Source organism: Podarcis cretensis (genome assembly GCF_951804945.1).
Source record: "Podarcis cretensis genome assembly, chromosome: 2".
Taxonomy (NCBI): Eukaryota; Metazoa; Chordata; class Lepidosauria; order Squamata; family Lacertidae; genus Podarcis; species Podarcis cretensis.
This window is the reverse complement of record NC_137171.1, coordinates 105,949,131-106,000,088: the sequence shown is the minus strand read 5'-3', so window position 1 is coordinate 106,000,088 and position 50,958 is coordinate 105,949,131. Positions and strand designations below refer to the sequence as shown.

Sequence of the window (50,958 nt, the reverse complement as noted above, 5' to 3'; positions counted from 1 at the left end):
TTATGGAGAGGATTTGTGAATTTGTGATTTGCTTATGCACAACCATGGATGCATTATTGTACCAAATTATGCCGTACCATTGCCGTTGTAATACTGCAGACTGGGCTCTAGTTCTGTTTTCCTGTTATACCCCTTTTTATTGAAAAAAAAAACAATATTGAGGGAAAACACATTTTTTTTAAAAAGTTTCTTTTTAAATCTGCCTGCTGTTGGATTCATCCGTGTGTTTTTTTTTAAAAAAATTGTTTTTATTGGGTTTGTGTGTGTGTTTGGATTCATCCGTTGTCTCCTCACTTCAAAAGACGAGAGGGTGATGCTCCTTGGGGTTTTAAGTTGCACCAGGAAAACAATAAGGCATCAACAGTGCTTCAAAACATATACCTCTGCAGCTGCAGTGTGTGAAATTGTGCCTTAGGCTATTGTCCTTGGGGAAAAGACTATATAGCTCAGTGATTTACCACTGTTTTTCACAGAACTGCCCTGCTGCCGCCCCACCTGGCTAGGTTTCTACAGCCGCTCTGGGTGGCTCCCAACAGAACACTAAGAACAGAATAAAACTTCAAACATTAAAAACTTCCCTAAACAGGGCTGCCTTCAGATGTCTTCTAAAAGTCAGGTAGTTGTTTATTTCCTTGACATTTGATGGGAGGGCGTTCCACAGGATGGGCACCACCACCGAGAAGGCCCTCTGCCTGGTTCCCTGTAACCTCACTTCTTGCAGGGAGGGAACCACCAGAAGCCCCTCAGAGCTGGACCTCAGTGTCTGGGCTGAACGATCAGCATATGCCTGGGATCAGATGGGAATTGCTTATGCAATCCCCACCATTGCACCCCCATGTTAGGAAAAAGATGCACTGAATTTTTTGCCTGTCGTGCAGTTGTTCTAGAGACCCAGCTCAGGGAGAGAAGGGGTTAAAGAAAAGTAATAACAGCTTTGGACTTTGAGCATGTGGCTGCTTTATCAGCCCCGAAACTGGAACAGTAGCATTGTGCTGAAGTTCCTTAACAGCGTGGAGGTATATTGCTGGGTAGCTCAGTCAGAAGAGCATGAGGAACTTAATCTCAGGGTCTTGGGTTCAAGCATTGCAGGGGGCTGAACTAGATGACCCTCGGGTCCCTCCTAACCCTACAATTCTCTGATTCAGTTTCACATTGATATACCTGCCACATTTTCTTCTCAAGGGGCTCAAAGTGGCATACATGATTCTCCTGCTCCCCATTTCATCCTTGCAACAACCGGGTGAGGCAGGTTAGGCCGAGAGAGGTATGTATGGCCCAACATTCCCCGGTGATCTTCATAGCTGAGTGGGGATTCGAACCCAGGTTTCCCAACACTCTAATCATTACACCGCACTGGCTGACAAAGGAAGGCCGACAAACACTGCAAATTCCTGCTAGTTTCCCTAAGACCGGTTTATACAAATTTGATGGCCCTTCAGCGACATCCACTTTCACAAGGCCTTCATTTCCCCTTAGGCACAGTTTCAACACAAAAGGAAGGGGAACATTCCTCCTTTCTTGAGACAATTTTTTTTCCTACACGGGTAATCTAACCCACTTCATAAGAAGGCAAAGGATTGATCCTGTTTTATAACTGGATTTGGATGAGAGGTGGATTTGCCCTGCCAGACCTTAAACTTTATTATGAATCAGCCACTTTTTGCTGGCTGAGAGAATGGCTGCTTCTTGAAAACACTGACGTGCTGGATCTAGAAGGTTTTAACAACGTATTTGGGTGGCATGCATATTTGTGGTATGATAAGGTCAAAGCACATAAAGCGTTTAAATATATTGTCAGAAAAGCACTGTTTAACGTCTGGATAAGATATAAGGACTTGCTCGAAAATAAAACCCCAAGGTGGGTGTCACCAATGGAAGCGAGGGCTCAGAAAAAGCTCAATATGGAGGCCAAATGGCCGAAATATTGGGAAATTCTGGAACAAGAGGGAGATAGATTAAAACTACAGAGTTTTGAAAAACTAAAAAATAGAGTGCGGGATTGGCTCCATTATTATCAAATAATGGAGGCATATAATCTGGACAAAAAAATTGGCTTCCAGGTGGAAAAATCAAAATTGGAAATAGAGCTGTTAGATCCCAAAAGTAAGAACTTGTCAAGAATGTATAACTTGCTGTTGAAATGGAACACTCAGGATGAAACGGTGAAATCAGCTATGATTAAATGGGCACAAGATGTTGGACATAATATTATGATGGCTGACTGGGAACAGTTATGGACCACAGGTATGAAATTTACGGCATGTAATGCCTTAAGAGAGAATATAATGAAAATGATTTACAGGTGGTACATGACACCAGTCAAGCTTGCAAAAATCTATTATTTGCCCGATAATAAATGTTGGAAATGTAAAGAGACTGAAGGCACATTCTTTCACCTTTGGTGGACATGCCCAAGGATTAAGACTTTCTGGGAAATGATCTACAATGAAATGAAAAAGGTATTTAAATATACTTTTCTGAAGAAACCAGAGGCCTTTCTCCTGGGCATGGTCGGCCAATTGGTGCCAAAGAAGGATAGAACTTTCTTTATGTATGCTACAACAGCAGCAAGAATACTTATTGTAAAGTACTGGAAGACACAAGATCTACCCACCCGGGAAGAATGGCAGATGAAGGTGATGGACTTCATGGAACTGGCGGAAATGACTGGCAGAATCCGAGACCAGGGAGAAGAGTCGGTGGAAGAAGATTGGAAGAAATTTAAAGTTTATTTACAGAAACATTGTAAAATTAAGGAATGTTAGAAGGAGGCTGGAATGAAGTTATATGGCTTTAGCAGAAATATTATAAAGGATTAAGTAAAAATAGATTGTTAATGGATGAATGGAGGAAAGGTAAAGTTACATTATATTAAGATAAATTTTAGGTTAAAAATTGGGAAAGATGGAAAGGATTTGCTGAAATAGCTAACCAAACTAGAATACAAAAAAGGGAGGTGCGAGGAGGTCAAGGAAACAAGTAAATGAAATATAAGTTATGGGAAGGTTCATTGTGTTTTTTAATTGTTTCTATTTTTCTGTTTCTTATAATAATTTTTTTTCCTATTCTCTTCTTTCTTTATTGTGATGTGTTATTAAGTTTTTGTTTAACTTGGAATTATCTCTTTATCTTTTTGTAACATTTGAAACTTTAATAAATATTATTTTTAAAAAAATATATAACTGGATTTGGATGAAGGCAAGTGGAAACAAATGCTCTTTAATTATCAGGGAAAGATGGAGGGCACAAGGAGAAGGGGGCGACAGAGGACGAGATGGTTGGATAGTGTTTTCGAGGTTACCAGCATGAGTCTGACCAAGCTGCGGGGGGCAGTGGAGGACAGGAGTGCCTGGCGTTCTCTGGTCCATGGGGTCACGAAGAGTCGGACACGACTAAACGACTAAACAACAACAAATTATCAGGCTCAGCAAGGACAGAAAGTGTGGTTAATAGTTTCTGAACTCTTCTCTGCTCATAGCACCATAACTTTCACCTGTTAAAAACCTGCTATAAAATCTTTATGAACCAGCTGAAATGGAAGTTGCTTCTAGGCAAGTGGTTCCCAAACTACCCCCACCAGGACGAATTGAAGATCGCTAAGGGTCTTGCTAGACCACTTAGCGATTCTTCTGCCTGCTGTAGCCACTATAATGCACGGTGCTAGTTGCCACATGATTTTTAATGGCATTTTTATTGCTTCTTTTATTATATCTTGCATTTCATTGTAGAATTCAAATTGCAATACAATGTAAGAAATAAAAGAAGCAATAAAAACACAGTTAAAAACCAATACACATATTTAATGCGATGGATGTGCCATCAACCTGCCTTCAACCGCAAATCCAGAAACATGCTGCACTGGCCAATAATCAATAATCAGCATCTGCGGATTTTCTTGGGTGTGTGTTGTACTGGGGATAGATACTGGGTTAGATGCAGAAATCGTTTGACGTGGACTGTATTTTTAAAACACCGTGATGCCGTACTACTTTAATATCCTTCTCCTCCTCCACCATCAACACCTTAATGCTGAGATTAAGGTAAATCCTTTATTGTGTTTTCTGCAAGGATTGTCCAGGTGTTTCTCAGATTAGGCTGAAGACATTCCATCTCTCCACCCTCTTAAGCTGGTCACAGGAATTGCAGTTTCCCAAGCAAAATGACAGTTCACTTCTGAGTTATGCAGGCCAAATATATTGGGGCATGCATAGCAACACTCAACTTCCCTGGCCATTGGCCATGCTTGCTGGAGCAGGTGCGAGGTGTGGTTCACCGACATCTGGAGGGCCAAAGGTTCCCCATACCTGGACCGGGGATGAATTTACATGCATATTTTGGAGCAAGGGTGGGAAACATGCCACCCTTGGGATACTGATGGACTACAATGCCCATCATCCATGCTCACTGGCCACACTGGCAATAGGACAGTAGTCCGACAACATATGTAGGCCCGCAGGTTTCTCAACCCTGAGCTAGAGTAAACTTTGAACTACTTCTTCTCAGAATATTGTATAAAAGCACCCCCCAGTGGTGAAATTATGTTTCTGAGCCTGCAGTAGGTGGATATTGGATGTAAGTTAACATATTTATTAGTACCGTATTTTTTGCTCTATAAGACTCACTTTTTCCCTCCTAAAAAGTGAGGGGAAATGTGTGTGCGTCTTATGGAGCGAATGCAGGCTGCTCAGCTATCCCAGAAGCCAGAACAGCAAGAGGGATTGCTGCTTTCACTGCACAGCGATCTCTCTTGCTGTTCTGGCTTCTGAGAGTCAGAATGTTTTTTTTCTTGTTTTCCTCCTGCAAAAACTAGGTGCGTTTTGTGGTCTGGTGCGTCTTATACTTATAGAGCGAAAAATACGGTATATTCTGTGCAGAGGGTAAATGACTGGGTTGAGAGTTAATTAAAAAATATTTGATTGGGGGGGCAGGTTGCACCCTAACCCTTTGGGAATCTTTCTTTCTCTTTTTTGGTATTACTCTCTATGGCATGGGTCATAAACCACTTTGAGGTGTTTGTTTGTTTTACAATCAAGCAGTGTATAAATTTTAGGTAAAGGTAAAGGGACCCCTGACTGTTAGGTCCAGTCACAGACGACTCTGGGGCTCATCTTGCTTTACTGGTTGAGGGAGCTGGCGTACAGCTTCCAGGTCGTGTGGCCAGCATGACTAAGCCGCTTCTGGTGAACCAGAGCAGCGCACGGAAATGCCATTTACCTTCCCGCCGGAGCGGTATCTATTTATTTACTTGCACTTTGACGTGCTTTCGAACTGCTAGGTTGGCAGGAGCAGGGACCGAGCAACGGGAGCTCACCCCGTCATGGGGATTCGAACCGCCGACCTTCTGATCGGCAAGCCCTAGGCTCAGTGGTTTAACCCACAGCGCCACCCGGAAACAATAAAACAACAAATAGGGGAGCAGCTGTCTTGTATTGTTGTCTATGACAGATTTCCAAATGTGATTGTAGGTCCAAAGAATAAGGGTATTTTTGGGTCAAGTCAAGAAGTTAGGACAGGGAAGTTAAGAGAGCTGGGAATTGTGTGCATGTGTGAACTGGTGGTCGGGTGGGAAGTTATAGTTCTTTGAGATTAGTGCAGTGAATATATATATAAAGTTACTCAGTCCCTTCAAGCTAATGGGATCTGCTTGTCAAATAATTGAAACATCCCAGTGCCATTATAAAGCTGAGGGGGTGGTAGGAGCAAACGGACAACTGAAGTAAGGATGAGGTAATTTTGAGGGCTGAGGCGGTTAGGCTCAGAGAGATCACTGATGAAGGAGGGGAAGTATATTGCAATATTGTGCAGGCTTAACTTAGAAGTAAGCCTTTCAGAAGGAAGGGAGTCAGGTAAGTTATGTGTCTGTGTCTGTTTCCCAGACTCATTCAACAGGGTGGAAATATTGTAGGGCTATTTTATCACTACTGCACCAGAGCTAGCCTGAACACCAGCTAGTGGCACAAAGTGTAAACAGAAGGTGGGAGAATCTTGTGGGGGTTTTTTTAGCCAATCCAGACAGAGAGAGAGAACAGAAAATCCTGACAAGGGGAATACTTTTGTCCATTACTGATCCTGGCTCCTACCTTTGGAAGATGGCTCCCAGTTCCGGACCAGATTTGTCTATGCCTGTAAATTATATATAATGGGATTTAAATTCCTCCTCCCTTAGAAAATGATAGGTTATTTCTGGCAGCATCATAGCTGTCAACTTACAGATTTGAAAATAAGGGACCAGCAGCCTCGAAAATAAGGGATCAGCAGCCAAAATAAGGGATTTTAGACAACCAGCTGAAATATGAAGTTAAAAGGGACCAGATAATTTTGGAGAGCAGCGCCGGTTTTTAGCCCTTCGTTTCCAGAGATTGCTGCTCAAGACACCAGCTGATGAAACACTGCAATTAAATAACTACAAGCAGCAACCACTTTTCGCACAAAACGAAGTCCAAGCTATGAAGATGCTGCTGTATCTTTTCTCTCATGCTCCATCTGCAACTCTCAGTTCCATCAGGTGGGGCGGGAGGAAGAGAGGGGGGAAAAAAATAGCGCCCGAAGTAAACCTGCAGATCAGACCATCTATGCTAGTCTACCACTACAGATCTATGGGAGAAGCGCTTGCGGTCCTTCCTCCGCTTTCCCCCTCTATGGTTAGCCCTTGGAACACCTGCCCATGCCTCCGCCTCCTCCTTGTCCTCTCTCTGAACTGCTTTCTCTATGGTTGCCCTCGCTCTCCTCTCAAGGCTCCTTAGCAATTCATAGGCCACGCCAGGCTGCCCATCTCATCCTGGTCCTTCGGCGGCGCAGCCGCAATACAGCCTAGCGGGAGCAGTGGTGGGCAGAGGGGAGGCCCCAGGCAGAGATGCTCAGTTCGGCGGCTGCGAGGAGTTATGACGACCGCAGTGCCTGGAGACAGACAGCCAGGACGTTTATCTGCAGCGGTGACCAAGGGAGGAATGACTTCTGAGAGGAGTGCAGAGAGAAGAAACACCATGGTGCATCTGCAGCAGCACAACCGGACGCCTTCATCTGCCCCAGCTGCAACAAAATATGTCTCTCCCTTATCAATCTTTATAGCCACAGCAGACGTTGCAACCTTCCAACGGTTCAACTCACCCCTCCATTGTCTCCCGAGACAGATGGATGCAAACCAATGTGTTTAGTGGTTTAAACATTTTTGTCAGGCTCAGTCTAGATCAAAGCCTTGTGCAACTTCACGCTGAAGCGCTGCGAATGTAACTATACACGTATTAACTGTTATGTACTGAAGTTCTCACCCTGGGCCAGCAGGGGGATACTGTAGATAGCTTTCACTCAGGTCCACATATGCAAATAAGGGATTGAAAGTGACATTCAGTGACTGGATAGTTACGGAAAATGGTTACTGTTGCGTTGTAGTGGAGCTCTATATAAGCAGGCTGGCTGAACCCTTCAGTTCAGTTCTATTCTGGCCTGTGAATAAACTAGAGCTGTTTGAAGAATCGCTGTGTCCTCTGATATGTTCACCCACAACTTAACATTAACTACAGCTGCACTTGCTATAGCCACTAGAAGGCAGTAGACCCGAAGCAGTTCTGGCAGCAGCGACACTAGAACTTGGCCTTGGTGCAAGAGTGCAAAACAAACCATGATCCTGGGTTTGGATGCTGTGCTAAGCTAGTTCCTTTGTGGTTCATTTACCTGCTCATGTGAAGGTGGGTTGAAGTGGGAGGGCTTGGGCTGTGGGCATCGATATGCAACTCGTACACAGGGCAGGCTTGCCTGGGGATGTCGAAACCTCTTTGATCCAGGCCAGGATTTGCTTTTGTCTTCTTTGCCGACACAAGGTGTTCTAAGGATAATTGGCATCCTTGCCAAAAGGCTGTTATAAAATGAGGCCGGATGGAGCAAGGATCGCCAACGCTCCCAGGTGTTCATGGGACCCCATTAATTACCGTATTTTTCGCTCTATAAGACGCACCTAGTTTTTGGAGGAGGAAAACAAGAAAAAGAATATTCTGAATCTCAGAAGCCAGAACAGCAAGAGGGATCGCTGTGCAGTGAAAGCAGCAATCCCTCTTGCTGTTCTGGCTTCTGGGATAGCAGCGCAGCCTGCATTTGCTCCATAAGACGCACACACATTTCTCCTTACTTTTTAGGAGGGAAAAAGTGAGTCTTATGGAGCAAAAAATACGGTAAGTATCTCAGCCACAGGGGGAATATTGTGAACAACAAACGGGTGAGACACATCAAAGGATTTGCCCTCCCAAAATTAATAATGGGGAACTGAATCTCACGACCTTATTCTCCTTTTGAGATTCTGCATCGTTCAAAGATTCTAAATATCACCACCATCATTATTAGTACATTTGTATCCTATCTTGCTTCTGAAAAGCAAGGTGGAAGCACCCAGGCACTCTTTTATCCAGACGTTGGCCAAACCCAGACCTGCTGCTGCGTTCCAGACAGCTGGCTGCATTATACATCCTTGGATTGTGAAGCGCTCTAATAGATTTCACGATTTCCACCGAAATAGCGAAGATGGCATTGCTTTGTGAATTCTTTGCAGGGCTGGGGCCTTGGAAGTAGCTTCACAATGTTGCTGACCTGAACCTCATACATAAGTCACTAGAGGCTAATATACCTGACCAGAGTAATGAGGGCAGCTGTTTGCCTGGGTTTAGCATCTTTCCAGTGACAGTATATGGGTTCCCTTGAGGAATGATCTTTGGGCTCAAGCTCAAGCTACATTAGTAAAAGAAAAATAAGTTATAAATGTGTTTTAACACTTTGACACCAGATGGTGCTGTAGAGCTGAAATAAGAACTCTATGAAATTTTCCATTGCGAGCTTTAAAATGGTTTTCTCCAGAGCATTTTCAGAGCTTTTTTTAAAAAAGCTGTGTAGATGCAGCCTCTCTTTCTGCCTCACACACAGAAACAGAAAGGGAATTAGACAAAGGCTGCTTTTACACCACACATTGAAAGCCACTTTCCAAGCAAAATTCAAAGTGTTGGTGCTGACCTTTAAAGCCCTAAACGGTCTCAGTCCAGTACACCTGAAGGAGCGTCTCCACCCCCATCGTTCAGCCTGGACACTGAAGTCCAGTGCCGAGGGCCTTCTGGTGGTTCCCTCACTGCGAGAAGCCAAGTTACAGGGAGCCAGGCAGAGGGTCTTCTTGGTAGCGGCACCCACCAGATGTCAAAGAGAAAAACAACTACCAGACTTTTAGAAGGCATCTGAAGGCAGCCCTGTTTAGGGAAGCTTTTAATGTTTAATAGGTTATTGTATTTTAATATTCTGTTGGAAGCCACCCAGAGTGGCTGGGGAAACCCAGCCAGATAGGCAGGGTATAAATTATTATTATTAATATTAATATTATTACTTTTTTAAAAATGTGGCTTTTCCGCACAGAATTCTGAGAGCTGTAGTTTGTTAAGCTGTCGTTGGTTAGAGTTGGTTAGGAGCCCCTCTTTCCCTCACAGAGGCTACAGTTCTCAGATTTCCTCTTGAAGATGCATTGGTTGTTAAACCACTCCAGTAAATGCAGCTCTGTGAGGGGCACAGGGGCCCTGCTGCATAGAAACTAGCCAACTATATGAAGATAAAAGCTACATTTTTGCTCTGTCCACTTTCTTCTCTGATTGTGTCCACCGCCAGCAGAACATTGCCCTGAGAGGAATGTGGCTCCTGGTCTCCCTCTCTATGCTTTCTTTCTCCCTAGATGGGTCCTGGGTGGAGATCCCAGTGTGCAACTCTTAATTAAAAGGTGGTCACCTGGGGGGAAGACCACGAAGTTGAAGCACCCGCCTTGATTAAGCCTGAAGTTGTAGATTTAAAAGATCATCCGTTCCTTAGAAAAACGAAATCAGTTTATTTTGGCTGCCGGATGTTTTCATTCATAGAATATCTAGCAAAATATACAATTACTCATCAATTCAGGTTTTGTTCTGTTTTTTCTTTCTTGATAAAATGTTCTCTCCCCAAGAAAGCAATGGTGGCAGTTAAGTTGTTAATATGAACATGTGCAATAATATACATGCAGCAGGTGCACAGATATCACTATGTTTATATAGCACAGTATACTTAAGTAGGGTACAGAATGAGTTTCTTTGGGGTAAAAATAAGAATAATATGCGCTTTCGAGGAAAAGTAACAGACATTTTGGGAAGCACAATTTCCAGTACCTCTGTATAGGCTGAATTCTGACTCGTATAGTACAAGATCCCTAGGTGCTGTTAAAACACCGCCCAAGAAAGATCTCTGCATAGCCTTCAGACATGGTGCCCCGGCTTGTTCCAGAACATTTGGAATGGCGAGCCCCAGTGTTCACACACACAAATTCCTAATATCTACCAGTAGGTTGTATTATGAATTAATTGGTCCCAAGCCAAGCCAAGCCTTCCTGTGTGAAGGCACTTTGAGGCTCTCTCTGAACCAACTTCTCATTACTATTCTAAATTCTTCCGTGGGGGAAATATTTCTCAACTTTTGTTTCTTGCTTTAAGAAGAATTCCCCACCCAATTCACATTGTACCACTGAGGGGGAAAGGAACTACGATCTGACAGCTGGAAGGGACCTACTTTTTTTAAACAAAGAAATAAAGATAAGGGAATTACTTTTATGTGCAACAGAACTGCTCCTTCTTCATGCAGTGCAGTTAAACCATGAAGCTCCCTCACACGGGAGTCAGCAACAGCCACTAACTCAGAAGCTTTTAAAAGAGGGTCCAGCAGATTCATGGTGAAGGCTACAAGACACAGTAGCTATCTGTCTCCACGGTCTGAGGCAGTACGGCTCCTGAAAATCTGTGGCGGGGAAACCACAGGAGAGGAGAGCACTCTTGAACTCAGGTCCTGCCTAAGGGTCTCCCTCTGTGAAAACAGGGTGCTGGACTACTTAGGGCAGACATGGCCAAACTTGGCCTTCCAGCTGTTTGGGGACTACAACTCCCATCATCTCTAGCTAACAGGACCATTGGTCAGGGATGATGGGAATTGTAGTCCCCAAACAACTGGAGGGCCAAGTTTGGCTATGCCTGAGTTAGGCCATTGACCTGAGTCCACAAACAGGCCTCTGTGTGGCCCCATGAGGCCCCCTCTATGCAGCTGCCGTGATTCTTATTAGGCCACCACCGTCTCTCTGAGACCACCGTTTTCTTCCTCCATATTCTGAAAGCAACACATTTGTAGGCATGGTTTCTTATTCCTTCCACACAGCTCCTAAAGGCCCCTTCTGGAATATGATCCCTGCTCCCCATGTCAGAGCATGAGGGTTGAGAAGTTTTTGCATCTGACCGCATGATATACTGTAACCCGGGCCTGCTCTTTCTGTAGTAACATGTTAAGTTGCAGAAAGAAACGCGAGTGTTACTTTACGACTGAATCTAAGAAAGGACCAATACATCCTCATAGACACTAAGAGACACCACATGCTTCCACCACCATCTCAGCGGTGCAATACATAGGAGGCTTGCCTTATGGTGAGTCAGACCATTGGCTTGTCACTCAGTACTGTCTACACAGGCCAGCCATGGCTTTCTGAGGTTTCAAGTGGGGGTTTCGACCTAGGAGCCTTTCACGAACTTCAAGTGAAGTACAGAAACTCACACGCTTATTGACATGGTTGCATTTTCTGGGTGGGTGTTGCTTCGACACAGCAGAAAGTGACAAAAGCGTAGCTGAGTGAGCTCTAGCGGTTAGTTGGCGCTGATAGCCTCTTCCCTTTTTCGTTTCTTTCATTTTTGGCCCCGTTCTCTGGGTTTCCAACAAGCTACTCCAAAAATTAGCTTGACTGAGCCTGAAATTTATTACAACCATTAGTTTCTGCTGCTGAGCGTCTTGAAGCCCTGGCATTGATATGACGGCCTATTCTTCATAGACCATCGCCCACACATTGCATTTCCAAGGTTTAAGCCCAGAGCTAACAAGGGATGGGATAGGGCATCAACATTGCCTGTTTACTCGAGAGGAAGGCTCAGGCCATTATTATTACTCCCCACCCAAACGCTTCTACTAGCATAGCATCACAAACTTTCCCAGCCCCCCCCACACCGATGTTATTCCTTCCTAGATGTACAGCAAAAGCCCATGGTGTGGAGTTTCTACCGGAGCAAGCGTTAATAAACAGTAAGCAGCCCCAAAGACGTAACTGTGAATGTCCACCATATAAGAAGATGTCAGCATGTAGGTATTCAAGCGAGCAGAGAAGGTCCTCCTCTTCCATTCTGGTCTCAGTTGCTCCCATCCGCTAGGCGACCTTCTCCGCCCCAGTTAACGTTGATGTCCTCCTCAGGTTCTCTTTTACTTTAATAAACTCTGGCGCGTTTTCTTCTTGCTTCTCTTGCTCCCTCTCCAACTGATGGGAGAAGAAAGGAGGGATATATACATTAATAAAACTGTGTATGTGTTTGTATGTGGAGAGAGTAGGGGAGGGAGACCTCAGGCTGGGATGGCAGAAATGCAGCTCTCCATGTCTCTCCATGTCTCTATTTAAAGATATTTTAATCCCACTCTTCATCCGAGAAACATTTGCAGATCAGCATACCTTAAAAAGCAGAGACATCACCTTGCCGACAAAGGTCCTTATAGTTAAAGCTATGGTTTTCCCAGTAGTGAGGTATGGAAGTGAGAGCTGGACCATAAAGAAGGCTGTTCGCCAAAGAATTGATGCTTTTGAACTATGGCGCTGGAGGAGACTCTTGAGAGTCCCATGGACTGCAAGAAGATCAAACCTCTCCATTCTTAAGGAAATCAGCCCTGAGTGCTCACTGGAAGGACAGATCCTGATGGTGGGAAAGATTGAGGGAACAAGGAGAAGGGGTCGACAGAGGACGAGATGGCTGGATAGTGTTCTCAAAGCGACCAACATGAGTTTGACCAAACTGTGGGGGGCAGTGGAAGACAGGAGTGCCTGGTGTGCTCTGGTCCAGGGGGTCACTGTACAAGCAGGCTACATTCCAGTCGGAGGTTTCTACAAACAGGAGGTTCATTGGTGGGGAGTGGGGGATGGTTTTGCAGGGGTGGCCCTCCTTGCCACCCTATGCCAAAATAATCCCCTTCTCTGGTTTGAGAAAGGCAGGATGTAGAATGAGAAGGAAGGCTAATTAGCAGCACGAACCTCCTTGGAATGTTGCCACACTTTTAGCGGGGGAAATATAGGAAGTCTCCTTAAACGGACTCAGACCCATTGGTCCACCTTGCTTAGTACCGTATACGCTCACTGGCAGCCCCACTCCAGCCTTGGGGTCAGACTAGGGTCTCTCTCTGCCCTACCTGGAGATGCCAGGGACTGACCATTCTGCAAGTATAGCAGATGCTGTACCACTAAGGTACGGGGAGACTGCATTTTGATCTCCTCCCATTCAAAGTCCTGCTCTTGCACCATCTACACTCCCCCCCCCCCTTTTCTAATGAAAGGCAGCTGCGAAAAGCTTTAAGTGGAGGGGAAAAAAGGGATGTTCGGATCATGTATTTTGCCTGTCTAGCAAATAGCTTTAATCGCAAAAAAGCCAGAATAATTAAGAAATTGCTGAAATCAGGTTGAGTTGAGACAATAGTAATTAATAATCGTAATAATCAGGAGGCTTTAAAATAAAATAAAAGGAGTTAAGAACTCTTAATTAAATGCTTGAGGAGGAGAGTATTTCATTTAAATTGTATTAGGGTATTTTTTTTTTAAAAAACCCAAAAAATAAAAGCGCTTAATTACAGATTTCCAGCTAAGCTCACGCTATGCGTCTTCCAAGCCATGGAACATCCACTAAGCGATGTCTGCAATTACCAGCTAGCGTGAGAGAAGGGAGCAGCCTGTCTTAATGAAAACAAGAAGGATGAACATGGCAACATGTTGATAATTGTGCCTTCAAGAGATGTGTGTGGTGCTCTGCCGAAAATTTAATTAAGATTTCTATCCGGTAAGAGTGCAACGCGCAATGTTTTGGTTGCCTTCCTTGTTTCGCCAGGCTGGTTTAAACATTTTGAAATCCTGAACTGGTGTTTACAAGCTTAGAGCTCTCAGTGACTTCAAGGGGATTGAAGAGCTTGTAAGTGGTGTTGAAATCTGGGGATTAAACCAGGATAGAAAAACAGCTGCTCTGCTGCTGGGGCAGGAGGCTTAGGCAGCCTGGTGGCTGCAATCCCATTACGGACGGCAGAACCTGGATCAAAAGGGTTTATCCAGATCATCAGGTGAAAGCTTGAGGCATATTCCTGTGAGTTTTGAGCAAAGGTAAATTGCACGAATGGGACGCAGGTGGCGCTGTGGGTTAAAGCCTCAGCACCTAGGACTTGCCGATCGAAAGGTCGGCGGTTCGAATCCCTGCGGCGGGGTGCGCTCCCGCTGCTCGGTCCCAGCGCCTGCCAACCTAGCAGTTCGAAAGCACCTCCGGGTGCAAGTAGATAAATAGGGACCGCTTACCAGCGGGAAGGTAAACGGCGTTTCCTTGTGCGGCTCTGGCTCTGGCTCTGGCCAGGGCAGCGATGTCACGCTGGCCACGTGACCCGGAAGTGTCTCCAGACAGCGCTGGCCCCTGGCCTCTTAAGTGAGATGGGCGCACAACCCCAGAGTCTGTCAAGACTGGCCCGTACGGGCAGGGGTACCTTTACCTTTACCTTAAATTGCACGAAGTCAAGGACTGGGGAGTAGTCCCTTTGCCAATGGGATGAAGCTCGACAGCAGCGCTGCGCATAAAAACTCACAGATCCTTCCCCTAACCTAACCAATGCAGAGTTGTTTGTGAAAAGACTGAAGAGCACCATGTGATTGTTAAGAATAAGTACAGGGTGGATTTCTCTGCACTTCTGATGTGGTTTATTGCAACAAGATTTCAGAACTGTGTCCTACCTGGTCCAGCTTCTGTTGCCTCTTCAGGAGCTCTTGCTCAAAGGGAGATTTCAACTTCTTCGCCTCTTCCTCTTCTTTCCTCTGCCTGATCAGCTGGTTCCGCCGCCGATGCTCCAGAACTCGCTGCAGTTCTGGTTTGCTCTCGACTCCCAAGCCTCTGTGAACCGAGGAGGGAAAAGGGGCAGGTTAATTAAGGCTGAGCTGCCAAGTGCACATGGTTGTGTCCTGCGGGGAAACAAACAGGGCAACCCTGCTCAACAGCAATCCCCAGAATTCAATGGTGCTTACTACAAGAAAAGTGGGCAAAGCATTGCATCCTTGTGTTGCGATCCTACACATGTCTACTGCTAAGAAGGACATCCCAGTGACTTCAATGGGACTTACCCCCAGGTAGGCGTGTAAAGGACTGCCTTTTGAAAAACTACTTAGGTATAGTGATTATGGACAAAGGTGCCCCAGCTATGGAATCATTTCCATAAAGAGAGTCGCCTGATGCCCACATTGCTGGCCTTCAGGTGCCGAACTAACATTTTTATTTACCCAGAAATTTAAGAAAACATTTCTTCCCTTTGCTGATTATGCAGCTGTCTCCAACCTGCTACTTTAGTTCAGTTCTGTGTTTTATTATACAGTGGTACCTTGGGTTAAGTACTTAATTAGTTCCGGAGGTCCGTTCTTAACCTGAAACTGTTCTTAACCTGAAGCACCACTTTAGCTAATGGGGCCTCCTGCTGCCGCCGCGCCGCCAAAGCATGATTACTGTTCTCATCCTGAAGCAAAGTTCTTAACCTGAGGTACTATTTCTGGGTTAGCAGAGTCTGTAACCTGAAGCGTATGTAACCTGAGGTACCACTGTATTGTTTTCTTTTGTGCAGCATGCGGTCTGAAATTGAAGATGATGAGAGGCGACTTATCTATCTGTGTCTTAGAATTTCAACAGGTGTTGCTTAAAGGTGCTACAAAAACCTGTCCTCTTTACCATTTGGCAGCCTAAAAAAGGGTGGGTGTGTGTGTGTGGAATGGTAGCGGATTAGTGGTATGGTCAGCCATGTGCTGTGCCTTCCTCTCAGCCAAGGATATGACAGGAGGTGTCTGGTGGCATCTTCCTGGTAACCAATTCAGGCTGACTGGGCACAGGAACTATTCCATTGGCCAGAAAGAAAGTGATGGGAATTTGTGGTTGCTGGCAGGGCAGGGGGTTAAGACTGAAGGTACCATTTCCACACCAAGTGGAATAAGCAGGAGCCCCCACCCCCCAAGACAGAGGAGGGCTGGCTTGCCACTTTTTAGAGTAAGCAAGGCAATGCACACGGCCATCTAAAGGGCATTCCCCAACCCCATAAGACTGCTAAGTTCAGAGTCTAAAAATGACCCAACGGCAGCATGGATGGGAAGGGGAAGGGGACTCTGTGCTGGCCACCAGCCAAGGGCTTTTTCCACCTGCCTTGCCCCACACTTCAGCCCTCAGAGATTTCAGAAGGAAGTTGCTATTATGACCATAATGTGAATGTGTTTTTTGATGAACTGAGTAGAAGACTATGAGTCATGGGGAGGTGGGGAGAGAGGGAGAGAGAGAGAGAAAGAGCGAGCGTGAATTCAGCAGTGCTTAGTTCGTTTTTTGCTTGCTTGTTTATTAATATTGGTGTTAATATTGGTGTTAATACAGTGGTACCTCAGGTTACAGACACTTCAGGTTACAGACTCTGCTAACCCAGAAATAGTACCTCAGGTTAAGAACTTTGCTTCAGGTTGAGAACAGAAAAAGCATGGCGGCGGCGTGGCAGCAGCAGGAGACCCATTAGCTAAAGTGGTACCTCAGGTTAAGAACAGTTTCAGGTTAAGAACAGACCTCCAGAACGAATTAAGTTCTTAACCCGAGATACCACTGTACTGTTTTGTGGATTGTAAGCACTTTGTGAACTTTATAATATGGTTTTTCTCGTGGTTGGGCTGTTATCTATATTTTCAAAGTTGTTTTGTTAATGTTTTATAGGAGGTGGTCACTTTATTGATGACTTGGCAATTTGTATATCATCTGTGTTGCAATTGTGATGTACTGCTATGTTATTATTTATCGTATGTAAGCCGCTTTGTGACTCATGAGAGTGAAAAGCGGCATAGAAATATAAGAAATGAATGAATGGGAAAAGGGAAGTTACAGACTCCTGGCGGTCCCACTTCATGACAATGAAAAATATTTGAGAATATTTGATCAGTGAGGCAACTTTATGTATGACAAATCACGCATCAGCGCAAAAGCTTTATCCAGAATTATTTCCTGCCTTGCTACTCTCTGTGATCAACTGGGTGTACCCTTAAAATCGTATGGAAAAAGTGTAAAAAGAAAATGTTTTAATTAAGCATAACATTTCAAAGTTTGACCAACTTAAAAAAATAATAATAAATCTCAGCCACCAGCAGGGGGAGTAATTCAACCAATAATAATTAATATCAGCCACCAGCAGGGGGAGTAATTCAACCAATAATCTTACACTAGAATACAGTACCTCTGGCAGTTTTTGCTGCAAATAGTTCCTGCACAAATTGATCTGCTCTGAAGTTCAGTACTGTAAGCAGTGGCCGTTGCCCATCATACTGACTTGAGCAAAGTTGGGTCAGGATTCAATGGCTGTTAATGTGGCATAAGAGTGCTATAACTGCGTGGTGCGAATGTGTGGCCTTAGTCAGTGTGGTGTGTTTGAATGGGTTTTTTGCTCTAATGCTACTGTATACATTCTGTGATGTTTTGGTCACCCTGCTCAGATGACGTCCCTTGCAGCTTATCAGGATCTTGACTGTTTTTAACAACAACAATAAACATCAAATGAACTGGCAGAGAGCTTGGAGAACATGGTCAATCATGTCTGGACTGGAGGGACCAATGGTCTCGCTGTATAAGGCAACATCTTCACCCTACAGTCATGCCTCCTCCCCACTCCACAACTAACCCTGGGGATTGTGGTTTGTTCCCTAGGAAGATGAGTTGACTGTTAAACCACTGCAACTCTGTGAGGCAAACAGGCAAACTCCCAGCACCCTTAACAAACGACAGATGCCAGGATTCTTCGGAGGAAGCCCTGACTGGATAAAGAGGTATGATACGGTTTTTAAAGTATAGTGTAGATGGGAGTTTTAGAGAGGCCCCCTTCTATGTCCAAGCTTGTGAAATAAATATATACAGTGGTACCTTGGTTTTCAAACACCTTGGTTCTCAAACACCAAAAACCCAGAAGTGTTCCGGTTTTCAAACATTTTTTGGAAGCCGAACGTCAGATGTGGCTGTTGTTTCCGGGCCACCTGGACCAATCAGAAGGTGTGGCTTGATTTTTGAACATTTCGGACATCAAACAGACTTCCAGAATGGATTAAGTTTGGTGCTTTTGTTTTTGCTATTTATTTTGCGTTTTTGTTTTTGAGGCTTTTCCAGTTAATTTGTTTTTGTGACTGTGTGGAACCCAGTTCAGCTACCGTTTGATTGATTGTGTGACTGCGGAAATGGATAAAAGCCCCCCATCCAAACAATGACTACCATCAGTACAGGTAAGGGGGGGAAATTGTAATTTTGATCATCTACAATACTGTCTTTTTTATTTTATAGTACAGTACATTGATTATTGCTTTCATTTTATGGATCAATGGTCTCGTTAGATAGTAAAATTCATGTTAAACTGCTGTTTTAGGGGTTGTTTTTAAAAGTTTGGAACAGAGTAATCATTTTGCATTCCTTTCTATGGGAAAGCGCACCTTGGTTTCGGAACACTTTGGTTTTGGAACGGACTTCCGGAATGGATTAAGTTTGAGAACCAAGGTATCACTGTACAGCTAAAAGCAAGTGCTGAGGACCCACAGAAGAGGAGAGCAAAAATCTGTTCCTAAGTAGAGGGCACTCAATAACTTGCCTTGGATTTTCAACCTGGAGATAGGGATCAGATCCTGGGGCAGGGGGACCAGAACCTGCAGATTCCTTCAGATCTGGTATGTTGCCTGCTGAGGCAACTGCAGATCTCCAAGATCTCTACTGTGTTTAGATGGGCACTAAACATGCTTCAGGCCTGAGACCGTTTTGAAGATGTTGCAACAATTAAACTGGTATTAAAACCAATACGCTTCCAGCACAGGTAGGTATCAAGATTGTGAAGATGATGAATTCTGTGCCAGATCTTAATCTTATCAGATGGAAGCAGGCAGGATACACACAGCATGGAATAAAAGGAGCTCCTAGCTCCACAGGTAAGCATGCTGGTTGTTAGCTGCTGCCATTATTATCTGGATTTGGGGGCTGTCTTAATTGTATCTACAGAGGAACATAGGAAGCTGCCTTAAACTGAGCCAGGCCATTGGTCCATCATCTACAGGGCTGTCTTAAGCATATGCGGTGCCGGGGTGCAAAGATCCACCTGGCACCCCCCCCCCCAGGTTCCCCAGTCCCAGGCGCGGAGGAGGGAGGAGCTGGCCAGCCGCCTCAGCATCTCACTGGCTCAGTCGCCCCCGAACTCATGGTGCAGAGTTTGAGCCCACTGCGGTGCCCCAACCGACAGGCGGGCTCTTCCCTGGGCTCCACTTTTGGGCTCTGGACTCTCAGCTTGGTGCCCCTGAGACATAGCTGTCAACTGTCCCTTATTTGGCGGGAAAGTCCCTTATCCCAGCGCCTTGTCCCGCTGCTGTCCCTTATTGATGATGTCCCTTAAATTTCCCGGGTTTCAAAGGAAGCAGCTCCTCTCCCTCCCTCCCTGCCGGCCAGGGAGGAGGGAGGCTCCAACTGTGTTGCTTGGCTGTGTTGCTCACCCAATAAGGAGTCTAAGAATGCCTGGGGGGTGGAGCTTGCATGCCTTGTGCCGATCAAATCGGCAGCGTTGCCTGGGGACTCGCCTTTGCTCAGCGCTTCCCAGCGGAGAGGTGACGGTGGTTTTCCTTGCTGCATCCCCTTTGCCAGGTTGCTGCGCTGTGGGAACCACCGCTTGAGGCTTCGTTTGGCTGCTGGCTGGGCTTTCTGCCTTTGGCTTGGAGGGGCTCAGAAGTTGAACATACCTGTGCTTGGAAAATCCCTTATTTTGGCTGCTGATCCCTTAGTTTTGAGGCTGCTGGTCCCTTATTTTCATATCTGTAAGTTGACAGCTATGCCCTGAGAGCCCGGCGCCCAGGTGCCCCACACCCCTAGTGCCTATGGGTAAGACGGCCCTGATCATCTACCTCAATACTGCCTACATTGACTGGCAGAAGCTCTCCAGAGTTTTAGGCAGGAATGTCAGGGCCTGAACCAGGAATCTTCTGCATTCAAAGCAGACCCACTACCTCTGAGCTACAGCTCTTTTCTAGCCACCCACCAGAAATGATTGTTCTTGTTCTAAGCCAGCTAGGGAGGGTGTTGTTGTTTTTTTGCCCTGAAAGGTGGAATACAAATTTATAAATGAACGAATGCACGAATAAATACATATGCTAATGATCCAATCTGAACAGCTCACTCCATAGCCTAACTGCCCCCTGCCTGCCCTTTTCAAACAAGATTCATGCTTCAGAAAACAAACAATGCTGGATATTTACCAGCTCTTCTGCTTCCTTTTATCTAGGAGGACCTTTACAAGCAACCCTGTCTTCCTTTCATCTGTAAATATATGTACCTCTTCGGAGAGTTTGGGGAAATCTCGGGCAGGAGCTGACGTTCTTCTGGCTCTATTGACGCTGCAAGAACCCAAGGCGAGATTATGAAACGTGACCTGAATCGTGTGCAGGCTTCTCCTCTGGTGTAGGAGTGCGTGTCCACTCAGGCTTTGTGATTTTAAATAATGATTTATTTATTTTTTTAAAAGAGAAACAAAAGAGCTACGGACATTGTAGTACGATGGATCAGCAGGTGAATGTTAAAAGGGGGGGGGGGGAACGAAAGAGTAAAGATGGATAAATTTTAAAAGGAAAGGCCTGCCTGTGCTAATCGGAATAGTTATGGAGACATTCACATTGATTCCAGGGCTAGAATTCCAGAATCTGGCATGGATTATCAGAAGCCTGGCTGGTCCATCGATTTCCCCATCGTGCTCCATGACTAGCAGGGGCAGACCAGGGTCTGTGGAGGAGCCACTTGCTACCTGATCCTTTAAAGCAGGGGCGCCAGGGAATTTCTTCATATAAACATTATAAAGCACATGCCCTACTGCTCAGCTATGGTGTACTACCCTAATTGCTCCTGATATACCTGAAGGAGTGTCTCCACCCCCATCGTTCTGCCTGGACACTGAGGTCCAGCGCCAAGGGCCTTCTGGCAGTTCCCTCACTGCAAGAAGCAAAGCTAAAGGGAAGCAGGCAGAGGGCCTTCTCGGTAGTGGCACCTGCCCTGTAGAACACCCTCCCAACAGATGTCAAAGAGATAAACAACTACCTGACATTTAGAAGACATCTGAAGGCAGCCCTGTTCAGGGAAGTTTTTAATGTGTGACATTTTAATGTATTTTTAATCTTTGTTGGAAGCCGCCCACTGTGGGTGGGCGGGGTACAAATAAATAATAATAATAATAATAATAACTGTTCAAAATGACTATATAGTTTTGTTCTAGCACGGATGTGGGTGCGTGGAGGCTTCTGTGCTTAAAATGTCAGCTTTCTTTTTCATTTAACAGAGCAACTTCCTAGTACTTGTGGCTTGTGGAAAAAAGCTACAAAAGGTGCCATTTCCCAATGAGGCTCATGCTAATTAGAGGGAAGGGTCTATTTGCTTCACACCAATCCCTGCCCTTTATTATTACTCCTGGCCTCTATTCTGCAATTATTATTTTTTTACCAAAAAAATATGGCTCTAAGAAAGACTCTTAAAATCTATCCTCCCTCCCCCCGCCCCCCAGCTCACAGGCCAAAGGCCTGACAGGAAAAAAAATCCATGGTCTGGGATGTGGAAGGACATGGCATATTGCAGTTTTCACAAGTGGAACTAACTATGCAGGTCATCGGTACAACTGTGCATAGACACGGGACCTGCTTCTTCTTCCTAGTTCATAATTCTACTCACTTTGAGGTTAGGGTGCAGTAAACAGCTGTGCTGGATCTTTTTCCTCACCTCTTGTGATTCATAAGCAGCTCCCTGTGAAGTTCTTGATGGCTTTTCGAGGCTCTTACAGGGTTGAGCAGTTTTTTAGGTTTGATAAGGTCAGGGTTTCCGTCAATGTAATCTGGATGAGTCATGATATTCCCAATATCTGGCCTCTCTCTCTGTATTTCAGTATACATAGATGCTAGGAGAGAGGGGGAAAGAGGGGGAGGAGAGAAAGAAAGAAAGAAAGAAAGAAGGCCTCTGGGTTATTATTATTTCTTCTTCTTCCAGATAGATACTGTATATATGAATCATCTCAAGTCTGTGCCCTTCCGGATTACAAAGACTACCTGAGCAATGTCATTCCATGACAATATGTACATTGGTATCTCGGGTTACAGACACTTCAGGTTACAGATTCTTCAGGTTACAGACTCTGATAACCCAGAAATAGTACCTCGGGTTAAGAACTTTGCTTCAGGATGAGAACAGAAATCGTGTGGCAGCAGCGGGAGGCCCCATTAGGTAAAGTGGTGCTTCAGGTTAAGAACAGTTTCAGGTTCAGAACGGACCTCCGGAACGAATTAAGTTCTTAACCCGAGGTACCACTGTAAGCAGTTTGTACTGGACCTCTTACATGGCGTTTGAACTGAGCTCTCTAAGCTTTTGGAGGACTAACTCATGTTTTGACTCTGAGTGTGGAGAGTTCCACACAGATCCCCTCACCTCTTGAAAGAATGTGCCGGAACTCACTACAAACGCCTCCCTTGTTCTCTTATAATGGCAATGGCATCCACCTGAGAGGTGCCAGAACTGAGTTCTGGCTGGAAAAAAAGCTCGCTCTCTCCCTCTCTCTCTGTGTGTGATTTATAATTGTGTGTATCCTGGCATTGCAGGGACGCAGGTGGCGCTGTGGGTTAAACCACAGAGCCTAGGACTTGCTGATCAGAAGGTCGGTGGTTCGAATCCCCACGACGGGGTGAGCTCCTGTTGCTCTGTCCCTGCTCCTGCCAACCTAGCAGTTCTAAAGCACACCAGTGCAAGTAGATAAATAGGTACCACTCCGGTGGGAAGGTAAACGGCGTTTCTGTGCGCTGCTCTGGTTCGCCAGAAGTGGCTTAGTCATGCTGACCACATGACCCAGAAGCTGTACGCCGGCTCCCTCGGCCAATAAAGTGAGATGAGCGCCGCAACCCCAGAGTCGACCATGACCGGACATAATGGTCAGGGGTCCCTTTACCTTTAACCTGGCATTGCACACATGAGTCACACTGCTCACCAACCACAGAGCTCCACAACAGCCCCCCCCCCATACAAGGGGATGGGAATCCTGATTGGTCCAGGATTCCCCCTTGCATGGAAGAGATTTATCCGTGGCTACCAGCCATGATGGCTATGTACCACTGTCAGAGGTAACGTGCTTTCGAAGGCCAGTGGCTGGGAATTGCAGGCAGACAGAGGGCTGTTGAGCTCATGCCGTGCTCCCTGACTTCCCACAGGCACAAGAGAACAGGATGCTGGACACTGGCCTGATCCAAAAGGGGTCTTCTTATGTTCTTAGGTCCTCCTGTTCTCAGCTTGTGTGCACTGGGCCCCAGATCCCTAGAGGCGGTCGGCAATGTGGGTGCTGCAGGAGTGGGTCTGGCAGGCTCAGTGCCACTCCCTTCCTCAATGCATGAATGGTGGTCCTTTGGGTGACCCTCTAGCAAGGTAGGCAGCGACATGGTACCCTGCAAATGCCGGGGCTACAACTCCTAGGGCTGCCATCTTTCAAAAAGTAAAAAACCAGGACACCCTGAAAGTTGTTGAGCTCTTCATTAGTGAGAACCCAGAATTGCTGAGGTTAAAACACCCTGAAATTGTTGAGCTTTCCGGAAATTCCCCCTGGATGTCACTTCCGCCTTTGAAATCCCAGTAATGTCTGGAAAAATCCGGATGAATTACGACCTGATTAAACCCATATACGTAAAAAACAGAACTCACAGTGTTGAAGCGGCTTCCTGCTGCGTCGCATGCTAACTGGGCTAGTGTCCCACCAGGGTGGGGCAGGGGGGTCAAGGGAAGGGGAGAAAAACAGATCACAACTGATTACATCAGCATAATTGGGGCGAAAAGTTCAATGCTGCAATTAAACGCTGCAGGGTAGCGGATCCAGCCGCTCCGTGCACCAAATTGTTTTGCAGCAAAGTCGCAAACCCCATTCAGCTATCAGGGAAAGAGAGGCTGGCTACTTTTGTCTAGCTTGGCCACCATTGTTGAGACAAAGACCTGCGGCTCACCCTGGCCTCTTACGAAACAAGAAACACCTGCTGTACTCAGGAAAGTGCAGCTCCCTATCTAAGAATGATCCTTGTTGGAACAGCTCCTTCCTTTGTAAAAGTGTGTGTGGTTTTTAAATAATAAAATAATAATAAATTTTATTTGTATCCCGCTCTCCCCAGCCAAAGCCAGGCTCAGAGCGGCTAACATCATATAAATAAGACAATATGCATAATACAATATACAATATGCAAATAAAATAACATTCAACATTCATTAAAATAATATAGAATAATATTAAATATCAGCATTTCAAAATGAAACAGAAATCCACTCAACAATTACAATAAGTAATTTCTAAACTCCAATCAATAAAACAACAGCAAACCACAGTGCACAACATAATACAGTACAAAATAAGAAGCAGAGACTGGAGGGTGGGGCAAGGCAGGTGGAAAGAGGCCTTGCCTGATGGAGTCTCTCCCCTCACAGTTCTTCCTCCAGGAACAGCTTCCTTATGAGGAGACCCAGGGCCGGAGGGTGGGGCAAGGCAGATGGAAGGAGGCCTTGCCTGATGGAGTCTCTCCCCTCACCGCTTCTTCCACTGCTTTGGAAGCAAGAATCTTGGGGTGCTTCCAGAATCCAGACTGTCACTATTTTCAGGTGGGGCTCAGTCACATGCCAGCAAATTTGGGTTGACTGGGAGGTTTTTGCACAGCAAACTAATTTCCCCAAAAGGCTGGGTTACGTTTCATTTTTGCGATAAGCAAAGCGATGGGGAAATGAACTTGCTTTGGTGCAGCGTGTCTAACATCTCCACCAGTAAGTCAGAATGGATGCTCAATGAATAGCCAACTTCATCTGAACTCCATGCCAAAACAGTTCAGGATGAATGTTCAATGAACAGGTCACCTGGAAGCTTCCTTGCAGGTTATATGGCAATACTACAAGCCAGGTAGTGGAGGAAGAGCTGTAGGGCCAGGGCACAGGAGATCCTTGAACAAGCCCGGTCCTGAAAGACCTACATTGGCTCCCAGTATGTTTCTGAGCACAATTCAAAATGTTGGTGCTGACCTTTAAAGCCCTAAACCAGGCTTCCTCAAACTCAGCCCTTCAGATGTTTTGAGACTACAATTCCCATCATCCCTGACCACTGGTCCTGCTACCTAGGGATCATGGGAGTTGTAGGCCAAAAAAACCATCTGGAGGGCCGAGTTTGAGGAAGCCTGCCCTAAACGGCCTCAGCCCAGTATACCCGAAGGAGCGTCTCCATCGCCATCGTTCTGCCCAGACACTGAGATCCAGTGCCAAGGCCCTTCTGGCGGTTCCCTCACTGTGAGAAGTGAAGTTACAGGGAACCAGGCAGAGGGCCTTCTTAGTGGTGGTGCCCACCCTGTGGAACACCCTCCCATCAGATGTCAATGAAATAAACAACTACCTCACTTTTAGAAGACACCTGAAGGCAGCCCTGTATAGGGAAGTTTTTAAAGTTTGATGTTTTATCGTGTTTTTAATATTCTGTTGGGAGCCTCCCAGAGAGACTGGGGAAACCCAGCCAGATGGGTGAGGTATAAATATTAAATTATTATTATTATTAACGAGACCTTGCTTTCTGCATTACGTTGGTATCTCCAGCCTGAGTTTCTCATCTGTAAGATGGCCATAAGATTGACCTACCCCACAAGTTTTGATAATGGCTGCAAAATGACTACCAAGTTGCCAGCAATGGTCCTGGATGGTTAAGAGTGTGGTGCTGATAATGTCAAGGTCGCTGGTTCAATTCCCCATAAAGGAAAGCTGCATATTCCTGCATTGCGAGGTTTGGACTAGATGATCGAGTCCCTTCCAACTATGATTCTACGGGAAGGATGTTTCCATCATGGGTACAGTGAGATCAAGCGGCTCAGTCCCACTTTCTTGCCTCGGAGGATTTTGTTGGGAGCTGCTACAAAACCAGGGAAGAACCTAGAGCCTGTTCGTTGCCAGATCGATACAGTGGTACCTCAGGTTACAGACACTTCAGGTTATAGACGCTTCAGGTTACAGACTCCGCTAACCCAGAAATAGTACCTCGGGTTAAGAACTTTGCTTCAGGATGAGAACAGTAATTATGTGGCGGCAGCGGGAGGCCTCATTAGCTGAAGTGGTGCCTCAGGTTAAAAACAGTTTCAGGTTCAGAACGGACATCCAGAATGAATTAAGTTCTTAACCTGAGGTACCACTGTATGTGGTTAAAACATATATATCCCACCTTTGTTCCAAGGAAAAGGTGAGAAATATGGTCAGAGCATCAGCAAAAGGTCCCAGGTCTAGTCCATGGCATCTCCAGGTGGGGTTTAGAGAGACCCCTGTCTGAAACCCTGCAAAGCCTCTGCCAGCCAGTGTAGACAATACTGGGGTAGGTGGACTAATGGTCTGACTCAGCATAAGGCAGCTCCCTATGTTCCTAAGTCTCCCCCCCTCACTTCCATCCTCATGCCCACCCTGAGGTAGATTGGGTTGAGATGTGTGATAGGCCCAAAGTCGCTCAGTGAGCTTCATGGCTGAGTAGGGATCTGGACCAAGTTTCTGCCAGTCAGAGTCTGCTGCACCAATCACTACACCACACTGCCTCTCTAGTTTATGAAAGTCCCTTTGCCAAATAAAATGCTCTTGCTGAAGTCATACACTGGCTTTGATATCCAATGGTTGTTGACCCCCACAAGAAACTCTTCACTTGTCACATTGAAATGAATTTTTTGAAACATTAGAGGCAGGGGAAGAAAGAAACAACCTTGAAAACCTGTTTAATTTGCCCTCTAAAGTAAAGGAAAATGAGAAGCTGGAGAGCCTTTTGTTTTGCGATCCCTCGGCCTTTGTGACAAACAAGTGTTCCCACTTGGATATTTGAGTGTAAAATGAGAGGAGCAGGGAGACGCCAGTTCCTGGGCAAACTGTCAGGAGAAAGGAACAGCCTCTGGTTGTTATTCACCCCTCTCACTCTTACGTAACCCCTGAGCTCCTCCTCACTGAAGAGGACTGGACTTTGTTCTCGCAAAGAGAGGCTGAATTAATTTGACGACATCCCGGAATGTTCGAAACCAAAGAAATCGATGGCAATGAGTGGACAGGAAGGTATCTCAAGACTGAGGTCGGGAGCTCCTTCTTGCTCTGGCCAAAAACGGAAACAAAAGGCTTGTTCACACATTACACTGAATGCAGGCACAAGCCTTCTTTACACATGTACAAGGGCTTGTGTGAAAGAGTGCACACTTTTCAACACTTGCTGAAAGCCACTCCTGTGCTCTTTGCATGCTGCTTCCCAAACATCTGACAGATGGCTGGCAAATCTCCTTGCTCTATGGTTCGTAAGTGCCTGAAAACCAAGGCACTGCCAGGCACTTGGGAAGAGCCGAGCATGGGGCTTTGATTGGACAAACCACCTGCCAATATTGTGCTGACACCAAGTGATTGACAGGTGGATTGTCCTGCCCATCTGCCAGAGTTGGCCTATGGGGGGGTGGAGGTGGGACAGATAAGGATCAGGCTTGCTGGACTAAAGAAGTTTCCCATCCCGGCCTATGAGAATAATAGCGGCTTTTGTCTTGTGCAGCAGTACCAGGGCTGGCTCAAGACATTTTGCCGCCTGTGGCAAAAGGCAAGATGGCGCCCTTCCTCCTATTCCATGTACAGAAGCTGACTGGGGGGCCGGTTGAATCTTATTTCAATGCTGGTAACAGGACAGCATATCTCCCACCATACCTGAGGGCAGCAGGCTGGCTTAGAGGGTGCAGACAGTCTGCGTGGAAAAAACAGACCTGTCCCCCAACACCCTCAACACTGCCTTGCTCCCCAACACCTGCTGCCTGAGGGGGCCACCTCATCCTGCCCGATAGTAGGGCCGGCACTGAGCAGCACGCAGAGCACGGTGCACTTGCAAACATTACCAGGTGCCTGGCTTGACAGAGAACAGAATCTTGACTCCGGAGACAGCTCAGAAGGATTGCCAGAAAGATTGTATGGATCAGTGCAGAGCTCAGAGTGACTGAAGCATGAACATACTTCAACAAGCCGAGTGAGTTTCAGACAAATATTTACAAAAAGGAGAGGTATAGCAGGTTTTTGCTGGACCTCACCTTGCAGAAGCACGAGCTTCGTAAGGAATGTGTGGTTCTCTCTGGAAACAAAGGGAGCAGTTTCTGAATATTGACGTGGCAAAGCTAACAGGACATGTAGCACTCAATAACTAGGATCTTGGCATTTTTTTTCTGTAGTCATCAACATTTTGAATCTTATACCTGGATCCAGAACTTCCTCCTGATAGCTTCTGCCCTTAACCACAAGGCAACATCATTAGGCCATGGAGTAGTGGGGCATTTTGAAGTGCAGAAGCTCATTATGACATCCCCAAGGAGAGTCCAGAAATGCCGCCAGCTCTGTAGGTCTACTGTATGTATATGTACACACATACACCAAAGAGTAGCAGTACACAATAATACCCCATTTATTAGGATCAGCGTGGCTGTAATCCTATGCACAACTCCCTTGAAGTCAGCTTCACTGATTTCAGTGAAGGTTCAGCTTGCAAACATACTGAGCTTCGGCACACGACCTTCGGGCTGATAAAATGCAACGTTTAGCTTTAGAATGCAAACGATCTTGAAAAGAAACAGCTAGCATGAAGTAGGAACGCCCAACAAAGAAAAGGGAAGCTGCATCCAATCTCTGCTTGATTATTTTCCTCTTTCTCTGATTTCCCCTCTTCTGATCACTTACCGACAAACTTGAAAACCTCGTTATTCCCTCGTTCACTTTTGCTTTTCAAAAGGAGCAACGTTATTCCTGCTACAGCACTTTTCAGCGTACAAAGCATTCTGCAGTTTTGGGTGGGATCTACACACAAGTTAAAAACATTGTGAAAATGCTTTTTTTAAAAAAATCGTTTTGAAAAATTCATTGAATTAGCTATAGCTCACATTCGCCATCTGGTGTCACAATTGTATATTGCATTTTACGACGCATTCAAAACGTTTCATTTGCAGCTGTATAGCCAAGTCCCTTATTTCCTAATATAACAGCCCTACCTTCCTTTTCATCAATGAATGTTAAATCCAATAACAGATCTATCAATGACCTCTCTTACTTGGCATCTCGTGGTCTCTCGGACCAATATGGCAGCAACACCTTCTTGTTACACCTTCTTGTTTCATTTGCAGCTGTATAGCCAACTCCCTTATTTCCCAATATAACAGCCCTACCTTCTTTTTCACCAATGAATGTTAAATCCAATAACAGATCTATCAATGACCTCTCTTACTTGGCATCTCTCGGACCAATATGGCAGCAACACCTTCTTGTTACACACCTGTCTCATAAGAGCAAAATCAGGGCAGCTGGCGATGCTGATCTCTATGCTGAGAGATAGCCAAACCCATTGCAGTTCAAACTAGTCTTAAGACCACATCTGACAGAATTAGATTAGTCACACTGGCAATCATTTACAATCTGTTTGGGGTATTTAGTAATGTTTTAGACTCCATGGCAACTGGAGGAGAAGCGGGGGTGGGGTGGGAAGCATTTTAAAATGTGAACGATCTCTGCTAGGGAAGGAAGATCTGACAAGGAGGGTCAGACTAATACAGATTGATGCAGGTTGATATAGGGGCAGGTGATCTTTCAGGTAACCTGGTCCCAAAGCTGTTCAGGGCTTTTTATCTGTTAGCAACAAGGCCCGGAACATGGCCCAATAGCTGATTGGCAGCCAATGCAGTTTTCTCAGCACATGTGCACATCCAAGTGCTTTGGACAAGAAACACTCAGTGTGCCCAAGTCTTTGGGGAAATCCAACCTGTGCTGAGTTTTCAGCAAAATCAGACCATGGCAAGGCAGTTGAACACTGCCTATATAGGTAAAAATGGTAAAAGACGCCTGGATGGTTAAATCCAATCAAAGGCAACTATGGGGTTGTGATGCAGATGACACAACCTTGATGGCAGAAAGTGAGGAGGAATTAAAGAACCTTTTATTGAGGGTGAAAGAGGAGAGTGCAAAATATGGTCTGAAGCTCAACATCAAAAAAACGAAGATCATGGCTACTGGTCCCATCACCTCCTGGCAAATAGAAGGGGAAGAAATGGAGGCAGTGAGAGATTTTACTTTCTTGGGCTCCATGATCACTGCAGATGGTGACAGCAGCCACGAAATTAAAAGACGCCTGCTTCTTGGGAGAAGGGCAATGACAGGCCTAGACAGCATCTTGAGAAGTAGAGACATCACCTTGCCAACAAAGGTCCGTATAGTTAAAGCTATGGTTTTCCCAGTAGTGATGTATGGAAGTGAGAGCTGGACCATACAGAAGGCTGATCGCTGAAGAATTGATGCTTTTGAATTATGGTGCTGGAGGAGACTCTTGAGAGTCCCATGGACTGCAAGAAGATCAAACCTCTCCATTCTGAAGGAAATCAGCCCTGAGTGCTCACTGGAAGGACAGATTGTGAAGCTGAGGCTCCAGTACTTTGGCCACCTCATGAGAAGAGAAGACTCCTTGGAGAAGACCCTGATGTTGGGAAAGATGGAGGGCACAAGGAGAAGGGGGCGACAGAGGACGAGATGGTTGGATAGTGTTTTCGAGGTTACCAGCATGAGTCTGACCAAGCTGCGGGGTGCAGTGGAGGACAGGAGTGCCTGGCGTTCTCGGGTCCATGGGGTCACGAAGAGTCGGACACGACTAAACGACTAAACAACAACATGGGGTTGTGGCGTTCATCTTGCTTTTCAGGCTGAGGGAGCTGGTGTTTGTCCACAGACAGCTTTCCGGGTCATGTGGCCAGCAGGACTAAACTGCTTCTGACACATTGGAACACTGTGACAGAAACCAGAGCGCATAGAAACACCGTTTAGCATCCCACCACAGTGGTACCTATGTATCTACTTGCACTGGTGTGCTTTCAAACTGCTAGGTTGGCAGGAGCTGGGACAGAGCAACGGGAGCTCACTCCGTCGTACGGATTCGAACCGCCGACCTTCCGATCAGCAAGCCCAAGAGGCTCAGTGGTTTAGACCACAGCGCCACCCACGTCCCTACATATTTATATACTGAGGCATTAGAAGGGTTGTGCTCAAACCCAACTCATGAGTGATGATGTCACAGCAACTGTGAGGAACAGCCCAGGATGCTATGCTGTTGATGGCAGACTGGCAGCAGATAATTCAATTAAAAAATAAATAAATTAGAACCTATTTTTTTCCAGCCTTCTAAAAACAAGCATCACGCTAAAAAGGCCACTTCCATGTTTTGTGGCAAGACAAAAATAGGCTGCATAAAGAAGCATTGTCATTTGCTTAAAACTGTTGCCTATTAATTCTATTAAGTGAGCGCAAGTTCTTGTGCTTTGACAGAGGATGAAAAATGTTCCCTAAGCAAATTTTCTACATCATTCTTTTTAAAAAGAAATAAATACAATTTTTATTAAATTTTCTGTTTTACAATTTCAGATAAAATCTTTACATATTTAAGATATCAATGACCTCCCTTCTTCTCTTTCCATGGTTCATTTTGCGTATCTTATGGTATATCCCAGCATATTTTACAAAAACTATACCAATTGGTTTTCCATTATTACACAACTTATTTACACTGTTGAATTTAATGCCGCCAGCGTTTTCAGCTGTACACAATTATTTCCCATATATTTAATAAACGTTTTCCAATCTTCTTTAAACGTATGCTCTTCTTGTTCTCTTATTCTATATGTTAAGTCTGCAAGTTGTGCGTATTCTGTCAACTTGAAGTTTCCATTCTTCTTTAGTTGGGACCTCGCTCATTTTCCATTTTGGGGCTAATGAAACACGGGCCGCAGTTGTTGCATACATAAATAACCTTTTCCTGATACCTGGGAATTTAATTCTTGATCTCCTAAATCTTTCATATCCATCAATAGATGTTTTTTATCCAAGCTAAAAGCACCACTTCTTTAAATCTTTCTTAATTAGGAGGACGATCAATTCCTCTGATACTTTCAGCTATTAAACCATACTGCCTACAGCTCTGCTAATATCTTTAGAAATGTGCTGCCGACCAGGATTTTGCACTGTGGTACGAAGGTGGCTTCAACACTAACCTTTTCTCTGGAAGTGCTATATTTTGCTTACTCAACTTTTTTAACGGAGAATCCAGAACACATCATGGCCGTCAAATTGCATTTCCACTGCTTTAGGAGCATAGGATCCCTTTAGCTCAGTACTGTCTACCCCCAACCTGCGGTTCTCCAGATGTTTTGGCCTACAACCCCCACGATCCATTTGTGGCTTAGGGGGTCCATGAATAACCATAGTTTAGAGGTCCTGGGCCCAAAGGAAGCCAGACTATCCTCCACCAGGGCCAGGGCCTTTTCAGTGATGGCTCCGACCTGGTGGAATGCTCTGTCCCATGAGACTAGGGCCCTTCAGGATTCAACCTCCTTCCATCGGGCCTGTAAGACAGAGCTATTCCGCCTGGCCTTTAATTTGAATTCAGCCTGATCTTTTATTTCCCTTCCCTTCCCTCCCCCTCCCCTTTTATGAAGATCACCTGCTCTGAGACACCACAGCTAATTCTCCCCTGGTCTCCTCGCTGGCCCAAGTAGGACCAATTCAGCCAGCTAGCCCTGGGGATTATCGAATGCTTATTTCCCCTAAATTGATTTTTTGAATTTTATTGTTATTCATGTTTTTATACTGTATTTTATGCTGCTTTTATAATTAAGTGTTTTAAATTTGTTGTTAGCCGCCCTGAGCCTGGTTTTTGAACCAGGAAGGGTGTGGTATAAATAAATTATTATTATTATTATTATTATTATTATTATTATTATTATTATTATTATTATCATCTAACAGGACCAGAAGTCAGAGATGATGGGAATTGTAGTCCAAAACATCTGGAGGGCCGAAGGTTGGGGATGCCTGGTCTACACTGACTGGCAGCTTTCTTCCCAGTCCTTCCTGAGGAAGCCGGGCATTGAACCTGGGACCTTCTGGATGCAAAGCAACTGCTCTATCCCTGAGCTACAGCTCTTCCCACAATGTATGCTTTCCTTCCATGATTCTCCCATAACAAAATGTAATTGCAACCCAGTATCAAAGCACTGCTGACTGTTTTATTTATTTATGAATTCATAAGAGGACAAAATACAGAACTGGAAAAGAAACAATAGATACATTACGTCAATCCATTATTCTATTCCATCGACTTCCTGTCCATCCTTTCATGGCTCCCTAAGTTTCCCATTCCTGCTGCATAGTCTATTTTTTCTAACTATTTAAACATTCAAATTCTTCTCATTACAGTGGTACCTCGGGTTACATACGCTTCAGGTTACATACGCTTCAGGTTACAGACTCTGCTAACCCAGAAATAGTGTTTCAGGTTAAGAACTTTGCTTCAGGATGAGAACAGAAATCGGGCTCCGGCGGCGCAAAAGCAGTAGCAGGAGGCCCCATTAGCTAAAGTGGTGCTTCAGGTTAAGAACAGTTTCAGGTTAAGTATGGACCTCCGGAACGAATTAAGTACTTAACCTGAGGTACCACTGTATAAGCTATAACTGCTGAGCTTACTCCAAACCGACTAAAGCTCTAACATTTTTACAATGGTATTTTAGGTAGTCTACAAATGGCTTCCATTCCTCTTTAAATCTTTCCTCTTCTTGCTAATTCTGCGTATTCCATTTCATCTGCCACTCCTCCTTCGTAGGTACGATCTCCTCTCTCCGTTTTCGTGCATATAGTATTCTCGCTGCTGTAGTGGCATACATAAACAAATTTGTTTGTTTACTTGGTACCTTGGACCTCATAATTCCTAACAGGATGGCATCTTTGGGAAGGTCTTCCGAAACAATTTTTTCAATTCATTTTATATCATTTCCCGATATTATTTAAGTACTCGACAGGTCCACCACATGTGACAAAAGGTTCCATCTGTACCTGTACACTTCCAATATTTACCTGAGTCTGACATATACATTTTTGCTAATTCATTTGGCGACAGGTACCACCTGCAAATCATTTCCCAATAATTTTCCTTAAGAGCCATAGCACGCCGTAGCTTCCCCCACAAATCTAACTCTATATTTGTGGCCCACATCTATAGCCCAATTGATCATTGCCGTTTTCACCATTTCATCCTTTGTCTCTCATGCTAACATTTCTTAGGGCAGACTTTTCTTTAGTTAAAAGCTTGGTTTCTGCTCCATTAATTGTTTCCTGTTCAGCATAGCTGGGCGATAAGTGACTAATTGCTCCTTAATTAGGCAGGTTCTGTTCACTGCAGGGAAAAGCTTTAATGGTTGGCTTTCTTTTATTACATTTTGTTTTCTTTCTTTTGTAGCAAAATTATATTGTTTTAGCTACCTAAGAAAAGGGGGAAATGGAAGATGATGTAGTCAAAGCTCTACCGGAGTGGAGGAGCTTATTAATTAAGAGGTACTTAATCATTATTCCTCACAGTCATACTGAACAGGAAGCAACAGAATGGCAAGAAGCTACAAAGAGGAAGCTATTAATTAATTTTTCAGGGGACCTTGGCTGAACAGAGCTTATTTGTGACTGAACAATACTGAAGGGTTTTGGCCACAGCGTAGGATGTTGCTGAGTAACTCAGTGCTATATGCTGTGTTGCCTGAAGCCACTATTTAAATTAGCACTAAACTAAAGTAATTGGACAGTGATTTTTTTTTTTTATGCCTTCGGGAGGGCGAAGCAAAAGTAGCCCTCAAAGGCGAAATTCTAACGTTGGAGGGAGTGAATTACTATACTGGAGGGAGTGGATTTACCACATCAGATGAAGCAACAGACTATTTCACAGTTCTTCTTACTTAAAAAAAAGCGGCAACCAAAATAAGTAGCCAGGGCTGTGGTGCTCCTCATTCCCAACAGAATTACCTAGTGCAAACAGTGCTATGACAGAGCATCTTCCCCATTATTTGTAAGAAGAGAAAGAAAGGGAAAAGGACTGCCCACAATGAGAGGCGATACACCACCACTGGACAAAAATCAAGACCATTTCATTTGATTTAACTTAAACTGGAAGTCGGTCCCCTTAAAATCTTGTTGCACAACTTTGTCAATGAACTTCTTGAATGCAGTCCGTTAATTTTTAGTTTATTTTCATGTCTCCAGTAGTCCCTGTCCCTCCACTGATATCCTGTATACTAGGGATGGGGAACTGTCATCCCACAGGCCGGTCCTGACCCAAGAATAGGTCCAATTTTGCCAGCAAGGCCATTTCTCCCAAACCACAACCACCTGCCCGCCAGCTGACATCACTGGTCAGTTTATGGGTGGGAGGTCAGGGTTTAGTCTTACATTAGCTGCACACCATGTTCCCAGCAGGAAACAGCCAAGGCAGCAGAATTTTACCCCTACTCATTGGCGTTAAAGCTCTTTGCCAAAGCACTCTTTGAAGCAGCTCTGCTTTAAGCAAGTGGGTAGGTGGGTGACAAGAGAGGAGAAAGGAGCCTTCTCTCCCCTACCATCAGTACCTGCCTGCTCTCTTAAAGGAGAAGCCTGGGGCTGCTTCAAATACCATTTTTGCTAAGGCCTTTAAGACAACTCCCCATGCTCCTGTTTCAGTCTCTGGAGGCTGAAAAGGGCGTGCGGATGCTGTCGTAAAGCCCTTTGCAATAGTGCTTTCTGAAACAGCCGCCCCAGTTCTCCTTTAACAGCAAACTGAAGCTCTCAGGTTACTTTCCAGAGAAAGGGGCATTACTTCAAGTACAGAGACAATATACGTCCCTGAGAAGTGAGACTTGGAATCTTTTCTCCTTGACTAACACAGTTGGTGTTTCCAAGAAGCTGACATTACAGTGGGCCATTAAAGAAAAGTAGCATTTTGCCTGCCAAAGTACAGATATTAAATACAAAAGGGTTTCCATGCCAACTTGAACTCTCCCTCCTCCTTTTCAAGGTTTCGGTGACCAAATCTGATATTTTCCAAACTCTGTCAAAAAAGCCTTGTCCAAATAAAATGGATTTTAGAAATAATGCCTTAAAGAGAAAGAGAGAGAGAGAGAGAGAGAGAGAGAGAGAGAGAGAGAGAAAGACAGTGCCTCACCTCCTCTTGAAAAGCAGGAATACCAAGCACTGTGGAGATTTTGAAGGTGTAGAAGAATATCCCTATTTTACAAGTCTGCTGAAGCCCAACTCAGTTACAGTACAATTGGGAATGGCTGACTTACAGCACAATCCTAACTAACCATGTATACTTAGAAGTAAATCCCATTGAATACTCCTAATTGGTTTAGTTAGCAGCTCAGTCTCACACTCCATGGTAAGGGTAGATCAGGATCTACTGACTGATCTCTAAAGGATTTGCAGTAGATTAGCAAATTGGATTGCTTAAATATCAACCACCTCGGGCCCTACAACTATCAGGAGAGGCCCTCTTGGTGGTGGTGCCTCTAGTTATGGCCTGGATGGATTTCCTCTGCGACAGGGTCTTCTTGGCAGTGGCTCCAAGTGGTTTTTAAAAACATTCCTGTTTACCCAGGCATTTGACGGCTGTTAGACACAGGCCATGGCAACCGTGAAATTTGTAACCGTGAAATGCGATTGAGTATGTGGTCAGAGGCAGGACCCTGGTCCTTAATTCCACATTTTGTGAGTTACTGGGGGGGGGGGCTGGTGATAAAAACCCGTATGATTTTGGGGGCACCAAGTGCCTCTGGACTCTTATGACATGTTTTCAAGTCTGCAAACAGCATACACATTCCACTGTGTCAAAAAGCCAAATGCCAAGAGATAGTTTTCATGCAGCTGAGGAGTGGCTGATAATTTATTTCATTTCCATTCCGCAAGCTGACACAAAAGAGGCGAAACTTCACAGCACACAATCCCCCCATTGTTTCTGAAGGATCTGCTTTGCAGTTTCCACAGTGCAAGCCAACGTGCTTTGTACAATGGGGCCTACTGCCTAGTAAAACGTGTTTAGGATTGCAGCCTTATTGTATTCGCAGACCAGCAAAGAAGAGAGTCAGATTTCTGAAAGATTAGGGCTAGGGTGGTTTGCCAACTGAAGAGTCGATTAATTCCCTTGCTTTTTAAAGTTACCATAATGCCCAAACTTCAATATTAATGCCTTTTTGAGAAAACTGAAGGCGAGAAATGTGAAATAACCTGCAATCTAGGCAACCTCCCGCCCAGCCTCATTGTTAGATTGAACCTGTGTACAAACCATACTTTTACGCACATTTAAAGCACATCTCCACAAGTATCCTGGGAACTGTAGTTTGTTAAAGGTGTTGGGAATTGTAGCTCCATGAGGACTAAATTACAGTTCCCAGTGTTCTTTGGGGGAAGCCATGTGCTCTATGCCATCAGAGACATACTTTATATTCTGTGCTTGATTTAGTGCCTCAGTAACACACCTGTCTTAAGGGACGCAGGTGGCGCTGTGGGTTAAAGCCTCAGCGCCTAGGACTTGCTGATCGAAAGGTTGGCGGTTCGAATCCCTGCGGCGGGGTGCGCTCCTGCTGCTCGGTCCCAGCGCCTGCCAACCTAGCAGTTCGAAAGCACCTCCGGGTGCAAGTAGATAAATAGGGACCGCTTACCAGCGGGAAGGTAAACGGCGTTTCCGTGTGCGGCTCTGGCTCGCCAGAGCAGCGATGTCATGCTGGCCACGTGACCCGGAAGTGTCTCCGGACAGCGCTGGCCCCTGGCCTCTTAAGTGAGATGGGTGCACAACCCCAGAGTCTGTCAAGACTGGCCCGTACGGGCAGGGGTACCTTTACCTTTTACCTTTAACACACCTGTCTTAGGCATGCTAATAGAAATGCACCACAGCCTTCTTCAAACTGGTACCCTCCAGATTTCGTTGAACTTCAACTCCCATCCAGAGCATATGTGGCACCGGGGCGCAAAGATCTGGCCGGCGCCCCTAGGCTGCTGTTCGCCTGCTGCCCCCCCCCCCCCCCGCTGCATGGCAGCTGTTTCGGCTACACACCCAGCGCCCGGAGCGTCATGTAATGTTGTGGGCACTGCGCAACACATCCTGTTGCGTGCGCCAAGCTGCAGGTTCCTTTGTTGGCTTTTCCACTGTCTGCGCATGCTCCCAGCACCACCCAACGTGGGGTGCCAGCGCAGAATGCAAGTGGCAGTGGAGGAAAGATCTCTGGACGGGATCCGCATGCTCCTATTCATTGGGATTTTTTGCTGCCGTCGGCACTGTTGGCGTGTGGCAGATCCCGTCTGGAGATGTTTCCTCTGCTGCCACTTGCATTCTCACGCTGGCACCCCACGTTGGGTGGCGCTGGGAGACTGTGCCGACAGCGGAAAAGCCAGGAAGGAACCCACAGCTCGGCGCATGCAACAGGATGCATCACACAGTGCCCAGAACATTACACGGCGCTCCGGGCGCGGCATTTAAACAGTTAGCCGCCATGCAGCTGGGGCAAGAGCCAACAGCCGAGCCAAGCAGAGCCCATTGGAGTGCCGCAGGCTCTTCTGCTGTGAGTTCAGGGGCAAGTGTTGGAGTCCAGGAAAGAGCCGCCTGCAGAAGAGCCTGCGGTGCTCTGAAGGGCTCAGCTCCACTCGGCCGTGGGCAGCTTTTCCCTGGACTCTAACACTCGGCCCTGGACTCTCAGCCTGGCGCCCCTGAGAGCCTGGCGCCTGGGTGCCGTGCACCCCTAGCACCAATGAATTAGACAGCCCTGCTCCCAGCATGGCCAATGCTCAGGAATGATGGGAGTTGTAGTCCCTGGAGGGCACCAGTGGACCTTTTATAGCAAAGGCTGAGGATAAGTAACAGCTTTTCTTTACCTCAGACGGTGAATGTGCTGGACAGTGGAACTAAGGCACACCACAGGCCAAGACATCCTGCTGCAGCCTCCTTTCCTTGACCCTGTTCTTCCCCCACTTCTGCTTATCACCACATTATCTGATTAGGGCTGCCACCTGAAGGTCTTAACATGATCTTAACATACAGAGGAAAAGGGACAATTTCCCCACATCATTAAAAGTAGTAAAACAAACAAACAAAGACAATAAAAGCCCCATCCCTGGGGTTACCTCGCAGATATCCCTTGATCTGCATGGCGAGCCACTTATACCTGAAGAAGTATCTCCACCCCCATTGTTCATCCCAGAGACTGAGGTCCAGCTCCGAGGGCCTTCTGGCGGTTCCCTCACTATGAGAAGCAAAGCTACAGGGAACCAGGCAGAGGGCCTTCTTGGTAGTGGCACCCGCCTTGTGGAACACCCTCCCATCAGATGTCAAGGAAATAAACAACTATCTGACTTTTAGAAGACATTTGAAGGCAGCCCTGTTTAGGGAAGTTTTTATTGTGTGACATTTTAATGTATTTTTAATCTTTGTTGGAAGCTGCCCAGAGTGGTGGGGAATCCCAGCCAGATGGACGGGGTACCAATAAATTATTATTACTAATATTATTATTATTATTATTAACATGGAAATATTTCATAGAATCATAGAGTTGGAAGAGACCACAAGGGCCATCGAGTCCAACCCCCAGCCAAGCAGGAAACACCATCAGAGCACTCCTGACATATGGTTGTCAAGCCTCTGCTTAAAGACCTCCAAAGAAGGAGACTCCACCACACTCCTTGGCAGCAAATTCCACTGTCAAACACCTCTTACTGTCAGGAAGTTCTTCCTAATGTTTAGGTGGAATCTTTTTTCTTGTAGTTTGGATCCATTGCTCCGTGTCCGCTTCTCTGGAGCAGCAGAAAACAACCTTTCTCCCTCCTCTATGTGACATCCTTTTATATATTTGAACATGGCTATCATATCACCCCTTAACCTCCTCTTCTCCAGGCTAAACATGCCCAGCTCCCTTAGCCGTTCCTCATAAGGCATCGTTTCCAGGCCTTTGACCATTTTGGTTGCCCTCCTCTGGACAGGTAAAGTTAAAGGACCCCTGACAGTTAAGTCCAGTCACGAACAACTCTGGGGTTGCGGCGCTCATCTCGCCCTGCTGGCCGAGGGAGCTGGCGCCTGTCCACAAACAGTTCTTCCTGGCCATGTGGCCAGCATGACCAAGCCGCCTCTGGCAAAACCAGAGCAGCACACGGAAATGCCACTACAGACTGTGTGGCTCAGTGGTACAGCATTTGCCTTGCATGAAAAAGGTTCAGTCCCTGGCATCTCCAGGTGACGAAGTCTGGGGAAATCCTGGCTGGATCCCTGGAAAGCTGCCTAATAATAATAATAATAATAATAATAATAATAATTTATTATTTATACCCCGCCCATCTGGCTGAGTTTCCCCAGCCACTCTGGGCGGCTTCCAATCAAGTGTTAAAAACAATACAGCATTAAATATTAAAAACTTCCCTAAACAGGGCTGCCTTCAGATGTCTTTTAAAGAGAAGATAGATGTTTATTTCCTTCACATCTGAAGGGAGGGCATTCCACAGGATGAGCGCCACTACCGAGAAGGCCCTCTGTCTGGTTCCCTGTAACCTCACTTCTCGCAATGAGGAAACCGCCAGAAGGCCCTCGGTGCTGGATCTTAGTGTCCGGGCTGAACGATGGGGGTGGAGATGCTCCTTCAGGTATGCCCATTGCCTGTCAGCGTGGGCAATATTGAGCTATAAGGCAACATCCAGCGTTGCCCTGTTTCCTTCAAATTAACGTACAGAATTTGCTGCTGGTGGTGACTAGCTTGGATGGCTATAAAGGGGGATAAGACACATGAGTGATGGTGGAGGAGGAGGATGGGTCTATCGGTGGCTGTCAGTCGCGGCGGCAAAATGGAACCTCCATTTTCAGAGGTAGCATATCACTCAATGGGAAGCAAGAGCGCTGCTTGAGGGATTCCCAGAGGTATCTAATTGGCAACCGTGTGGGGAACTGTACGGTGGAATTGATGGGTCTTTCGTATGATCCAGAAACAGGGCCCTTTTTAGTCTCTTAATTAGGCTGCATGCAATGGACGCAACCTTTGCAAGCAGACCTCTGGCAGCTGGATGTCCTGTGGTCCTGTTTTGGAAACGGAGATATAGAAGATTGCAGGGCTGTGCTGGAGAGAGGCAGGGAGCTGGCAGGAGGTTTGGAACACGGGTGGGAAACCATTGTATTCTGCGAGCACAAGAACCTGTGAACACGGAAGAGTTTGCAAATGCTCAAAATTACGAAAAGTTAGGCCTCAGGTGAAAATACTGCTTATATGGCTGATTTAATCATATATGGCCTTTTAAATGTGTTTGTGGGTGGGGGTTGTTGTTATTATGCTATGTATTTTGTATTTTTTTTTATGTTGTTAACTGTCCTGTGATCTTCAGAAGGCGGTATACGAGTTTAATAAATAATAACGATGATGATGAAGAACAGAATTGCAACCTGGAGTTTTTGCCCCCAATAAATTTTGCAAATTAAGAACACTTGCATAAATTTACTTCTTCTTTTGTTTACTTACCTTGTTGCACAGCCAACATTTTGCGCTTTTTTATTTATTTTGAAAAGCGATGGGATGACTGGATGGGGACTGAGGTAATTTTCCACTATAACCTATGGGGAGAGTATGTTAAGGGTGCTTGGAGTTGTAGCTCTGCGAGGGATAAACTACAGTTCCCATGATTCTTTGGTGGGGGGGAAGATCCATGTGCTTTAAATGTACATTGTATACTAAGCCTGATAAAGGACTAGGAGAAACAGCTAATGCCTTGTCTCCTAAGGTACATTCCTACAGTACTCTAGTTTTGGAGTATTTGCTAATCAAATACAGTTGGTACCTCGGGTTACATATGCTTCAGGTTACATACGCTTCAGGTTACAGACTCCACTAACCCAGAAATAGCACCTCGGGTTAAGAACTTTGCTTCAGGATGAGAACAGAAATCGCGCAGCGACAGCGGGAGGCCCCATTAGCTAAAGTGGTGCTTCAGGTTAAGAACAGTTTCAGGTTAAGAACGGACCTCCGGAATGAATTAAGTACTTAACCTGAGGTACCACTGTACCATGCCCAAGATTTATTTGCAATCATGAGGTCTAGGACCTTGATTCTTTTTCTTTTTTAAAAACAAAAACAAAAAACCAAAGCTTTGATTTTCAGGACAGATACTGAATGAGGAACCAGATTCCACGCTTGTGAACTGAGCTACATGGACTCCAGGCCAAAGCTTTACGTGCTTTTCAGTGTGTACAGAAGAGTTCCTACATGCATAGGTTTCCCTGACCACTTCAATTCTAGGGCAGCCCTGTGCAAGTACAGTCACTCCTCTTCCTAATTCCCTGAATAAGGAATTTCTTGTAGGCATGGAGTCGCATGAGTTTGGGGATTAGGTAGGCTGATGCAAACCTTGGTGACCCTTAATTCTTTTCAACCAATTGTCTCTGCAATTAATTGCCTATCCAATCATCTCCAAACTTCTCGCACAATATGCCCATTTAAGCCAACAGTGGCTCTGAGCTATTCCTTTAATCACAGATTGTGGGAGTTTGGCTTGCGCAGAGATTCCCACACCATGCCTGTTATCTGCCAGCAAAAAAACTGAGCATAACTTTTGATGGGGCACCATTTGCTCTCCCGTCACTCACCCAAATGTCAGGCGATGCCCTTTTTTTCAGGAACAAAAGCTCCCAAAGGAAGGGCCGAGCCCCCTTTGTGTGGTCCGCATGTGAAACATTAAATAATTAACCACATCTAATTTGCCCGTATTCATAATGCAGCAAGGCTTCTGGAAACTGAGGCTGACTTCATCTTGGGTCATCGTCCTTACTCCTTATCAGGTCTCGAGGTAAAGGAAGATTAAACCCTATTGCACACGCACCTGGCTAAACCAGGTTTTGCACATGGGAACCCACCCTTAGCTAATACAGGTGCAATCCAACTTCCTATTTCTCTGGGAAAAGAAAGGTCTAAAAGACTGCAGTCATATAAATACGTCAAGTTACATATTTCTCCTTCCCCTGATGAGTTAACACAGCGAATGATTTTAAATGCCTCTCTGAAATGTCAAGCATGCTGCTGTTCACCAAAACCACTCCAGTAGCCAGCAATATTTTTCTAAAAATATAATTGCAAAGAAGCAGTGCAGCAATATTGATTCCCCACCTCTAAAGAGTATAAAACGAATCTCTCCAGTCCTGCTGATACGATATACTCAATATGAAGAAATACTATGTAATCTAAATGATCAAAACAACTACAGTATTTACTTTTGCTAAGTAAGCAGTGACGGGTGTCCGGGAACAATACAAAAACTACCGATTTGCATCACCACGTCATCATTAATTAGATAATTAACTAGACACCTCGCAGAAACAGGGTTCACTCCCTCAGCCCCAGCTGACAGCGCAGAGCAAATTGTCACAGAAAGTTCAGCAAGGGTTTATTTGCTGGCAGTCTTCCAAAAAGAAAGAAAGAAAGAAAGAAAGAAAGAAAGAAAGAAAATATATTTCTAAATGCAATTAGCCTTACAAGTTTTCAAGTTGTGTAATGCTACAACTATGCACAGCAAAATCTTCTGCAGCTGAGAAAGATTTAAAAGAATCTGCCACCAAAATCGAACATCACAGGATAGCGAAATTCAGTCGGAAAAACAAAAGGGGGACCCATTCCTATACAAGAGGGATTCTGCAATCTTCAAGAGAGAAATTCCTAGGCAGTGTGAGATCTACAATCCCTGTTGTCAAAGAAAATGGGTGTGGGTGTGTGCCTGCTCTGCTACAAACCCAGTGTCATATAGATATCTTGCACTGTGCGGCTCAGAAAGCACCCTCATGTTTGCACTTACCTGATTTGACTAGCATTGCTCTGTAAAGTCCAGTCGCCCCAGGTGGGATCCTCACCTGGTCTTCCATCCTCTGGCTCATTTAGGCTTTCAGGTCTTGGTCGCTCTCTCTCTCCCTCAGCTCCCTGGCGCAGCCTTAAGCCTCTCCCTCTTTCCTGCACCTCGGCATGTTTCTAAGCGTGCATGACTTTTTGGCAGTATACTGCTAAGCTCTTTCACTTCTGCAAAGACCTTTTCAGAGGCAACGAGAATAAGCGGTCACGTGACCCTGCGAGCGGCTCTATAGTTGCGGCCCTCCCCTGCTGACAAGCACATTCTGCTCTAACAAAAACCATTTCCCTCAGATCCTGTGATATATTACATTACTTACTGTGCAAAAAAAAAGAAAAAAAGAAAAAAAAAAGAGAGAAAGCACATCAGCCCACACCTCTTAAGAAGGGGGCAACTATAGACTCCCTTTTGCACTATGTTTGTTGTCCATGCTGTGAACTTTGTCAGTGCCTTCAATGCTAAAAAAGAATATTTTGTGTTTATTATTTCAGGAAATACACACACACACACACACACACACACACACACAGGGAGGTGGAAAGTAAATTAGCAAGTGGGCAGCGTGGTTCAAAACAATGAGTTACAGAAGCCAGCTTTCAAGGAGCTGAGGAGTTGCTAGAATGGCAATTTAGACAGGAACCTCGGCAGCTTTCCTCCTACGCCTGGAATAGCAGGTGCCAGTGTTAGAATTAGCACCCAGGTCACAGCAGCCAAAGAGACTGCTTGTTTTACAGGTGCACTCTGAAGACTGTTCCTTAGGAAGGAGAGAGAGAGAGAGACCAAGTTGTTGGGCAAAGCTATAGGGACACATGAAGTTTACCTTATCCTGACTCAGGCTGCTGGCCCATCTAAGCTCACTATTGTCTACATTGAATGACAGCGGCTCTGCAGGGCTCCAAATAGTGGGAGCTGCTCCCAGCCCAACCTGGAGATAAAGGTAAAGGGACCCCTGACCATTAGGTCCAGTCGTGACCGACTCTGGGATTGCGGCGCTCATCTCGCTTTATTGGCCAAGGGAGCCGGCGTACAGCTTCCGGGTCATGTGGCCAGCATGACTAAGCTGCTTCTGGCGAACCAGAGCAGCGCACGGAAACGCAGTTTACCTTCCCGCCGGTGCGGTACTTATTTATTTACTTGCATTTTGATGTGCTTTTGAACTTCTAGGTTGGCAGGAGCAGGGACGGAGCAACAGGAGCTCACCCCGTCGCGGGGATTCGAACCGCCGACCTTCGGATCAGCAAGTCCTAGGCTCTGTGGTTTAGACCACAGTGCCATCCACGTCCCTGGAGATGCTGGGGTATAAATAAATAAGGGACATTCTGCACGCAAAACAGGTGCTCTGGCATTGAACCGCAGTCCTTTCCAGTGTTTCTCAAGCTCCAACCGTAGTTGGACTACCACTCCCATCATCCCTAGCTAGCAGGGCCAGCGGTCAGGGATGATGGGAGTTGGGGACCCAAGTTTGAGAAACACTGGAAGCTGATGATTCCTTACAGTCCTCAGTCAAAATAAGCTATGTGATGATGAGTCCCTGTTTCTGGGTCACAGCCTGCTGACTACCAAGGAGGAGTGCTGCTAGGTGCTTAAAAGTGTTTGGGTACACACAGGACCTTAACACGATGTGGCACGTGATAATTTATATTTATATGTGCAAATATATGTGAGTGTGTGTGGGGGGGGGGGATGACAAACTCTGGCGGCCAAGGCTTACTGTGAATTATTATGTGCAGACTGAATTTTCCAGGTCCGGTGTCCTGGATTGGGCCCTCCGCCCTACCTGCAATCCTTTGGCAAGAACTGCTGCCTCAAGTGCCTGTTAAAGGTAAAACAAGTGCCTCTGGGCATATTAAGGGCATTGTGCAGCATGTCCGTTATTTATTTTTTTAAAACATCTTAACTTTTCTGGTTATTCTTTTCTGCAAGCTGCTCTGGGTACTTTATAGGAGAAGGGCAGGGTATAAATGCTAATTAACGACCAAGAACAACAACAACAGGTGAGGAAAGTGGTGGGCTGATGCTAGGTCCCAGTCACTGAGGTAATTGGGCAGGGTAGGGCCTTTCCTTAGGGTTGCCATAAATCCAGGTTTTCCCGGACATGGCTTCTTTTGGGGGCTCAGCATGCCCCTCTGGGCGGATTTTTGTATTTTACGTTAAATAACTTTTTTATTTTTGGGGCAGCGCTAGGTCTGGTGATGACTCCGCTGGCCACCAGGCCTTGCACGGGCCTCCAGCCTCCCATCGTCTGGAGACGCAGTGTCTCATGAGGGCAAAGACAGCAAAGGTAAGAGAGGGGAGGGAAGGAGGGGGCAAGCAGGCGGGCGAGGAAGGGGGCAGCGGCAGGAAGGGGGCAAGCGATGGAGATGCAAGATGGTCGTGGTGGGGTGTTTGTGCCCCAGATGTGTCCAGGTTTTTGCGCTTTGGAATATGGCAACCCCGCTTTTCTGCCTTAGCTCCTGTTGGGTCACATGTTGTACAGGGTACAAATTCCAGGTTCTTCCCAAACTTTCACTGTTTAGTAGCAATAGTAAGCAATGTAACTTAGAACTAGGGATGGATTAATCGATTTTGGTTTCTCTCAGTTTCCTATTTTTCCACATCCGTCTGCATTCTGTTTCTTCCTTACAGTCCATGTGAAAATTCATCAGCATCTTGTGTACACATTTTTTGAGTGGTGTCTTTAGGATTCATGGTTTATTTATTTATATATGGTATATATGCAGCCTGAGCCTACAAAGGAGGGGCTTGCAGCATTAACACCCCCAGAAGGCTGTTTCTCCCATAGCCATATACGCCAGTTTGTGAGGTCACACACGTGCAATGGGTCTCCCCAATGTTGGGTGCAACCTTGTGCCTCTGGGTGCTAGCAATGACTTACATAGCCCTCTGTATCTTCCTGTGTTGCTGCTTAGCTTGAACAGTAGCTTAGCATCATGCTCTGGACCAAGGACTACCCTCCACTTAACCTGAAAAGAAGTGTGTTAACAGCTGCTGCAAAGGTGTTGCACTGCAGAGTGGAAGTGAGATGAGCTTAATAAGGATCTTTTTATCATGTTCTCTGTTAATTTATGCCTACGAGTGAAGATGACGCTTTTAATACCTCACATGCCACGTGAATGGCCAAGGGACATTTAAAGATCAGCTCCTACACGGAAGCATCCTTCATTCCCCCTTCACTGACAAAAACATTTGGAAGCTGCAACTGGCGCAAAGTTTAGCTGCCATCGTTCTTATGAGAGTGAAGAAGTCGTTCCCCAGCTGGTGGCCTCCAGATATTGCTGGACTACAGTGTCCATCATCCATTACATCATCATCATCATCATCATCATCATCAGTATACCCTGCCCGTCTAGCTGGGTTTCCCCAGCCACTCTGGGTGGCTCCCAACCGAATATTAAAAACACAATACAGCATTAAACATTAAAAACTTCCCTAAATAGGGCTGCCTTCAGTTGTCTTTTAAAAGTAAAATAGTTGTTTATCTCCTTGACATCTGATGGGAGGGCGTTCCACAGGGCGGGTGTCACTACCCAGAAGGCCCTCTGCCTGGTTCCCTGTAACCTCACTTCTCGCAGCGAAGGAATCGCCAGAAGGCCCTCGGCGCTGGACCTCACTCAGTGTCCGGGCTGAACAATGGGACTGGAGACGCTGATTCAGTTATACTGGGCTGAGGCTGCTTAGGGCTTTAAAGGTCAGCACCAACACTTTGAATTGTTCTCGGAAACATACTGGGAGGCAATGTAGTAGGTCTTTCAGGACCGGTGTTATATGGTCTCAGCGGCCGCTCCCAGTCACCAGTCTAGCTGCCGCATTCTGGATTAGTTGCAGTTTCCGAGTCACCTTCAAAGGTAGCTCCACGTAGAGCGCATTGAAGTAGTCCAAGTGGGAGATAACTAGAGAACACACCACTCTGGCGAGTCAGTCTGTTGGTCATGTTGGCTGGCACTGATAGGAGTTGTAGTCCAAAGGTTTGGGAGGGCACTAGTTTGGGAAAGGCTGGATGGGGATGTCAATAACATAAGATATAAATGCTTCTGTACCGGCTACATTAACATTACCTGCCTGCTAACTATGAAGCTCTGTTGCCATGCTGGTAATGAACCACAAAGCACTATGTGGCCTCAGCTCTCCACATATGAGGACACATACCGGTATTTTGTCTATGGCAGAGTTGGCTAACCTTCGGTCCTACAAATCCTGCTGTACTACGACTCCCACTATCACTAACGCTTCACCATCACCATGCTGCCTGGTAGAAGGCATTCTCAGCTATTGAGGTCACCTGGGCCTCTGGCAGCAGAGATGGACCCAGGAGTTACAGAACTGTTTCCTCAAAAGAGGCTCACTTTAACTCATCCTCTGCCTGCTTCTAGAACACAGTAGTCCAAAGTGAGGCCCTTTGGCCCCAGCTCTCACACTGCCTTCACAAAGCTGGGTAAGCAAGGCACAGGGCTTTGGGGTAAGAGGCTCTGACAGGGTCCTAGAGTTCCCCCCCATTTCCTTCCCAAAACCTTTTGTTGTTTAGTCATGTCCGACTCTTTGTGACCCCATGGGCCAGAGCACGCCAGGCACTCCTGTCTTCCACTGCCTCCCGCAGTTTGGTCATGCTGGTAGCTTCGAGAACACTGTCCAACCATCTCGTCCTCTGTCGTCCCCTTCTCCTTGTGCCCTCAATCTTTCCCAGCATCAGGGTCTTTTCCAGGGAGTCTTCTCTTCTCATGAGGTGGCCAAAGTATTGGAGCTTCAGCTTCAGGATCTGTCTTTCCAGTGAGCACTCAGGGCTGATTTCCTTCAGAATGGATAGGTTTGATCTTCTTGCAGTCCATGGGACTCTCAAGAGTCTCCTCCAGCACCATACTGTAATTCAAAAGCATCAATTCTTTGGCGATCAGCCTTCTTTATGGTCCAGCTCTCACTTCCATACATCACTACTGGGAAAACCACAGCTTTAACTATACGGACCTTTGTTGGCAAGGTGATGTCTCTGCTTTTTAAGATGCTGTCTAGGTTTGTCATTGCTAGTCCCAAAGCCTAGTTAGTGCTTTCCTGTCTTTGAAAAGGAGATGTGAGGGCTCTAGGGCCCCACCAGAGCCTTATGCCTCCTTCCCAAAGCTAGGTGTCGTGCTTAAATGGCTTTGGGAAGGCAGTTCCAGGGCTGGGGATGGAGTCTCAAATTTTGCCCTTGCTCCCACCCACTGCACAACAAGGCAGTCTTCAGCCTGCGGGTTCTGTGGCCCACTTGTGGCCCACTTGGTATGAAAAGTTGGGCTTCCCTGTTCTAGAAAACACTGAACGCCATTTGTATTTCAAGTTTTTTTTTTTTTTGAAAAAAGATAAAATGTGGATTTCTTACTGTGGCTTTATTGTTGTTGACATTACTTTTATGCGTGTGTGCAAGTTTCATTGATCATTCCAAGAAAAGCAGAACATGAAATGTCTTAAAATAAACAGAAGCATTTGTTGGCAGAGTGAGGTCATGATACTACAAGGTTCAAGAAACTCCCCAATGGACTTCCAGCACCAAAGCTAAACATTTAATGTTCCGCAGCGAAAGTCAGTAGTTGCCTATGAAGAGATGACGCCGTCTTTTCGGAGTCAGACCAATGTTCCATTGCCTTCTCTGACATGCAGCACCTGCAGGGTTTCAGGCAGTTCACAGCACCTGAGACCTGAGAACTTTTCCAGGGAACCTGGGACCTTCTGCATGCAACCAGCCTTTTCAGACAGAAAGTGAGTTTATTCTCGCACTAATCGGCAGTGAGGCACTTCTGTATCGATCAGCTTGTTGCATCATTGGGGATTAAACCACTGCCGGAGTTTCTGTGTTTGCCTCTATGTTGAAAGAAACAGAAAATGAAAATGTTGCCTATCTTAAATCATGGAGGACTTTGGAAAGGCTGCTCTGCTGTGGTTGCTTGCACTCTGCTCCGAAGCCGATACTAGAAGATTCAGCGCAGATAAAAGAAAGCACATCTACATGCACAGCACCTAGTTAAACTATGGAACTTGTTTCCACAGGAGGCAGTGATGGCCACCAACCTAAGGTAAAGGTAAAGGTACCCCTGACCATTAGGTCCAGTCGTGACTGACTCTGGGGTTGCGGCGCTCATCTCGCTTTATTGGCCGAGGGAGCTGGCGTATAGCTTCCGCGTCATGTGGCCAGCATGACTAAGCCGCTTCTGGTGAACCAGAGCAGCGCACGGAAACGCCGTTTACCTTCCCGCCGGAGCGGTACCTATTTATCTACTTGCACTTAATGTGCTTTTGAACTGCTAGGTTGGCAGGAGCAGGGACTGAGCAACAGGAGCTCACCCCGTTGCGGGGATTCGAACCGCTGACCTTCTGATCGGCAAGTCCTAGGCTCTGTGGTTTAACCCACAGCGCCACCCGTGTCAGCCACCAACCTAGATGGCTTTAAAAGAGGATTAGAGGAAAGGGCTACTAGCCACGATCTCTGCCTTCACAGTTGGGGCAGTAATGCTTCCGAATACCAGTTGCAGCGGAGAGTGCTCTTGTGCTCGGATCCTGCATGTGAGTTTCCTACAGGCTTCTGGTTGGCGTCTCTGAGAATAGGGTGCTGGACTAGATGGGGCACTGGTCTGATCCAGCAGAAATCTTCTAATTCCTGGATCCAGCAAGGGTTAAACTCTAATGGAGGACTCCACTGTTGAAGTAGCCAAGCCAGCTTCTTGATAATGGCCCTATGTATGGATCGCTGGTATAAGAAAGGAAGGGCAAATGGATGGGTCTCCCTCCCTCGCCTGGATGGTAGTGAGAAAGAAAAAAGGCAGTGCGAGAGAGAGAGCTGAGCTGGAAGCAGGCCGCAGGCAGAAGCGTGAGAAGGGAGACATTCTTGATTGTTGCTTGAATCCAAGGCTGTGGCTATGGGAGAAGCAGGGCCTTCTTGGGGTGTTAATGCTGTGAGCCCCTCCATCGTAGGCTCAGGTTGTGTTATGTACTAACCTTGGATCCTAGGACAATAGGCAAGTAGGATCCTAGAACGCAACAACTGATTGGCTTGCAGGAGAAGACCAATCAGGCTCCAGGAAGACGTTAATCAGCCTATTAGGCTATTGGATCATAGAATGCAACAACCGATTGGCCTGCAGGAAAAGAC

At 45.9% G+C, this 50,958-nt stretch overlaps 1 protein-coding gene and 1 long non-coding RNA gene across 2 annotated transcripts; one reads left to right on the top strand and one right to left on the bottom strand.

Annotated features, from left to right (window-relative positions):
• Positions 1 to 9,824: 9,824 nt before the first annotated feature.
• FAM107A (family with sequence similarity 107 member A) lies at positions 9,825 to 44,094 on the bottom strand. Its single transcript, XM_079964164.1, has 4 exons — positions 43,797 to 44,094; positions 21,861 to 22,035; positions 14,816 to 14,972; positions 9,825 to 12,328 (listed from the first exon to the last, which is right to left on the bottom strand). The coding sequence occupies exons 1-4, from the start codon at positions 43,873 to 43,875 to the stop codon at positions 12,221 to 12,223; spliced, it is 519 nt and encodes a 172-aa protein (XP_079820290.1). The 5' UTR covers positions 43,876 to 44,094; the 3' UTR covers positions 9,825 to 12,220.
• LOC307209217 lies at positions 17,271 to 22,703 on the top strand. The gene is made up of 3 exons (XR_013835434.1): positions 17,271 to 18,355; positions 20,383 to 20,564; positions 22,125 to 22,703. It is a non-coding gene; the product is annotated as an uncharacterized lncRNA (long non-coding RNA).
• Positions 44,095 to 50,958: the final 6,864 nt, after the last annotated feature.

Bases quoted from the DNA above. Each gene is read 5' to 3' on its own strand.
- FAM107A (XM_079964164.1), bottom strand. From the start codon at position 43,875: ATGAGCCAGAGGATGGAAGACCAGGTGAGGATCCCACCTGGGGCGACT. The intron at 22,036-43,796 runs GTAAGTGCAAAC...CCTCTCTCCTAG, and splicing joins AGCAATGCTAGTCAAATCAG to CATCTATGTATACTGAAATA. The intron at 12,329-14,815 runs GTAGGACACAGT...TTCTCCCATCAG, and splicing joins GGCAACAGAAGCTGGACCAG to TTGGAGAGGGAGCAAGAGAA.